The sequence below is a fragment of the Hemicordylus capensis genome, chromosome 6, assembly GCF_027244095.1.
Source record: "Hemicordylus capensis ecotype Gifberg chromosome 6, rHemCap1.1.pri, whole genome shotgun sequence".
Classification (NCBI taxonomy): domain Eukaryota; kingdom Metazoa; phylum Chordata; class Lepidosauria; order Squamata; family Cordylidae; genus Hemicordylus; species Hemicordylus capensis.
In genome coordinates, this window is record NC_069662.1 from 14242695 (window position 1) to 14307854 (window position 65160).

General features: G+C 43.0%; 2 protein-coding genes across 2 annotated transcripts; both read left to right on the plus strand.

Annotated features, from left to right (window-relative positions):
- Window positions 1–1135: 1135 nt before the first annotated feature.
- Window positions 1136–26681, plus strand: LOC128330922 (vomeronasal type-2 receptor 26-like). Its single transcript, XM_053264288.1, has 7 exons — window positions 1136–1423; window positions 5735–5962; window positions 19362–19631; window positions 23003–23218; window positions 23837–24064; window positions 24492–24618; window positions 25692–26681. The coding sequence occupies exons 1-7, from the start codon at window positions 1136–1138 to the stop codon at window positions 26591–26593; spliced, it is 2259 nt and encodes a 752-aa protein (XP_053120263.1). The 3' UTR covers window positions 26594–26681.
- Window positions 26682–32850: 6169 nt separating this feature from the next.
- LOC128330923 (vomeronasal type-2 receptor 26-like) lies at window positions 32851–49363 on the plus strand (the record flags this gene model as incomplete). Its single annotated transcript, XM_053264289.1, has 5 exons — window positions 32851–32915; window positions 36072–36363; window positions 40411–40638; window positions 41074–41200; window positions 48483–49363. Coding segments are annotated over exons 1-5 (1593 nt in total), but the record flags the coding sequence as incomplete, so codon positions are not given.
- Window positions 49364–65160: the final 15797 nt, after the last annotated feature.

Genomic DNA, 65160 nt, shown 5'->3' on the forward strand with positions numbered 1-65160 from the left:
TCTGTTAGATGACTTTCTTGCTGCACCACCGAATCCTTCCTCTCTATGTCAGCAACATTCCCCGCTGTTTGGGCAAAACCTTTGTGGTTGTCCGTGCTCTGGAGATAGCATTTGTGCTATTGTCATAGGTGTTCAGCTGTGTATGCAGGGAATTGGGGACAGAGAGGACCTCAGTCAGGTCTGTCATAATGCTCCCTCTCTCCCCTGCCAAGCAGTTATTATGCTGGTGTATGGTGGAGGGGTGGAGGTTTGCATCTGGACAGACAATGGATAATACCCACTTTATTCCTCTCCAATGGTTCTTTCCAGATCATGGCTCTACTCCTGCCTCCCCTGAGTGGAGGCTGTCTTTGAAGCTCTATTAGATAGAGAGTCAAAACCTCTGAAAGGAAAATCAGACACACCAATCCTTAACAGGAATATTGATTGGTATTGCTACATCTTTCACATTAACCTATGGTCTTAGGAACTCACCCTCATATTGTCCAAATGGAGAGGATGCCACTTTTTCTTTATTAAGGGCAGTGGCATCTCTAAGACCTCCTTTGTCATACAGCTGTATGACAAATGGCGATAGTGGGGTATAGATCAGTGGTAGAGCATCTTTTTTGCATACAATGTGTCCCAGGTTCAATCCATGACACCTCCAGGTAGGGCTGGGAAAGACGCCAGCCTGGAACTTTGGATAGCCAACACCAGTCAATGTGGACACTACTGAGCAATAGTCTGACTCGGATTAGAGCAGTTTCCTATGTCCCTAGCAATTCATGGAGGGGAGCTTTCTCCCAAAGGCTGCATATCAACAATGGGGAAAGATGTACTGGCTGCATATCTGTATGTCAGAAAAAATATACAGCTGGTCTTAAAGTCATTCAACTATGTTTGCTTGTTTAACACATTTGTATTCTGACCCAAATGCAAGTCTCTGGGCGGTTTACAACAAAACAATAAAAACAACCAATAAAAAGATTAAAACATTTCAGCCATTAAAATTTAAAATGTTAAAACTATTAAAAACACAATCAACCTATTATATGTTGTCTTCCATACTTGCAAGCAGAATAAATAGAAATGCAATAGACTTGTTTTGCTGATCTATGCATGTAAAACTACATTAAAATCTCATTGCAGTTTAATGCCTAAAAATTACCAGCATGTTCTTGCCTTCATCTTTGCAATTCAAGAGATCAACAGGAATGACCATCTCTTACCCAATATCACACTGGGATTCGAAATCTATGACAATGTTTTCAATCCTCTGAAAGCCGTTGGGAACACTCTGCAGTTCCTCTTCACAGGGCAGGGGAATCCCTTGAATTACAACTGTGACGGGAAGCAGCAGCTAGTCCTTGCCATTGGTGGGCTCACCTCCCCAAATTCCATGCAGATGGCCAGTGTCTTCAATACCTACAAGATCCCACAGGTATGTCTGTTCCTAGCGATGACTAGCTGTAGTCATTCAGAAATGGCTATGTTCCTGAGGTAGCTCAGTTTGGAAGCAGCTTTTGAGAAGACAAGGCTTCCTTGTCTGGAGGAGGAAAACGTCTTTTTTCGTTCCTAACGAAGAAAGCAAGAGGGCAAGCAAACCAACCAACAAGGGGGAAAGGAGAAGGTAAGTTTGTTAGGGTTAGTCTTTTATAGGGTTTAATTTCTGGCTGTACCCCTACTAATTGTGCAAAGAGGCACCTTTTAGATGAGGTGATGATTCTCTTTATTTAGCGGGGGGAGAGTAACTGCCACAATCCAACCGCAGCACACTATCTTCAATGACTGTTGCTGGTGTGTATATTTCTTTTTAGATTGTGAGCCCTTCAGGGACAGGGATTCATCTTATTTATTTATTATTTCTCTATGTAAACCACTCTGGATAGTTTTGCTGAGAAGTGTTATATAGATATTTGGTGTTCTTGTCTGGCTAGGGGTTCATTTTTGACAGGGCAGTTTCAATTTCAGTTTCAGTTGTGCCTAGAGAGAAAATGGGTGGGGATTAGCTACCGCTATGCTCTGAAGGTGGCTCTTTTTGGAAGCCACCCTTGAGAAGACAATGCTGAGACAAGGGCAGTTTTTCTTTTTGGAGATCTGTGAGCAGGAGTTTGGTAACAGACATCAAATGAGTTTTGTGAGGGGTTTAGTAGGGAAGTTGCATGTGGGCCCAGAGGTGGTCTCCCTTTATCAGAAACAAGACACCAAGCATGAAAAAGTGAGTACTGCCCCACTTTTGTAACTTTCCTGGAGCAAGAGCTTGATACCTTTAATTAGATGATGATTGCAGCTTAGACCAATCTGTGAAGGAAACAATCTCTATGTCTACATTCCCACAGAACATGAAACCGGAGGTGAAGTGACCTCCAGTTTCAAAAACTGTATGTCTGAATGTGGACAACCACAGTTTCAACAGAAAATGAAGTTGCGGTTTTCCTCCTCTGAGAGTGATTTGCACTTTTGGTTTGTAATGAGGACCACCACCTGGACAGTTCCACCTGAGGACTTGGAACCCCAGTTCCAAACCACAGTTTGTTATATGCAAATGCAGCCACTATATTCTAAATTCTAAATAACCAATAAAACCAGTTATGAAGCAAGAATGCCAGCAGAAGAGGGGGTGCCTCCCAGAGTGTGACTATCTGCCTGAGGTACAGAAGTTGTGGGTGTGCGTTCGGTGCAAAGAGCTCCTGGCTCTCAGGTAACAAGTTCAAAGAGCTCCTGGCTCTCAGGTAACAAGTGCATTCTTTTGAAGCAAAGATGGCGGACCTGGAGAAGCTCAGGGAAGCAGAGAGCTTTGTGGATGAGAGCCTCAGGAATGTGATAGAGGGATCCTATTACCATGCTGACTGCTCCTCTACTCTCATAGATGATGATGATGATGATGATGATGATGATGATGATGATGATGATGATGGTGATGATGGTGATTATGATGATGATTAATTCAATTTCTATACCGCCCTTCCAAAAATGGCTCAGGGCAGTTTACACAGAGAAATAATAAATAAATAAATAAGATGGCTCCCTGTCCCCAAAGGGCTCACATTCTAAAAAAAAAATGAGATAGAAACCAGCAACAGTCACTGGACGTACTGTGCTGGGGGTGGATAGGGCCAGTTACTCTCCCCCTGCTAAATAAAGAGAATCACCACAGTGAAAGGTGCCTCTTTGCCCAATTAGCGGGGATGAAGATCTTAGGGATGTAGGGCATCAGTCTGAAGAAGTGAGGACTGCTCTCTTAGAAGGGACACCTTCCTTGGGTAATGCTCCCAAATCCTCTAACACATACGATACTCCTCCGGGGATTGGGGACCTCCTAGTAGTGGGCAATTTGATAATTAGGAACTGGGGAAGGGGAAGAAGAGTGCCACAAAGATGATCAGGGGCATGGTGCACCTTTCTTATAAGGTAAGTCTACAGTGTCTGGGGCTTTTTAGTTTGGAAAAGGGGTGGCTATGGGGAGACATGCTGGACGTTTATAAAATTATGCATGGAAAAGAGAGAGTGGACAGAGAGAAATCTTTCTCCCTCTCTAACAAATCTCATGGGTCTGAAGGCCAGGTAAAATAGGACAAACTAAAGGAAGTCATTTTTCACAGAGCAGAAAATTAATCTATGGAATTCTCTGCTTTGGGATGTGGCAAATATAGAACCCCCCCCAAAAAAGGCATGCCCTCACCTCTTGCCAGTTGGCTTCTCAGAGGCATCTGGTAGGCCACTGTGTGAAACAGCAAGGCTGTTCTTATGTTCTTGAATGGAAAGGTTTTCATCCCCTTCCAAGTCCTTAGAGTGTTTTCTCAAAAAATTAAGGAATAATTACTCAGTCTACTGTGCAATGTCTTATTTTCAATACATTATTATTGTCATTTTCTTTCTATATTAGGGCCACAACTCCCCTGAACACATTTTCTTTCAAACTGTGCTTCAACCTTGCCCCACCTTTCACTTTCAAGTAGGAATAGTCTTTAATCTTTCTTCATCCTGTTTAGAATCCTATCCCAGTATAAGACTCAATGGTACCAGTAGTTCCTACTCAAAATAGAAGTATTGTCTTATCTGAAATATTTGATGGAAGCTGAAATTTAGTGAATTGAAGAAGTAATAATTTGATCAAGAACAAAGGGATATCCTTTTAATACTGTTTTTAAAAAACAAAAAACAATTTCCCCCCCTTTTAGCTGAGTTATGGATCTTTTGACCGTGTGCTAAGTGATCAAACCCGGTTCCCTTTTTTCTTCCGGATGGTTCCAAGTGAAGACCTTCAATATATCGGGATTATTTTTCTGCTGAAGCATTTCAAGTGGAATTGGATCGGTCTGCTCACATCAGATGATGACAGTGGAGAGACATTTCTTCAAAATATGAGACCAAGACTTCTCCAGAGCAATATTTGTATTGCTTTGGCACAATCCATTCCAAAAGTAACAAGTCGCACATCAAATACACACACTGAAAAAATGCTGTTGGAAATAGCTAATGCTGTCTGGAAGGAAGCAAAGATGAATGTGGTTCTTGTCTATGGGGATAGTCATTCTATGGAGGGTTTACGAATAATCTTAGAATCCTACGAATTTCATCATAAGCTTCCATTGGAGAGAGTGTGGCTCATAACTGCTCAGTGGGATTGCACAACTCTTTCTTCATGGGATAAATTCACAGGGAAATCCTTCAATGGTTCTTTGTCATTCACACTTCACAGAAAAGTGGTTCCAGGATTTCAGGACTTTCTTGAGAACATAACTCCATACCAGTCTATGATATATTTCATCCATCAGTTCTGGTGCTTTGCATTTTTCTGTTCACTCCCAAAGCATGGCTTATATGTTCCAAATCAAGACAACTGCACTGGGGAGGAGAAACTGGGGAGCCTCCCTGAATCTGTGCTTGAAATGGGCATGTCTGGGCAGAGCTATAACATCTACAATGCTGTTTATGCTGTAGCACATGCTCTCCATTCTATGTATTCTTCGAAAGCTAAACAGAAAGAAATGGAGAAACACGGGGGAAAGAGTCTTTTGTTGTGGCCTGTATGTTTCCTCCGCTTTGTTTCCATGTCACTTCTCATTGTATTAGTTCATAACTCATACTAGCAGTTGTGATATAATGTCTGATTGTGGCATGCAGTTCCTGACATCCTGATTAGCAAAGCACTGGTGAAGCAGTGTGAGTTGGTTTAGGCGGAGGAGAACAAACTCATTCAGAATCACACAGAATCACCCATGATCTTCATGGCTAAATGGAGATTTGAATTTGAATTTGAAAAATTCAATTGCAAATCAAATCAAATTGCCCTTTTAAGGGAAGATACAATTATTATGTTTTCAACAAAAATAAATTTCAGGAAGCAAACCTTATATCAAACATCTTGTAAATGTTTATTCAATATTCAGTATTGTTTGATGTTTTAATATGGCTGATACCCATTCCACAATAAGGTAAATGGATATCAGTTTTTCCAAAAGTCTTTCCCTTTGTTATAATTATCCCCAAATTGCTTTGTATATCAATTTATATGTGAATATTCACTGCTGTAAGATCCTGTACTATTCTTCAACAGAAATTGCTATTGCTTCCAGTGGCTTCCTACCAATATAAACATGCTTAAAGGTATATTCCTGATAGGTATATAGTATTTCTTCTCAGTGACATCTTCCAGTTGGTGATCAAGGGATTTGTGGTTAAAGTGATAATGTTAATGCAATTTTCCACATTTTGACCCAGGGTGTGGACTTTTTCTCCTCCCAATTAGCTTCATGCTTTTCTGAGCAATATCCATTTCAACAATAGTGCTGGGGAAGAAATCTTTTTTGATGAGGAAGGGAGCCTGCCCTCAGGATACGATATCATCAACTTGGTCGCATTCCCCAATGACACCTTCCAGAAAGTCCAAACTGGAAGGATGGATCCCCTGGCTCGTGAAGGAAAAAGGTTCACCATGAATGCAAGTGCTACTGTATGGAACCACAAGTTTAAAGAGGTATGGAGACCTGTCCCGCCTCACCTTGCTGGGTTCCCTGACTTTAAGGGGTTTTCTCACAACCCAGCTCCAATATCAGGAGTGAAGAATGTTGGGAGGGAGAAATGGGCTGAAAGGAATGGAGTGCCCTGATGGGGGATGCTCTGTTTCTCTCCTCTGGGCAAAGCTCCAGGAGTCTCAGATTGAGGACTCCAGCAGTAGGGTCCAGGTGACCTCCCCCACTCCCTGACAGAGGAAATTATCAGCCTGACCCCAGACTTGCCTTGACCATGTTTGATGCCTCTGACCTCTTTTTGTCTGCCTGCAGTCAGACCCACCTTGGCTTTTGCCTGGTTCAGGGATTAGACTCCTATTCCATACTCTTCATATGTGGGTATTTAGTTTTGAGAATAATAGAAGTGGGGGGAAATCAGAACATTCTTCCTTGTTCCTGTTAGATGCAACCCCGTTCCCGGTGTGTCGAGAGCTGCCATCTTGGATCCAGCATGATTGCCCAGCAGGGAAGACAAATTTGTTGCTATGATTGTGCTCAGTGTCCTGCAGGGAGGATTTCAACACAGACTGGTAAAAATATGTATATTGGGAAACCAAATTCAAATGTTTAAAATTCTCTATCTAATTTCTACATCATATAGATGACTGAATTTCTCAACATACTTCTGTTGAACTCAAGTACTAGTGCCAAGATCTGAGGGTTTTATTTAGTCTAGCAAATCTTTTCACTTGGAAAACTTTCCCTACTCCTTCTCCAGGAGCAGCAATCTGCCCTCTGCAGCATCATCTAGGATTTAATTTTCAGGAATTAGCACCCTTGCACGGAAAAGAAACATCTTGTTTTCTTACAACTAAATTCTCAGAATATCTAGGCTTTTCATGTGAAGCCAGAATCTGTAACCTTTCCAAAATTAGAAAGAGTTTATGCAGTATAGTGACTATGGCATTTATGATGAGCATTCCTTTAGTTTAAGTTTTCAGGTGCTGGCCTTTGCAGAAGAATATCCTGGATTCTTTGAAAGTTAAAACAATAAGCTTCAGTGGCCAATGTTCCCATTAGAAAAAGTTGATGCTAGGTGATATGCATAGATGCTGCTGAAGGGGTCAACGAATGGAACACTGCTACTCACTTGAGGACAGTGCATTTGGATGATTGCTCCTTCCCCCCAGAAGCATTCTTCACCAGTTGGAAATATGTCCCTGAGGGTCATGTAGCTCTCAGGGACATAGTTTTGACTGGTGCAGAGCACTTCTGGGGGAAGGAGAGATCATCAAAAATTATTCTCTCTTTCATAGGTGCTGGTGCTGTATTACCCTTCATAGGTAGTACCAGCATTTTGCAACTCAACATTTCTGCCAATATAGACAAAATAAAACAATGCCAAAAAAATGCCTAAAATGGCACAGTGCCTACTAATGAGAAACATCAACTGTTCTGCTCCTGAATATGGACAAAGAGATTTTATCTTATTTATTGGTTTTGTGTTTTTAATTTTCATATTGCCTCCTGTTAAAATTCTATGTATAATAGGGAAGAGCAAAACATTTTGGATGTTCCGGAACCGAAACGAAAAACCCAATCACCATCCTGAAATATTTTGGAGCAGAAACAAATCGCCCTTGTTTCGGTTCCGAAAATGTTGTCGTTTCGGCCCTCCATTTTGTGACCGAGAACGTGCTTCTCCTTTCTCCTCCAATTTGAGTTCTGATGTGTGCTTGAATTTCCTGCCTTTCAGCCTCCCATTGACTTCCGCAAAGTTCCGAAATGTGCTTCTTCTTCCGCCTCCATTGAGTTCAGTGACATGTGCTTGAATTTCCTGCCTTTCAGCCTCCCATTGACTTCCGCAAAGTTCCAAAATGTGCTTCTTCTTCTTCCTCCATTGAGTTCGGTGACATGTGCTTGAATTTCCTGCCTTTCAGCCTCCCATTGACTTAAATGCAAGTTCTGATGTGCAAAATAATGCCCATATTTGGCTCTACAGGAGCCAAATTAATCTCCCATTAGCTAAGGGGAGATGGAGGAGGGGGCAAGTGGGGGGGGGGATTTTGTGAGATGTTTTCAGGAGGGTATTAAAGGACCAGCAGCCGTTTCTTCCTTGCTGCTGCCTTGTGTGGGGAGAGAGCTCTTTTGCATGATTGCTCAGCCTTGCCATCCCACATCCACCATTGCCTCCAACCATTGTTCAGCATTGCCACCATTGCCACCTTTTTTTCTCCAGCAATTTTTTTAATTGAGAAAAAGAAGAGGAATCCATCTTTTATTCCTTCTGTCTTGCTAACACGGAAAGCCTGCTACCTGAGCCATCCTTGGACCGTGGCTGAGCTATCCTTGGACCTGGGGGATCTAACACAGGCTTCTTTGGAAGAGGTCTAATGATTGCCTCCTTAAGACAAGGAGGCATCCTGCCCCCCTCAGAGGAGCATTTATGATTACCACCAGGCTTTCTACAACAGCCCCCCTGTTAGATCGAACAAGCCATGTTGGAGAAGGATCAAGTGAACAAGTGGTAGGCCTCACTGCTCCAAGCAGCTTGTCCACCTCATCAGGAGTTACAAACTGAAATTGATCCAGTCAAATCACATAAGAGGAGTTTTTGGGCACCTCCAGTTCAGACACCAAATTAATTGTGGTTTCTCCATCTATGTCTGTCCGAATCCGAGAGATTTTATCTGCAAAAAACTCAATAAACACATCACAGTGGGAAACTGATGACTCCAAATTCTGGTTCAAGGTGGGGGGTGGATACTAGTCCCTTCACAACCCTGAACAACTCCACTGGACATGAATTCGCAGAGGCAATATGGGCAGAAAAGAACCACCTGTTTGCTGCGCGTGTTGCCTGAGCATAGATCTTTAGATGTGCTTTATGTCGCTATCTGTCAGATACGAGTCTTTCTCCACTTGCGCTCCAATCTCCTCCCTTGCCACTTCAGCCCCTGTAGATCTTCCGTATACCAAAAGGGGCCAATTTTGAAGTGGGTCAAAGGGGACGTTTGGGAGCAATCGTGTCTACTGCCCTGGTGAGCAAGTTGTTCCAATTCTCAACCAGGGTGTCAACACGATCACCGGCAAAGACAACACTGAATCCTTTCAAGGCTTCTTGGAATCCTACTGGATCCAATAACCTCTTTGGGCGGAAAATTCTAATAGGCCCATCACCCCTGTGGAGGTGGGAAGTGCTTGTAAGTCCAATCTTAACCATCCATGACAATGGGGAAATCACAGGCGTCCCCACCCACAGAACACCACCCTGATCAGAGTCAAAGACCAAATCAAGCATGTGACCTGCAATATGCATCGGTCCAGAGACCACTTGGGATAGGCCCATAGTTGTCATGGCCGCTATGAACTCCTGAGCTGCCCTGGACAGATTGGTCCCAAAATGAACATTGAAGTCCCCCAGCACCAAGAGTCTGGGAGACTCCAATGCAAGTTCCGCGACCAAGTCCATGAGCTTACTAAAGGATTCTGTTGAGCAACGGGGCAATCGGTACACCAACAGAAGTCCCAATCTATCCCTGGTCCCCAAACTTAAGTACACACATTCAATATGATCTGATACCCTAACAGGGACCATGGTAAGGGAGATGTTATCCTCCACCTCCCCACCCACGTCCCCTCACCCGCTCCTCTACAGAATATCCTGGAGGGAGAAACTGGGACCAGAATGGTCCACTAGCCTCCCCCAACCAAGTTTCACTAATACGTACCTGGTCGGCTCCCTCAACCATGATCAAATCAGGGATGAATTTAGGTTTATTTTGGACCATCTTGGCATTACAGAGGAGCAGGGTAAGGCTTTGTGGATTGTTGGCAGTGACCCCCAAGGTCAATGAGCTGGCAGGACAGCCGGAAGGAGAGACAGTTATTAAATTTCTGACTACCTTCCCCTGGAATGGCCTGCTGACCTGCCAACATTACTTCTTCTATTCCTCACCACTACCAGGATAGCTGTCCCATAGTCAACAAGGGCGATGTCAAACAGATGTGCCAAAAAATTGTGTGCCACCATTGTTGTTGTTGTCATCATCACTCTTTCAACTTGCGCAGCTGAGAGGGGTGCAAAACCTTGCTATTCCACTGGCAGAATATGTTGTTTAGCAGCATCCTTACTTTACTTGCTTTGGAAACCCGGTTCTCTTCTTTGCAAAGCTCTACTGTTGTTGGTGACGTGTGCTTTTAATGCAGATTTGGGACAGAAAGAGTGGGGGTAGTGGTAGTGCTCCAATGGGTGCCTGCCACCACCCAGTTCCCATAGGGATTGGGCAAATGACTGGGTTTTGGTGATTTGTTGAAGTTTGAGTGTCTTTGGGGCAGATTCGGGGCGGAAAGGGGGCATCTGGGGTAGAAGAGTGGGGTGGGGTGATAGTGCCCCAATGGATGCCTGTCATCATCCAGATCCCAAAGGGATTGGGCAAAGGGATGATTTATGGTGATTTGTTGAAATTTGAGTGTCTTTGGGGCAGATTTGAGGCAGAAAGGGGGCATTTGGGGTGGAAGAGTGGGGTGAGGTGGTAGTGCCATACCCCAGTGGGTGCCTGCCACCACCCAGATCCCAAAGGGATTGGGCAAAGGGCTGATTTTTTGTGATTTATTGAAGTTTATGCGTCTTTAAGGCTTTTCTCCATAGCAATAATGGAGGTTTCAGCAGCCCCATAACTGCACTTGGGGTGCTAACCCATGGGGTACAGGGTTTTGTTGTTTCTGAGGTGTTCTGAGTGTCTATTCTCTGGTAGCATATGGGATTTATAATGACAAACCATGAATCCACTCTCATTTGCTACCAGTGAAACTACACTAAGAACCCCTCAGAAACAACAAAACCCTATACCCCATGGGATAGCAACCCATGCGGGTGGTTGGCACCCTCTGTGCACTACACCTCCACTCACCCTGGGCCACCCCAGCACCCCGAAAGTGCAGTTATGGGGCTGCTGAAACCTCCATTATTCCCTATTGAGAAAAACTTTAGAGACACATAAACTTCAAAAATCACTTTAAAATGGTCCCTTTGCCCAATTCCTTTGAATTAATTCTGTTACCTTCCTGGCCCCCTTTGGACACTCCCACCCACCACACCACACCCTGGGCCACCCATTTCCCCACAATGTGAAGAGATGCATTTGCTGAAACCTCCATTATTCCCTATTGAGAAAAACCTTAAAGACACTTAAATTTTAAAAATCACTTTTTAAAAAATCAGCCTTTTTCCCAATTCCTCAGAAATAATTCTGGTAGCTTCCTTGCCACCACTAGGCACTACAACCAACTATACTCCACCCTGGGCCATCCCTCTCCCCCTGACATGAAGGAGAATATCTTAAAGATGTGTGAACATCAAAAAAATCACCAAAAATCAGTCCTTTGCTCAAGTCCTCTGAAATTTGAGTGGTAGCCTCCACCCATTCGGCACTTCCATCCCATACCACTCTTTTGTCTCCAGGACCAGTTTTTTGAATGCTAATCAGTTCATATTCAGATTTGAATTAATTCAGAACCAAATCGAATCTGGGGTGATTTGGATGGGTCTGATTTGGATCCAAAATGAAATAGGGGTGTTTTGATTTGGGTCCAAAATCAAACATCGAATATCCGAAATGCACACCCCTAGTGTAGATCACAGATAAAATGAAATAAATCATTAAATTAAAATCTATAAGAACAGCAAAAGTAAGAGCAGCTTAAAATCTATCAATGTCACATGAGAGGGAGCAAACGTTAACAACCCGTTCTGTAGTAAAACAAGAAAGTCAACAGAATCCAGTTAAAGTTGAACAATGTTTGTGTATCTTGGCAAAACAAAGACTTTGTTGATGTATTTCAGATGCAGACCAGTGTGAGATGTGCCCAGAAGATCAATGTCCAAATGAGAAACAGGATCAATGCATCGCCAAAACAATGACCTATTTATCCTATGGAGAACCATTAGGAGCAATTTTGATTTCTTTTGCTCTTTTGTTTTCCCTGATCACCTTTGCTGTGATTGGGATCTTTGTTCTGCTCTGCAAAACTCCCATTGTGAAAGCCAATAACTGGAGCATTACTTGTACCCTTCTCTCCTCTCTGCTGCTTTGCTTTCTCTGCTCCTTCCTATTCATTGGTCAGCCTAGGAAGGTGACCTGTCTCCTCAGACAAACCGTGTTTGGTATCACCTTTACTGTCGCACTTTCCTCTGTGTTGGCTAAAACCATCACTGTTGTTCTGGCCTTCCTGGCCACCAAGCCGGGAAACAGGATGAGAAGATGGATAGGGAAGAGGCTGGCAGTATCAGTCATCATTCTCTGTTCACTTATTCAAATTGGCATCTGTGCTGTATGGCTGGCAAACACTCCCCCTTTCCCAGAGTTTGACATGCACGCTCAGATCAGTGAGATCATTGTGCAATGCAATGAAGGCTCAAACACCATGTTCTACATCGTCCTGGGCTACATGGGTTTTCTGGCCATCATCAGCTTCACTGTGGCCTTCCTTGCAAGAAAGTTACCAGATAGCTTTAATGAAGCCAAGCTGATCACCTTCAGCATGCTGGTCTTTTGCAGTGTTTGGGTGACCTTTGTCCCAAGCTACTTGAGCACCAAGGGGAAATACATGGTGGCTGTGGAGGTCTTCTCCATCATGGCCTCTAGTGGTGGACTGTTGAGTTGTATCTTCCTCCCCAAATGCTACATTATGATTCTTAGACCTGATCTGAACACCAGAGAGCAACTAGTAAGGAAACAATATTGAGACACTGGACTCTTTCAGCCTTTTCTTGTTCTTCGGCACCATGTCTTTCTTCATTATATTCCCATATTAGTAGCGAAGGAAGGCGTAGATTAGAGAATACAGTCAACATGGGTGGTATCGGTGACTAAACGTGGGTGATATCGGGACAATGGGGGGAACTGTGGAAGAGCTGCTTGAACAATGAGCCATATTGCACAGCTCTGGCACTGCTTTGAAGGACACATCAGCCCGGCAGCACCATATTTCCAGAATGTATCACCGGATGTCAGTCAGCCTACAGTATTGGCCACAGAATAATAGTTCTCAAAGAAGGGAGGTATATGTAGACAACCTTATACTTAAGGTTAGGTGAAAAAAGAATGGCTGACATCCAGACTAACACAGTGTGTGGTCATCCAATGAAGCACATTTGTTTGAAATGCATTCTACATTCATCCAGATCATGTTGCAATGCAATGAAGGGTCTGAGGGTCTCTTACATGGGCTTTCTGGCAATCATCAGCTTCACTGTGGCCTTCCTTGCTAGAATGTTACTGATGGATTTATTTATTCAGTCAATCATTTATTTAACATATCTTTATACCACCCAATACTTACGTCTCTGGGCAATTTACAACAAGATAAAAACAAATGTAAAACATTAGTTAAAAACAAAATAAGAAATTTTAAACATAACAATTTAATTTTTAAAAAACAATATCCTAAAAACAACATTAAAACAATTTAATGAAGCCAAGCAGATCACCTTCAGCATGCTGGTCTTCTGCAGTATTTGGATGTCCTTTGTCAAAAGCTACTTGAACACCAAGCAGAGATACATGGTGGCTATGGAGGTCTTCTTCATCTTGGTCTCTAGCGGTGAACTGTTGAGTTGCATCTTCCTCCCCAAATGCTACATTATTATTCTTAGACCTGGTCTGGACACCAGAGAGCAACTAGTACGGAAAATGAATTGTGGCATTGGACTCTTTGGTTATTTTTGATGAGTTTTCTACTATTTCCTACTATTTCCTACTATTCCTCCTATATTAGTGGTTATGCAAAATAAAGATACTATTTCAAACAAAGTCATCACCCTGGATGCTAAAGTCTGGGAGACGTCAAGCTCTGGCTACTTGCACATAAAAATGTCACACAGTTCCTGATTATTTCCCCTTCTTTGTTCAACATTCCATTCCATCTTTCTTGTCCTTTTTAGTGTCCACACAATTATGTCTGTAGCTGTCCCTCATTTTCAAATTATCTTTGCTTTGAAAATGTACCGCAAGAGACAGAGGAAATAAGTTTTGGTTTGGTTTCTGGATGGTTCCTCTGCTACGGTATTGGTTCTAATTTTGCCAGTCTCTGCCGCCGTGCCAGCACAATGAGGTGGGGTTCTGGGTTGTGCCCCCATTCCATGAGGCAGTCACGGGCACCATCATGCTCCCCTCCACGTGACAGGGATCGGCCAATTAGGGAAGGAGGTGGGGCGATTGGGTGCCGGCTGCCTCCGTTCCGTTCAGTTGCTCCACAGCTTGGCACCCACCCAACACCCTGTACTCAGTGAGGGATAGCCGGTAGCCTGTGGGGGCCAAGTAGGAAATTTTTGGGTCGCACCAGATTGGCACTAGGCATGGCCTTTTTTGGCCTACTTCTCACTGAGTCCTTTGGCTTTCAGTCATAGGTTGGCACTGAAGGAACCGTTCACTTGGCAGGAGAGTGCTGGTGTTGGGTAGGTAGATTGAATAACGGTTTTCGGCTGGAGGCCAATTTGGGGTGGGAGCAGGGCCAGATTAAGCTAGTGTAGGGCCTGTAACATATGTCATAAAGGGGCCCCAAATATTTAAAATGCACATAAATTTAAAAACATAAATTATTTACTTGCTTAGTAAAGTCATTCAATTTTTTCATTTGCTATACGTACCATAGGATAGCCAAGGCAATGTTAAGAAGTGCTGCCAGGGCTGGACTGGGGACACTAAGATGGCGGTGGAATTTATGCGGAGAGGGCGCCAGGTTTTGAGCAGAATGGCTACTTAAGGGTGGGAGTATTCATTGCTGCCGAGTGCAGCGGGGCACAGTCAACATGGAGACCAGGGTTCCCTTGAAGGTGTACACGTGTGCATGTGCTCACACGGTTTTTGATGTAAGCTCAGTTAATTTTAGATCCCGCTCAGATTGAATCAGGAAGGCCCCACTCTGAATGCACATGGTGCCCACACACTGCCTTGATACTGTCACTCAGAACAAAACTCATTCGACACAGAAATGAAAAATATTAGAGAGAACACCAATGGAGACCAGGGCTCCCAGAAGCGTCGTGTATCAATGGCACATATTGCAAAACGTGCTTGGAGTGCAGAAATGTGAACATGCATGCATACAGATCAGCAATCATGTGCACTGGCCACAGATTTCACAAGTGTTGAGCACAACACATGGATACATGAATGGCTGCCATTCATTCTAAGCTCTACGACTGCAGTGGGGGAGGAAGGGGCTTAATCTTTGCAAGGATGAAAGCAGTGACCTCCACCTTTGACCCAGCTTCTGGAGGGAATATAGTATTTTTGCATGCATGGAGATGTACCTGTCTCCGTGGAAACACAGCTGCAGCTCATTCAGACATGTCCTCGTGTGTCTATTCCAGGGGGCCAAGGAACAGCCTTCCAGGGTTTTTGCGGCCCAAAGGGTTGGGAATGGCGGGGGTGGCAGGCCGGACTGTGGGCACTGAGAGGGTGGGGCAATGATTGTGGGGAGGGCGCCGGGTTTTGAGCAGAATGGGTAATTAAGGTGGGAATTCGGGCACAGGGGCACCCCGCAGGTCGTGGCGCACCGGAAATATGCCCTCTTGCTAGGAGATCCCCTGTATTTGTAAAAGGGAATCCAGCTTGCTGGATTCCCATTTACAAGTATACCCCCTACCAAGCAAGCCTGTGAGCCAGTTCCATGAATGGGGGGTAGTCCAGTTCTAAATCAGACTGGCACCCTCCCCCATACACCTTATGAGGACTGGCCTGGTTCATCCTCGGACCACCCAAACAGGCCTGGCTCTGTCTAAGCTGGTTCGCACAACCCTATTTCTCTCCCTACTTTGTCTACACTAAGCCAGAAGCAAAGCCTGCTTGGAGTCTGCCGTTCCCCAAATCTCATCCTTCCCTAACTTCTCTGAATGTCCGGTGCACCATTATGGAATATTTCATCCCACTAATTCTTCTACTCTCTTTTCTTTCTAAAGAAGAAAGCAAGAGGGCAAGCAAACAAACAAAGAAAGGGGAAAGGACAAGTTAAGTTAGTTAGGGCTAGTCTTTTATAGGGTTCAATTTCTGGCTATCCCCCTACTAATTGTGCAAAGAGGCACCTTTTAACGTGGTGCATCTCTTTATTTAGCAGGCCCTATCCACCCTCAGCACAGTACCTCCAGTGACTCTTGCTGGTGTCTGTCTTATGTTTCTTTTTAGATTGTGAGCCCTTTGGGGACAGGGAGCCATTTTATTTATTTATTATTTTTCTGTGTAAACAGTCCTGAGCCATTATTGGAAGGGTGGTATAGAAAATGAATGAATGAATGAATGAACGAACGAATGAATGAACAAATGAATGTAATGTATTTGTTTCACTAATTTACTTTCATTCTCTTTTAATAAATTTGAATTTGTTCACTGAAACCTTGTTTTGTCCCTTTGTTTTGTTATTAGTTCCATATCTACCACAGAGGGATAGACATTACAGTAGCAGCCCTAGGCCCCGCATCTTGTAACCATGGTTTCTGCCATAACACAGGTCCGGATGATCAAAGACAGCAAGGTTACTGAACATGAACAAAGGTTCTGCACTATGTCTGAATCCTGAAATTATTATTTTATTTTTACAAACTTGGGTAGATTTTTTCCTGACCATGAATCCATTTATATACCACATCTTTGCAGTGGAGCCTAGAAACATTTTCATTCACTGGTTTGTTTTCTTTCTGGTCGATTGACATCTAATAGTCAACTAAGCCCTGCTTTGGGCCATTTTGAGGGAAGACCTTGCTGATGAATGCTAGGATACCCCATGGAAGTGGAAGAACGGGAATGTTCTGCCTGACATTTTAGAAGATAGGTCACTTTGCCTATGTAGGACACATTGGCGATCTGTACCCACTCATTATAAAATCAATGAAATATATATAAATAAAATATAATAAAATAAATCATCTGGACGCATTGACCAGATGCCTCTTACTGCATGTTTCCCTTTCTTCTCACTCAAAGCAAGGCCCAATGACCAGCAGGCACTTGGGTCCCCAAAGTGTTAACTGAATCCTGTTATTGCCTGCTAAACAACAAATATTGTTTAGGAGGGAATAAGAAATGTTCTCGTGGATTGTATAGGGACCAGAGGACAGCAGGGAAAGTGTCAATCCACCCTGTAATTATCAAAATCATTATTATTCAGTTCTGCTTCTTGTGGAAGCCCCATGGCTAGCTAGAGGTCATTTAATGATAAGATTGGTTAATTATAACTCAGTAGCTCATACTAGGACACATTCACTCAGTGTTTTAAGGATTTTAAAGTGCCAGTGTGTGCCCTAGAACTCAGGAGACGTTAACATGAAACAAACAAGGCTCTGTCAAATGGAATTTCTGTGTTGGTAAAGTTCTTTGTGGGTAGCCTTCTCTAGCTGACAAAGCAAGTGTACAGCTGGGGTGAGATTCAAAATTTGCAGGAGCTCAGAATGGTTCGGTTACTACCATTCCTCCTATATCTGCCTACTATTTTCAGCAGGCAAAGACATCTGCGCAGAATTCAGCACAATTCCAAGACAGGTTCCAGAGAAGACATTACCATTGGGGAATTTGGATCCTTCTTACAGGGTGTTGTGCTTCTATTCAACTTTACTGTACCACCAGACATATCCACCACAGGATAGTGAGTATTGGATCTTTTGTTTTAATGGTTGTATTGGGTCTTTTAAGTAGGGTTGATCTAATGTATGCCTATCTGGTTTAAATTATTCTAGTGGAGATTCATTATCAATGGCAGCTTCTGATATGCCTCACATGGAGGCTGCAGCATCAAAAGTCACAACAGTCTCAGGAATACAGTTCCAGCTGACAGTTGGTCAGGAGTCATATTTTCAAATTTCCAGTATTAAATAGCTTTTCTCTATTTTGGTTAGAAGTGGGACAATCATCCTCTACTCCTGCTTTCCCTGAGTGGAGGATGTCTTTGAAGCTCTATTAGATAGACAGTCAAAACCTCTGAAAGGACATTTAGCAGCACAGGTATAGCTCAACCTTGCCTGGAAAAAGAAACTGGCAGGCATACAGAACAAGGATGCAGAGGGGCAGGGAGAAAGCAGCTAAATAGAACTGGTGCAGTAGGGAAGCAGCAAATTATGAGACCCTTCCCTTCCCCAGGAAGCCCTCTGGGCCACCTGAAAATCTGCACAGCCCTCAGGGAGATATTTTCTGGTGGAACACCTGAAGAGAGGGCTTTTGGGGGAAGGGGAATGGGCAGAAAATGGCTGCTTCCCTGCTGAGCACGTGCAGTTAGTTAGGAAGTTCTGTTAGATGACTTTCTTGCTGCACCACCGAATCCTTCCTCTCTATGTCAGCAATATTACCCGCTGTTTGGGCAAAACCTTTGTGGTTGTCCGTGCTCTGGAGATAGCATTTGTGCTATTGTCATAGGTGTTCAGCTGTGTATGCAGGGAATTGGGGACAGAGAGGACCTCAGTCAGGTCTGTCATAATGCTCCCTCTCTCCCCTGCCAAGCAGTTATTATGCTGGTGTATGGTGGAGGGGTGGAGGTTTGCATCTGGACAGACAATGGATAATACCCACTTTATTCCTCTCCAATGGTTCTTTCCAGATCATGACTCTACTCCTGCCTCCCCTGAGTGGAGGCTGTCTTTGAAGCTCTATTAGATAGAGAGTCAAAACCTCTGAAAGGAAAATCAGACACACCAATTCTCAGCAGGAATATTGATTGGTATTGCTACATCTTTCACATTAACCTATGGTCTTAGGAACTCACCCTCATATTGTCCAAATGGAGAGGATGCCACTTTTTCTTTATTAAGGGCAGTGGCATCTCTAAGACCTCCTTTGTCATACAGCTATATGACAAATGGCGATAGTGGGGTATCAGTGGTAGAGCATCTTTTTTGCATGCAGTGGGTCCCATGTTCAATCCATGACACCTCCAGGTAGGGCTGGGAAAGACGCCAGCCTGGAACTTTGGATAGCCAACACCAGTCAATGTGGACACTACTGAGCAATAGTCTGACTCGGATTAGAGCAGTTTCCTATGTTCCTAGGAATTCATGAAGGGGAGCTTTCTCCCAATGGCTGCATATCAACAATGGGGAAAGATGTACTGGCTGCATATCTATATGTCAGAAAAAATATACAGCTGGTCTTAAAGTCATTCAACTATGTTTGCTTGTTTAACACATTTGTATTCTGACCCAAATGCAAGTCTCTGGGCGGTTTACAACAAAACAATAAAAACAACCAATAAAAAGATTAAAACATTTCAGCCATTAAAATTTAAAATGTTAAAACCATTAAAAACACAATCAAACTATTATATGTTGTCTTCCATACTTGCAAGCAGAATAAATAGAAATGCAATAGACTTGTTTTGCTGATCTATGCATGTAAAACTACATTAAAATCTCATTGCAGTTTAATGCCTAAAAATTACCAGCATGTTCTTGCCTTCATCTTTGCAATTCAAGAGATCAACAGGAATGACCATCTCTTACCCAATATCACACTGGGATTTGAAATCTATGACAATGTTTTCAATCCGCTGAGAGCCGTTGGGAACACTCTGCAGTTCCTCTTCACAGGGCAGGGGAATCCTTTGAATTACAACTGTGACGGGAAGCAGCAGCTAGTCCTTGCCATTGGTGGGCTCACCTCCCCAAATTCCATGCAGATGGCCAGTGTCTTCAATACCTACAAGATCCCACAGGTATGTCTGTTCCTACAGAGGAGTAGCTGTAGTCATTCAGAAATGGCTATGTTCCTGAGGTAGCTCAGTTTGGAAGCAGCTTTTGAGAAGACAAGGCTTCCTTGTCTGGAGGAGTAAAACGTCTGTTTTCTTTCCTAAAGAAGAAAGCAAGAGGGCAAGCAAACCAACCAACAAGGGGGAAAGGAGAAGGTAAGTTTGTTAGGGTTAGTCTTTTATAGGGTTTAATTTCTGGCTGTACCCCTACTAATTGTGCAAAGAGGCACCTTTTAGATGTGGTGATTCTCTTTATTTAGCAGAGGGAGAGTAACTGGCCCGATCCAACCACAGCACAGTATCTTCAATGACTGTTGCTGGTGTCTATATTTCTTTTTAGATTGTGAGCCGTTCAGGGACAGGGATTCATCTTATTTATTTATTATTTCTCTATGTAAACCACTCTGGAAACTTTTGCTGAGAAGTGGTATATAGATATTTGTTGTTGTTGGCTGGCTATGGGTTCATTTTTGACAGGGCAGTTTCAATTTCAGTTTCAGTTGTGCCTAGAGAGAAAATGGGTGGGGATTAGCTACCGCTATGCTCTGAAGGTGGCTCTTTTTGGAAGCCACCCTTGAGAAGACAATGCTGAGACAAGGGCAGTTTTTCTTTTTGGAGATCTGTGAGCAGGAGTTTGGTAACAGACATCAAATGAGTTTTGTGAGGGGTTTAGTAGGGAAGTTGCATGTGGGCCCAGAAGTGGTCTCCCTTTATCAGAAACAAGACACCAAGCATGAGAAGATGAGTACTGCCCCACTTTTGTAACTTTCCTGGAGCAAGAGCTTGATACCTTTAATTAGATGATGATTGCAGCTTAGACCAATCTGTGAAGGAAACAATCTCTATGTCTGCATTCACACAGAACATGAAACCGGAGGTGAAGTGACCTCCAGTTTCAAAAACTGTATATCTGAATGTGGACAACCACAGTTTCAACAGAAAATGAAGTTGCGGTTTTCCTCCTCTGAGAGTGATTTGCACTTTTGGTTTGTAATGAGGACCACCACCTGGACAGTTCCACCAGAGGACTTGGAACCCCAGTTCCAAACCACAGTTTGTTATATGCAAATGCAGCCACTATATTCTAAATTCTAAATAACCAATAAAACCAGTTATGAAGCAAGAATGCCAGCAGAAGAGGGGGTGCCTCTCAGAGTGTGACTATCTGCCTGAGGTGCAGAAGTTGTGGATGTGCGTTCGGTGCAAAGAGCTCCTGGCTCTCACGTAACAAGTTCAAAGAGCTCCTGGCTCTCAGGTAATAAGTGCATTCTCTTGAAGCCAAGATGGCGGACCTGGAGAAGCTCAGGGAAGCAGAGAGGTTTGTGAATGAGACCCTCAGGAATGTGATAGAGGCATCCTATTCCCATGCTGACAGCTCCTCTGCTCTCATAGATGATGATGATGATGATGATGATGATGATGATGATGATGATGATGATGATGGTGATGATGGTGATTATGATGATGATTAATTCAATTTCTATACCGCCGTTCCAAAAATGGTTCAGGGCAGTTGACACAGAGAAATAATAAATAAATAAGATGGCTCCCTGTCCCCAAAGGGCTCAGATTCTAAAAAAAAAAAAAGAGATAGAAACCAGCAACAGTCACTGGACGTACTGTGCTGGGGGTGGATAGGGCCAGTTACTCTCCCCCTGCTAAATAAAGAGAATCAGCACAGTGAAAGGTGCCTCTTTGCCCAGTTAGCGGGGATGAAGATATTAGGGATGCAGGGCATCAGTCTGAAGAAGAGAGGAATGCTCTCTTAGAAGGGACACCTTCCTTGGGTAATGCTCCCAAATCCTCTGACACATAGGATACTCCTCCGGGGATTGGGGACCTCCTAGTAGTGGGCAATTTGATAATTAGGAACTGGGGAAGGTGAAGAAGAGTGCAACAAAGATGATCAGGGGCATGGTGCACCTTTCTTATAAGGTAAGTCTACAGTGTCTGGGACTTTTGAGTTTGGAAAAGGGTTGGCTATGGGGAGACATGATGGACGTTTATAAAATTATGCATGGAAAAGAGAGAGTTGACAGAGAGAAATCTTTCTCCCTCTCTAACAAATCTCATGGGTCTGAAGGCCAGGTAAAATAGGACCAACTAAAGGAAGTCATTTTTCACAGAGCAGAAAATTAATCTATGGAATTCTCTGCTATGGGATGTGGCAAATATAGGAAAAAAAACCCAAAAGGCATGCCCTTACCTCTTGCCAGTTGGCTTCTCAGAGGCATCTGGTAGGCCACTGTGTGAAACAGCAAGGCTGTTCTTATGTTCTTGAATAGAAAGGTTTTCATCCCCTTACAAGTCCTTAGAGAGTTTTCTCAAAAAATTAAGGAATAATTACTCAGTCCGCTGTGCAATGTCTTGTTTTCAATACATTATTATTGTCATTTTCTTTCAATACTACGGCCACAGCTCCCCTGAACACATTTTCTTTCAAACTGTGTTTCAACCTTGTCCCAGCTTTCACTTTCAAGTAGGAATAGTCTTTAATCTTTCTTCATCCTGTTTAGAATCCTATCCCAGTATAAGACTCAATGGTACAAGTAGTTCCTACTCAAAATAGAAGTATTGTCTTATCTGTAATATTTGATGGAAGCTGAAATTTAGTGAATTGAAGAAGTAATACCTTGATCAAGAACAAAGGGATGTCCTTTTAATACTGTTTTTAAAAAACAAAAAACAATTTCCCCCCCTTTTAGCTGAGTTATGGATCTTTTGACCCTGTGCTAAGCGATCAAACCCGGTTCCCTTTTTTCTTCCGGATGGTTCCAAGTGAAGACCTTCAATATATCGGGATTATTTTGCTGCTGAAGCATTTCAAGTGGAATTGGATCGGTCTGCTCACATCAGATGATGACAGTGGAGAAACATTTCTTCAAAATATGAGACCAAGACTTCTCCAGAGCAATATTTGTATTGCTTTGGCACAATCCATTCCAAAAGTAACGAGTCGCACATTAAATACACACACTAAAAAAATGCTGTTGGAAATAGCTAATGCTGTCTGGAAGGAAGCAAAGATGAATGTGGTTCTTGTCTATGGGGATATTCATTCTGTGGAGGGTTTACGAATGATCTTAGAATACTGCGAATTTCATCATAAGCTTCCATTGGAGAGAGTGTGGCTCATAACTGCTCAGTGGGATTGCACAACTCTTTCTTCATGGAATAAATTCACAGGGAAATCCTTCAATGGTTCTTTGTCATTCACACTTCACAGAAAAGTGGTTCCAGGATTTCAGGACTTTCTTGAGAACATAAATCCATACCAGTCTATGATATATTTCATCCATCAGTTCTGGTGGTTTGCATTTTTCTGTTCACTCCCAAAGCATGGCTTATATGTTCCAAATCAAGACAACTGCACTGGGGAGGAGAAACTGGGGAGCCTCCCTGAATCTGTGCTTGAAATGGGCATGTCTGGGCAGAGCTATAACATCTACAATGCTGTTTATGCTGTAGCCCATGCTCTCCATACTATGTATTCTTCGAAAACTAAACAGAAGGAAATTGAGAAACTCGGGGGAAAGAGTCTTCTGTTACGGCCTGTATGTATTTCCTCCTCCCTGTTTGCATTTCACTTCTCATTGCATTAATTCATAACTCATAATAGCAGTTCTGTGATATAATGTCTGATTGTGGCATGCAGTTCCTGACATCCTGACTAACAAAGCACTGGTGAAGCAGTGTGAGGTAGCTTAGGCTGAGAGAGAACAAACACCCAGAATCACCCATGAACTTCATGGCTAAATGGCGATTTGAATCTGAATTTGGGAAATTCAATTGGAAATCGAATCAAATTGCCCTTTTATGGGGTGACACAATTATTATGCTTTTCAAAAATAAATAAATTTCAGGAAGCAAACCTTATATCAAACATCTTGTAAATGCTTATTCAATATTCAGTATTGTTTGATGTTTTAATTTATATGTGAATATTCACTGCTGTAAGATCCTTTAATATACTTCAACAGATATTGCTATTGCCTCCAGTGGCTTCCTACCAATATAAACATGCTTAAAGGTATATTCCTGATAGGTATATAGTATTTCTTCTCAGTGACATCTTCCAGTTGGTGATCAAGGGATTTGTGGTTAAAGTGATAATATTAATGCAATTTTCCACAATTTGACCCAGGGTGTGAACTTTTTCTCCTCCCAATTAGCTTCATGCTTTTCTGAGCAATATCCATTTCAACAATAGTGCTGGGGAAGAAATCTTTTTTGATGAGGAAGGGAGCCTGCCATCAGGATACGATATCATCAACTTGGTCACATTCCCCAATGACACCTTCCAGAAAGTCCAAACTGGAAGGATGGATCCCCTCGCTCGTGAAGGAAAAAGGTTCACCATGGATGGAAGTGCTACTGTATGGAACCACAAGTTTAAAGAGGTATGGAGACCTGTCCCGCCTCACCTTGCTGGGTTCCCTGACTTTAAGGGGTTGTCTCACAACCCAGCTCCAATATCAGGAGTCAAGAGGGTTGGGAGGGAGAAATGGGCTGAAAGGAATGGAGTGCCATGATGGGGGATGCTCTGTTTCTCTCCTCTGGGCAATGCTCCAGGAGTCTCAGATTGAGGACTCCAGCAGTAGGGTCCAGGTGACCTCCCCCACTCCCCGACAGAGGAAATTATCAGCCTGACCCCAGACTTGCCTTGACCATGTTTGATGCCTCTGACCTCTTTTTGTCTGCCTGCAGTCAGACCCAACCTTGCTTTTGCCTGGTTCAGGGAGTAGAGCCTGAATATGTGGATATTTGGTTTTGAGAATAATAGAAGTGTGGTGAAATCAGAACATACTTCCTTGTTGTTCCTGTTAGATGCAACCCCGTTCCCGGTGTGTCGAGAGCTGCCATCTTGGATCCAGCAGGATTGCCCAGCGGGGAAGACAAGTTTGTTGCTATGATTGTGCTCAGTGTCCTGCGGGAAGGATTTCAATACAGACTGGTAAAAATATGTATATTGGGAAACCAAATCCAAATGTTTAAAATTCTCTATCTTATTTTCTACATCAAATAGATGACTGAATTTCTCAACATACTTCTGTTGAACTCAAGTACCCTCTGTGCACTACACCTCCACTCACCATGGGCCACCCCAGCACCCCCCAAATGCCGTTATGGGGCTGCTGAAACCTCCATTATTCCCTATTGAGAAAAACCTTAAAGACGCGTAAACTTCAAAAATCACTTTAAAATAATCCCTTTGCCCAATTCCTTTGAAATAATTCGGGTAGCTTACTTGCCCCCTTTGGACACTACCACCCACCACACTCCACCCTGGGCCACCCGTTTCCCCCCTATGTGAAGAGATGCATTTGCTGAAACCTCCATCATTCCCTATTGAGAAAAACCTTAAAGACACTTAAATTTTAAAATTCACTTTTTTAAAAAATCAGCCCTTTTCCCAATTCCTTAGAAATAATTCTGGTAGCTTCCTTGCCACCACTAGGCACTACCACCAACTATACTCCACCCTGGGCCATCCCTTTCCCCCCAAACTTAAAGGAGAAAATCTTAAAGATGTGTGAACTTCAAAAAAATCACCAAAAATCAGCCATTTCCTCAAGTCCTCTGAAATTTGAGTGGTAGCCTCCACCCAATAGGCACTTCCATCCCATCCCACTCTTTTGGCTCCAGGACCAGTTTTTTGGATGATAATCAGTTCATATTCGGATTTGGATCAATTCGGAACTGAATCGAATCTTGGGTGATTTGGATGGGTCTGATTTGGATCCGGAATGAAACAGAGATGTTTTGATTTGGGTCCAAAATCAAACATCAAATATCCATAATGCACACCCCTAGTGTAGATCACAGATAAAATGAAATAAATCATTAAATTAAAAACTATAAGAACAGCAAAAATAAGAGCAACTTAAAATCTATCAACGTCACATGAGAGGGAGCAAACGTTAACAACACGGTCTGTAGTAAAACAAGGCAGTCAGCAGATTCCAGTTAAAGTTCAACAATGTTTGTGTATCTTGGCAAAACAAAGACTTTGTTGATGTATTTCAGATGCAGACCAGTGTGAGATGTGCCCAGAAGATCAATGTCCAAATGAGAAACAGGATCAATGCATCCCCAAAAGAATAACTTATTTATCCTATGGAGAACCATTGGGAGCGGTTTTGATTTCTTTTGCTCTTTTGTTTTCCCTGATCACCTTTGCTGTGATTGGGATCTTTGTTCAGCTCCGCAAAACTCCCATTGTGAAAGCCAATAACTGGAGCATTACCTGTACGCTACTCTTCTCTCTGCTGCTTTGCTTTCTCTGCTCCTTCCTATTCATTGGTCAGCCTAGGAAGGTGACCTGCCTCCTCAGACAAACCGTGTTTGGCATCACGTTTACTGTTGCTCTTTCTTCTGTGTTGGCCAAAACCATCACTGTTGTTCTGGCCTTCCTGGCCACCAAGCCGGGAAACAGGTTGAGGAGATGGATAGGGAAGAGGCTGGCAGTATCGGTCATCATTCTCTGTTCACTTATTCAAACTGGAATCTGTGCTGTGTGGCTGGCAACCACTCCCCCTTTCCCAGAGTTTGACATGCACTCTCAGATCAGTGAGATCATTGTGCAATGCAATGAAGGCTCAAACACCATGTTCTACATCGTCCTGGGCTACATGGGTTTTCTGGCCATCATCAGTTTCACTGTGGCCTTCCTTGCGAAAAAGTTACCTGATAGCTTTAATGAAGCCAAGCTGATCACCTTCAGCATGCTGGTCTTTTGCAGTGTTTGGATAACCTTTGTCCCAAGCTACTTGAGCACCAAGGGAAAATACATGGTGGCAGTGGAGGTCTTCTCCATCATGGCCTCTAGTGGTGGACTGTTGAGTTGTATCTTCCTCCCCAAATGCTACATTATTATTCTTAGACCTGATCTGAATACCAGAGAGCAACTGGTTAGGAAACGATATTGAGACACTGGACTCTTTCTGCCTTTTCTAGTTCTTCAACACCATGTCTCTCATCATTATATTCCCATATTAGTAGTGAAGGAAGACGTAGATTAGAGAATACAGTCAACATGGGTGGTATCAGTGACTAAGTCTGGGTGGTATTGAGACAATGGGGGGAACTGTGGAAGAGCTGCTTGAACAATGAGCCATATTGCACAGCTCTGGCACTGCTTTGAAGGACACAGCAGCAATGCAGCACCATGTGTCCAGAATGCAGCACTGGATGTCAGCCAGTCTACAGTGTGGACCACAGACTAATAGTTCTCTCAAAGAAGGGAGATAACTGTAGACAGGCTTATACTTAAGGTTAGGTGAAAAAAGAATGACTGACAACCAGACTAACGCAGTGTGTGGCCATCAAATGAAGCACGTGTGTTTGACATGCATTCCACATTCATCCAGATCATGGTGCAGAGCAATGGGGGGTCTGTTACATGGGTTTTCTGGCCATCATCAGCTTCACTTTGGCCTCTCTTGCTAGAATGTTACTGATGGATTTAAATTTATTTATTTGTTTGTTTGTTTGTTTGTTTGTTTGTTTGTTTAGTATTTAATGTATTTTTATACCGCCCAAAACTTACGTCTCTGGGTGGTTTACAACAAGATAAAAACAAAAGTAAAACATTAGTTAAAAACAAAAACAAGAAATTTTAAACAAAATTTAAAATTTTTGAAACAATATTCTAAAAATAAACATTAAAACAATTTAATGAAGCCAAGCATATCACCTACAGCATGCTTGTCTTCTGCAGTGTTTGCATGTCCTTTGTTCCAAACTACTTGAGCACCAAGGAGAAATGCATGGTGGCTGTAGAGTTCTTCTCCATCTCGGCCTCTAGTGGTGGACTGTTGAGTTGTATCTTCCTCCGCAAATGCTAGATTATTATTCTTATACCTGATCTGGACACCAGAGAGCAGTTTGTATGGGGAAAGAATTGTGGCATTCAAGTCTTTGGTTGTTTTTGTTGAGTAATTTCCTACTATTCCTCCTATTTATTATTTTATTTATTATTTATTATTAAAACTTTTATACTGCCCTTCCAAAAGTCCCAGGGTGGTTTACATTAAAACACCATTAAAATCAGTTAATAATTAAAATAAAAATTATAAAGCATAAAACAATAATTAACAATTAAAAACATTGTAAAATAGCAATTAAATAATCAGAACCATTTAAAAACAAGTTTTATAAAGCTGAGAAAGCCTGGTTGAAGAGATGTTTTTTCAGAAGTTGTTTAAAAATTGCCAGAGATGAGGAGGCTCACATTCCAGCAGGGAGCGCATTCCACAATATCGGGGCAGCAGCCAAGAAGACCCATCTCTGTGTAGCCACCAAATGAGTTGGCAGTAACTGGAGACGGACCTCCTCATAGCGAAGAAGATGCTCTCTTAAATAACCAGTGCCTAAGCCGTTTAGGGCTTTATAAGTTATAACTAGCACTTTGTATTTTGTCCGGAAACCTATTGGCAGCCAGTGTAGCTCCATCAGTAAAGGAGTAACGAGGTCTCTCCAAGATGACCCAGAGACCAGCCTGGCTGCTGCATTCTAAACCAACTGAAGTTTCCAGATTACGTACAAAGGCAACCCCACGTAGAGCGCATTACAGAAGTCAAGTCTGGAGGTTACCAACAGATGTACCACTGTTTTGAGGTCACAGATCTCAAGAAACGAGCACAGCTGGTGTATCAGCAGGAGCTGAAAGAAAGCACCCCTGGCCCTGCCTCAACCTGAGAAAACAGGGAGAGGTGTGGATCCATAAATACTCTCAGACTGCGAACCTGTTCCTTTTGGGAAATGTGACCCCGTCTAGAACAGGTAGATCAAAATAGTCTCTATCGTTCTGACCCCGCACAGTAAGTACCTCCGTCTTATCGGGATTTCAGCTTCAGTTTATTCTCCCTCATCCAGCCCATTACTGCTTCCAGGCAGGCATTTAGGGAAGATATGCCAACTCCTCAAGAAGTTGACATGGAGAAGTAGATCTGGGTGAACTCCTGAGCCGCACTGGACAAATTGGTCCCACAAGGAACATTGAAGACCCCTAGCACCAAAAGTCTGTGAGACTCCAACGCAACTTCCACGGACAAGGCCGTGAGCTCAGTAAGGGATTCTGTTGGGCAATGGGGCAATCGGTACACCAACAAAAGTCCCAAAGTATCCCTGGTCCCCAAACTCAAGTACACACATTCAATATGGTCCGATACCCTAACAGGGAGATATTATCCTTATAGACAACAGCCACTCCACCCCACCACCCACATCCCCTCACCCTCTCCTCTACAGAATATCCTGGAGAAAGAAGCTGGGACCAGGCTGGGCCACTAGCCTCCCTTAACCAAGTCTCGGTAATACACACCAGGTCGGCCCCTTCATCCATGATCAGATCATGGATGAGTTCTGATTTATTTTGGACCAACCTGGCATTGCAGAGGAGCAAAGTAAGGTTATGTGGGATGTTGGCAGTGCTCCCCGAGGTCAAAGAGCTGGCAGGACACCTAGAAGGGGAGACAACTATTAGGTTTCTGACTACCCTTCCCCTGGAACAGCCTTCTGACCTGCCTGTGGGGGCCAAGAAGGAAATTTTTGGGTCGCACCAGATTGGCACTAGGCATGGCCTTTTTTTGCCTACTTCTCACTGAGTCCTTTGGCTTTCAGGCATAGGTTGGCACTGAAGGAACCGTTCACTTGGCAGGAGAGTGCTGGTGTTGGGTAGGTAGATTGAATAACAGTGTTCGGCTGGAGGCCAATTTGGGGTGGGAGCAGGGCCGGATTAAACTAGGGTGGGGCCTGTAACATATGTCATAAAGGGGCCCCAAATTTTTAAAATGCACATAAATTTTAAAACATAAATTATTTACTTGCTTAGTAAAGTAATCCAATTTTTTCACTTGCTATACATATCATATGACAGCCAAGGCAATATTAAGAAGTGCTGTCAGGGCTGGACTGGGGACAATAAGATGCCGGTGGAATTTATGTGGAGAGGGCGCCAGGTTTTGAGCAGAATGGCTACTTAAGGGTGGGAGTATTCATTGCTGCCGAGTGCAGCAGGGCACAGTCAACATGTTGACCAGGATTCCCTCGATGGTGTGCACGTGTGAATGTGTTCACAAGGTTTTTGATGTAAGCTCAGTTAATTGTAGCTCCCGCACAGGTTGAATCAGGAAGGCCCCACTCTGAATGCACATGGTGCCTACACACTGCCTTGAAACTGTCACTCAGACCAAACTCACTCCACACTCAGATGAAAAAAAATTAGAGAGAACAGTGATGAAGACCAGGGCTCCCAGAAGCATCGTGTATGAATGGCACATATTGGAATACGTGGTTGGAGTGCAGAAATGTGAAAAAAAAATATGCATGAATACAGATCAGCAATATGGTTCACTGGCCACAGATTTCACAAGTGTTGAGCACACATGAATGGCTGCTGTTCATTCTCATCTCTGCGACTGCAGTGGGGAAGCAAAGGGGGTTAATCTTTGCAAGGATGATAGCAGTGCCCTCCACCTTTGACACAGTTTCTGGAAGGGAATATAGTATTTTTGCATACATGGAGATGTACCCCACCCACCCCCACAGACAATGCCTCTGCATATTCCTCCCATCAAAATGATAGGCATTTTGTGAGCCAATAAATCATGCAGCAAGGTGTGCATTGAAGATTGTGGTGGGTTGGGGAGGTTGAAAGGAAGTATCACTGTTGTATCAGGCAAAAAGGTTTCCCTTCCTACTTCAAATCTGGAAACATAAACCCACACAGACAGGTCATGCTAAAAAATCCGGTCCTGAAGTCAAGACTAAGAAGGAAAAGCAAAAACCATTGATGAAAAGGCAGGCAAGTGGGGCAGGTGGAGGGGGGGCGGAGAGGACAACCTCCATCTAAACCATCGGATTCACACAATACATGCCAGAGAGTGAACTGAATGAAATTACTATGGCCCAGGACCAGCAGACAGTACCTGCGAACCAACAAATCACAGATACAGGTCAGAGGCAATTTCCGTTGTTGGAAAAATAATGCGGCCACCTTTGAGACCCAGATCCCTCTTTCCACACCCCACTAGTCATGAGAACAATCCTCAAAGGTCTCTTTCCAGGATCTGCTTCAAAACAACTGTGAGGGGGGAAATCGCTATGCTCCTTCCTTCAGAGGTCAAACAAGAGAACCAACCGGCTTCCTTAAAGATTGGTGGGTTTCACAGTAGAGGCTTCTTGGAACTTCACCTGTGGGTTCAAGCAGTGCTCTAGCTGAGTTCATGTGAATTGGGGAGCGAGAGATCCCTTTCTCTTTTCTACATACACACACATACCCCTTGCTGAGTGTGATAATCCAGAAAGAGAAGGCGGTACCAGTAGATTACAAGCAGAAAGGCACGTGGGAATGCAGGGGGGGATATGTGTCCCTAAATAGCTCCCTCTCTCACACCCGTGCAAAAATGCACATTGGCGCCAACTCACTCTCCTAACGGTGGGGGTATCTTGCAAGCAGAAAAGAAAAGACACCGTGTGAAGGGAGAAGAAAGGGAAGCCCGGCGTCCCTGCGTGAAAGTGCAGGCTGGCACTCAGCAGACTGAGCAGAGCAGCACGGAGCGATACGACTCAGCTTTGCGCAGGCGCCTGAATTATTTATCTCCCCGCCCTCTCTGCCCACAGTCAATCACAAACTAAAAGATGGAAACTGAGCCACATCGCAGGGCTTGTGGGATTTGGAGTTTCTTTCCTCCAAGAGCTTCCATGGAAAATGCTTCAATTCCAGTTAGCGGCAGAAGAACTACAATTCCCAGGTGCCAAAGGGCGACGATGATAGAGTCACTCGTAATCTGACCCGCCGTTCTCTCGAATACTGAGCCCTCGAAAATGTGGGGCCTGTAGCATTTACTACTTTTGCTACTAGGTTAATCTGGCAATGGTGAGGTGGCCAAGGAACAGCCTTCCAGGGTTTTTGCGGCCCAAAGTGTTGGGAATGGGGGGGGGGAGGCTCGACTCAACAACTCAGAGTTCCCGTCCCCCCCCCACCCAGCTTGTTGCTGTGCCCGTTGTCATCAGTTGAGTTTTCTTTACATTTAGTCATAGTCCCATTTTTTCACTGTGCTCCTTGACTTTCATTACTAGAGCTTGCAGATCATCCGCATTCCCCGCTATCAGAATGGTGTCATCAGTATAGTGCAGGTTATTGCTGTTTCTTCCTCCAGCTTTAAAACCATGCTCATCTTCTTCCAATCCAGCTTCTCTCAGTATATGTTAAGCATATAAATTGAATAAAAAGGGAGAAAGTATACAGCCTTGTCTTACTCTGAACGTCTGGTTCACCACTATGGAGTAAATCCACCTGTCTCCGTGGAAACACAGCTGCAGCTCATTCAGACATGTCCTTGTGTGTCTATTCCAGGGGGCCAAGGAACAGCCTTCCAGGGTTTTGGCGGCCCAAAGGGTTGGGAATGGCGGGGGTGGCAGGCCAGACTGCGGGCACTGAGAGGGCGGGGGAATGTTTGTGGGGAGGGTGCCGGGTTTTGAGCAGAATGGGTAATTGAGGGTGGGAATTGGGGCACAGGGGCACCCCGCAGGGTGTGGCACACCGGGAATATGCCCTGTTGCCCTGTGGGCCAGTCTGAGCCTGGGTGGCTCAACTCACCAACTCAGAGTTCCCCTCCCCACACGTGCGCTTTAAAGTTTTAACACGAAAGCCTTTTTAGGCTAGGAGATCCCCTGTATAGGTAAAGGGGAATCCCAGCTGGATTCCCATTTACAAGTATATTCCCCCGCGGAGCCAGCCTGCCAGCCAGTTCCATGAAATGGGGGGGGTTCAATTCTAACTTGGACTGGCACACACACACCCCTTTTGAGGGCCTTTCTGGTTCATCCTCGGGCCAGCCAAACAGGCCTGGCTCAGTCTGAGCTGGTTCGCATAACCCTCTTTCTCTCCCCTCTCTGTCTACACTAAGTCAGAAGCAAAGCCTCCTTGGAATCTGCCATTCCCCAAATCTCATCCTTCCCTACTTTCTCTCAATATCCAGTGCACCACTATGGGATATTTTATCACACTAATTCTGCCATGTAATGTATTTGTTTCACTAATTTACTTTCATTCTCTTTTAATAAATTTGAATTTCTTCACTGAAAGCTTGTTTTGTCCCTTTGTTTTGTTATTAGTTCCATGTCTACCGCAGAGGGATAGACATTACAGTAGCAGCCCTAGGCCCCGCATCTTGTAACCATGGTTTGTGCCATAACACAGGTCCGGATGATCAAAGACAGCAAGGTTACTGAACATGAACAAAGGTTCTGCACTATGTCTGAATCCTGAAATTATTATTTTATTTTTACAAACTTGGGTAGATTATTTCCTGACCATGAATCCATTTATATACCACATCTTTGCAGTGGAGCCTAGAAACATTTCCATTCAATTGTTTATTTTCTTTCTGGGGGATTGACATCTAATACTTTTTCATCCCTGCTTGGGCCATTTTGAGGGAAGACCTTGCTGATGAATGCTGGATACCCTATGGAAGGGGAAGAAGGGGAATGTTCTGCCTGACATTTTAGAAGATAAGTCACATTGGCTATGTAGGACACATTGGCGATCTGTACCCACTTGTTATAAAATCAATGAAATATATAAAAATAAAATAAAATATATCATCTGGATGCATTTACCAGAAGCCCCTTACTGCATGTTTAGTTTTCCTCGCACTCAACGCAAGGCCCAATGACCAGCAGGCACTTGGGTCCCCAAAGTGTTAATTGAATCCTGTTATTGCCTGCTAAATAGCAAAAATTGGTTAGGAGGGAATAAAAAATGTTCTCGTGGATTGTATAGGGACCAGAGGACTGTAGGGAAAGTGTCAATCCACCCTGAAATTATCAAAATCACTATTATTCAGTTCTGCTTCTTGTGGAAGCCCCATGGCTAGATAGAGGTCATTTAATGATAAGATTGGTTAATTATAATTCAGTAGCTCATACCAGGCTACATTCACTCAGTGTATAAGGATTTTAAAATGCCCGTGTGTGCCCTAAAACTCAGGAGACGTTAACATGAATCAAACAAGGCTCTGTCAAATGGAATTTCTGTGTTGGTAAAGTGCTTTGTGGGTAGTCTTCTCTAGCTGACAAAGCAAGTGTACAGCTGGGGTCAGATTCAAAATTTGCAGGAGTTCAGAATGGTTTGGTTACTACCATTCCTCCTATATCTGCCTGCTATTTTCAGCAGGCAGAACAGCAGGCAAAGACACCTGTGCAAAATTCAGCACAATTCCAAGCCAGGTTCCAGAGAAGACATTACCATTGGGGAATTTGGATCCTTCTTACAGGGTGGTGTACTTCGATTCAACTTTACTGTACCACCAGACAGATCCACAACAGGATAGTGAGTAGTGTGTCTTTTGATTTAATGGTTGTATTGGGTCTTTTAGGTAGGGCTGATCTACTGTATGCCTATCTGGTTTAAATTATTCTAGTGGAGATTCATTATTAATGGCAGCTTCTGATATGCCTCGCATGGAGGCTGCAGCATCTAGCCATGGTGTGTGAATGGACCTTAGCAAATCTAATAGCACAGTCTGATCTTTAATCATTTGCATTCCAAATCTCCTGGGTTTGATCTCTGGCATCTCCACGCAGGGATGGGAAAGAAACTCCTCTGTCTGAAACCAGATTCACTGCCAGTCCCAATAAAGAATAGTGACCTAGCTAGACCAACAGCCTGACTCAGTATAAGGCAACTTGATAACCTTGCATGTCCCTATATCATACCAAGCACAATGATTTCAGATGTACGTTTCACATGATTTCAGATGTGTATTCAGATGTACGTGAACCAACACTATTCCTAGGTTTCTAGACTGCTAACCCAACCATCAAAAGTCAAAACACTCTAAGGAAGCAGATCCATTTGACAGTTGATCAAATTTCAAATTTCCAGTTTTAAATAGTTTTTCTCTATTTTAGTTAGAAGTAGGACAATCATCCTTTAGGAAAAAGACATTTATCAGCACAGTATAGCTCAACGTCAACTGGAAAAAGAAACTGGCAGGAATACAGAACAAGGATGCAAAGGTGCAGGGAGAGAGCAGCTAAATAGAACTGGTGCAGTAGGGAAGCAGCAATTTATGAGACCCTTCCCTTCCCCAGGAAGCCCTCTGGGCCACCTGAAAATCTGCACAGCCCTCAGGGACATATTTTCTGGTGGAACACCTGAAGAGAGGGCTTTGGGGGGAAGGGGAATGTGCAGAAAATTGCTGCTTCCCTGCTGAGCAGGTGCAGTTAGTTAGGCAGTTCTGTTAGATGCCTTTCTTGCTGCACCACCAAATCCTTTCTCTCTATGTCAGCAAGATTCCCCGATGTTTGGGCAAAACCCTTGTGGTTGTCCATGCTCTGGAGATAGTGTTTGTGCTAATGTCATAGATGTTCAGCTGTGTATGCAGGGAACAGGGGACAGAGAGGACCTCATTCAGGTCTGTCATAATGCTCCCTCTCTCCCCTGCCAAATGGTTACTATGCTGGTCTATGGTGGAGGAGTGGGGGTTTGCATCTGGACAGACAATGGATAATACCCACTTTATTGCTCCCCAATTGTTCTTTCCAGTGCATGTCTCTACTCCTGCCTCCCCTGAGTGGACATTGTCTTTTAAGCTCTATTAGAAGGAAAGGAAATGAATTTCAGGAAATGATTTCCCTCTGAAAGGAAATCAGACACTCCAATACAAATATTCTCAGCAGGAATATTGATCGGTATTCCTACATCTTTCACATTAACCTATGGTCTCAGGAATTCACCATCATATTATCCAAATGGAGAGGATGCCACCTTTTCTTTATGGAGGGCAGCAGCATCTCTAAGACCTCCTTTGTCATACAGCTGTATGACAAATGGCGATAGTAAAGTATAGATCAGTGGTAGAGCATCATTTTTGCATGCAATGGATCCAGGGTTCAATCCATGACACCTCCAGGTCGAGCTGGGAAAGACTCCAGCCTGAAAATTTGGATAGCCATCACCAGTCAGTGTAGACACCACTGAGCAATAGTCTGACTCAGATTAGAGCAGTTTCCTATGTCCCTAGAAATTCATGCAGGGGAGCTTTCTCCCAATGGCTGCATATCAACAATGGGGAAAGATGTACTGGCTGCATATCTGTATGTCAGAAAAAATATACAGTTGGGCTTAAAGTCATTCAACTATGTTTGTTTGTTTAACACATTTGTATTCTGCCCAAAACGCAAGTCTCTGGGCGGTTTACAACAAAACATTAAAAACAACCAATAAAAAGATTAAAACATTTCATCCATTAAAATTTAAAATGTTAAAACTATTAAAAACACAATGAAACTATTATGTGTTGTCTTCCATACTTGCAAGCAGAATATATATAAATGCAATAGACTTGTTTTGCTGATCTATGCATGTAAAACTACATTAAAATCTCTTTACAGTTTAATGCCTAAAAATTACCAGCATGTTCTTGCCTTCATCTTTGCAATTCAAGAGATCAACAGGAATGACCATCTCTTACCCAATATCACACTGGGATTCGAAATCTATGACAATGCTTTCAATCCGCTGAGAGCCGTTTGGAACACTCTGCAGTTCCTCTTCACAGGGCAGGGGAATCCCTTCAATTACAACTGTGACAGGAAGCTGCAACTAGTCCTTGCCATTGGTGGGCTCACCTCCCCAAATTCCATGCAGATGGCCAGTGTCTTCAATACCTACAAGATCCCACAGGTATGTCTGTTCCTAGCGATGACTAGCTGTAGTCATTCAGAAATGGCTATGTTCCTGAGGTAGCTCAGTTTGGAAGCAGCTTTTGAGAAGACAAGGCTTCCTTGTCTGGAGGAGGAAAACGTCTGTTTTCGTTCCTAAAGAAGAAAGCAAGAGGGCAAGCAAACCAACCAACAAGGGGGAAAGGACAAGGTATGTTTGTTAGGCTAGTTTTTTATTGGGTTTAATTTCTGGCTATACCCCTACTAATTGTGCAAAGAGGCACCTTTTTGATGTGGTATTCTCTTTATTTAGCAGGGGGAGAGTAACTGGTCCTATCCAACCGCAGCATGGTACCTCCAGTGACTGTTGCTGGTGTCTATATTTCTTTTTAGATTGTGAGCCCTTCAGGGACAGGGATTCATCTTATTTATTTATTATTTCTCTATGTAAACCACTCTGGAAACTTTTGCTGAGAAGTGGTATATAGATATTTGTTGTTGTTGGCTGGCTAGGGGTTCATTTTTGACAGGGCAGTTTCAATTTAAGTTTCAGTTGTGCCTAGAGAGAAAATGGGTGGGGATTGGCTACCGCTATGCTCTGAAGGTGCCTCAGTTTGGAAGCCACCCTTAAGAAGACAATGCTGAGACAAGGGAAGTTTTTCTTTTTGGAGATCTGTGAGCAGGAGTTTGGTAACAGACATCAAATGAGTTTTGTGAGGGAACTTTTAGTAGGGAAGTTGCATGTGAGCCCAGAAGTGGTCTCCCTTTATCAGAAACAAGACACCAAGCATGAAAAAATGAGTACTGCCCCACTTTTGTAACTTTCCTGGAGCAAGAGCTTGATTGCCCACTGAAGAGGGGGTGCCTCCCAGAGTGTGACTATCTGCCTGAGGTGCAGAAGTTGTGGGTGTGCGTTCGGTGCAAAGAGCTCCTGGCTCTCAGGTAACAAGTGCATTCTCTTGAAGCCAAGATGGCGGACCTGGAGAAGCTCAGGGAAGCAGAGAGGTCTGTGGATGAGACCCTCTGGAATGTGATAGAGGCATCCTATTCCCATGCTGACAGCTCCTCTACTCTCATAGATGATGATGATGACGATGATGATGATGATGATGATGATGATGATTTCGGTTTCTATACCGCCCTCCCAAAAATGGTTCGGGGTGGTTTACACAGAGAAATAATAAATAAATAAGCTGGCTCCCTGTCCCCAAAGGGCTCACAATCTTAAAAAAAAAGATACAAGATAGAAACCAGCAACAGTCACTGGACGTACAATGCTGGGGGTGGATAGGGCCAGTTACTCTCCCCCTGCTAAACAAAGAGAATCACCACAGTAAAAGGTTCCTCTTTGCCCAGTTAGCAGGGGATGAAGGGATGGGGGGATGTAGAGATGCAGGGCATCAGTCTGATGAAGAGAGGGATGCTCTCTTAGAAGGGACACCTTCCTTGCGTAATGCTCCCAAATCCTCTCACACATAGGATACTCCTCCGGGGATTGGGGGCCTCCTAGTAGTGGGCAATTTGATAATTAGGAACTGAGGAAGGGGAAGAAGAGTGCAACAAAGATGATCAGAGGCATGGTGCACCTTTCTTATAAGTTAAGTCTACAGTGTCTGGGGCTTTTTAGTTTGGAAAAGGGGTGGCTATGGGGAGACATGATGGACATTTATAAAATTATGCATGGAGAAGAGAGAGTGGACAGAGAGAAATCTTTCTCCCTCTCTAACAAATCTCATGGGTCCGAAGGCCAGGTAAAATAGGACCAACTAAAGGAAGTCATTTTTCACAGAGCAGAAAATTAATCTATGGAATTCTCTGCTATGGGATGTGGCAAATATAGAACAAAAAAAATGGCATGCCCTCACCTCTTGCCAGTTGGCTTCTCAGAGGCATCTGGTAGGCCACTGTGTGAAACAGCAAGGCTGTTCTTATGTTCTTGAATAGAAAGGTTTTCATCCCCTTCCAAGTCCTTAGAGTGTTTTCTCAAAAAATTAAGGAATAATTACTCAGTCCGCTGTGCAATGTCTTGTTTTCAATACATTATTATTGTCATTTTCTTTTAATATTAGGGCCACAACTCCCCTGAAAACATTTTCTTTCAAACTGTGTTTCAACCTTGTCCCAGCTTTCACTTTCAAGTAGAAATAGTCTTTAATCTTTCTTCATCCTGTTTAGAATCCTATCCCAGTATAAGACTCAATGGTACCAGTAGTTCCTACTCAAAATAGTAGTATTGTCTTATCTGAAATATTTGATGGAAGCTGAAATTTAGTGAATTGAAGAAGTAATACTTTGATCAAGAACAAAGGGATGTCCTTGTAATACTGTTTTTAAAAAACAAAAAACAATTTCCCCCCCTTTTAGCTGAGTTATGGATCTTTTGACCCTGTGCTAAGTGATCAAACCCAGTTCCCTTTTTTCTTCCGGATGGTTCCAAGTGAAGACCTTCAATATATCGGGATTATTTTTCTGCTGAAGCATTTCAAGTGGAATTGGATCGGTCTGCTCACATCAGATGATGACAGTGGAGAAACATTTCTTCAAAATATGAGACCAAGACTTCTCCAGAGCAATATTTGTATTGCTTTGGCACAATCCATTCCAAAAGTAACAAGTCACACATCAAATACACACACTGAAAAAATGCTGGTGGAAATAGCTAATGCTGTCTGGAAGGAAGCAAAGATGAATGTGGTTCTTGTCTATGGGGATAGTCATTCTATGGAGGGTTTACGAATAATCTTAGAATCCTACGAATTTCATCTTAAGCTTCCATTGGAGAGAGTGTGGCTCATAACTGCTCAGTGGGATTGCACAACTCTTTCTTCATGGGATAAATTCACAGGGAAATCCTTCAATGGTTCTTTGTCATTCACACTTCACACAAAAGTAGTTCCAGGATTTCAGGACTTCCTGCAGAGCATAAATCCATACCAGTCTATGATATATTTCATCCATCAGTTCTGGATGTTTGCATTTCTCTGTTCACTCCCAAAGCATGGCTTATATGTTCCAAATCAAGACAACTGCACTGGGGAGAAGAAACTGGGGAGCCTTCCTGAATCTGTGCTTGAAATGGGCATGTCTGGGCAGAGCTATAACATTTACAATGCTGTTTATGCTGTAGCACATGCTCTCCATTCTATGCATTCACCGAAAACTAAACAGAAGGAAATGGAGAAAAACGGGGGAAAGAGTCTTTTATTACAGCCTGTATGTGTTTCCTCCTCCTTGTTTGCATTTCACTTCTCATTGTATTAGTTCATAACTCATACTAGCAGTTCTGTGATATAATGTTGACTCAGCCTTCCATCCTTCCGAGGTCGGTAAAATGAGTACCCAGAATGTTGGGGGCAATATGCTAAATCATTGTAAACCGCTTAGAGAGCTTTGGCTATAGAGCGGTATATAAATGTAAGTGCTAAGTGCTATGATGTCTGATTGTGGCATGCAGTTCCTGACACCCTGACTAACAAAGCACTGCTGAAGCAGTGTGAGGTAGCTTAGGCTGAGAGAGAAGAAACACCCAGAATCACCCATGAACTTCATGGCTAATTGGAGATTTGAATCTGAATTTGAAAAATTCAGTTGGAAATCAAATCAAATTGCCCTTTTAAGGGGTGACACAATTATTATGCTTTTCAACAAAAATAAATTTCAGGAAGCAAACCTGATATCAAGCAACTTGTAATTGTTTATTCAATATTCAGTATTGTTTGATGTTTTAATATGGCTGATTCCCATTCCAGAATAAGTTAAATGGATGTCACTTTTTCCAAAAGTCTTTCCCTTTGTTATAATTATCCCAAACTTGCTTTGTATATCAATTTATATGTTAGTATTCTTTGCCGTAAGATCCTGTACTATTCTTCAACAGGAATTGCTGTTGCTTCCCGTGGCTTGCTACCAATATAAACATGCTTAAAGGTATATTCCTGATAGGTATATAGTATTTCTTCTCAGTGACATCTTCCAGTTGGTGATCAAGGGATTTGTGGTTAAAGTGATAATCTTAATGCAATTTTCCACAATTTGACCCAGGGTGTGAACTTTTTCTCCTCCCAATTAGCTTCATGCTTTTCTGAGCAATATCCATTTCAATAATAGTGCTGGGGAAGAAATCTTTTTTGATGAGGAAGGGAGCCTGCCATCAGGATACGATATCATCAACTTGGTCACATTCCCCAATGACACCTTCCAGAAAGTCCAAACTGGAAGGATGGATCCCCTGGCTCGTGAAGGAAAAAGGTTCACCATGGATGGAAGTGCTACTGTATGGAACCACAAGTTTAAAGAGGTATGGAGACCTGTCCCGCCTCACCTTGCTAGTTTCCCTGACTTTAAGGGGTTTTCTCACAACCCAGTTCCAATATCAGGAGTGAAGAGTGTTGGGAGGGAGAAATGGGCTGAAAGGAATGGAGTGCCCTGATGGGGAATGCTCTGCTTCTCTCCTCTGGGCAATGCTCCAGGAGTCTCAGACTCCAGCAGTAGGGTCTAGGTGACTTCCCCCCCCCCAGACAGAGGAAATAATCAGCCTAACCCCAGATTTGCCTTGACCATGTTTGATGCCTCTGACCTCTTTTTGTCTGCCTGCAGTCAGACCCACCTTGGCTTTTGCCTGGTTCAGAGAGTAGACCCCTATTCCATACTCTTCATATGTGGATTATTTGGTTTTGAGAATAATAGAAGGGGTGGGGGGAATCGGAACATTCTTCCTTCTTGCTCCCGTTAGATGCAGCCCCGTTCCCGGTGTGTTGAGAGCTGCCAACCTGGATCCAGCAGGATTGCCCAGCAGGGAAGACAAGTTTGTTGCTATGATTGTGCTCAGTGTCCTGCGGGGAGGATTTCAACACAGATCGGTAAAAATATGTATATTGTGTAACCAAATCCAAATGTTTAAAATTCTCCTTTTCTACATCAAATATATGACTGAATTTCTAAATCTGAAATAGAATTATGTGAAAGTGATGTGAAACTAATTACCAAAATGTACAATTTGTTATTATGTGAAGAAATGAGAGATGAAGTGGTAAAATCAACAATGGTAAAATGGGCACAAAATGTAGGTCAGAATATTAACTTAGAGGCCTAGGAGAAGCTATGGAAGAAAGATCTTAAATTTATAGCATGTTATCTTTTAAAAGAAAATTTAATAAAAATGATGTACAGATGGTATTTAACACCTAAGAAACTAGCTTTAATGTATAAAAATGTATCTAATAAGTGCTGGAGATGTAAAGATAGTGAGGTGTCTTTTTATCACATGTGGTGGTCCTGCAGAGAGGTAAAGAGGTTTTGGCATATGATTTATGATGAACTTTAAAAGATTTTGAAATGTATATTTCATAAGAGACCTGAATCCTTTCTGTTGGGTATAATCAATGAAGAAATCTTGGGGCGGGGGGGGGAATAGAAATTTATTCCTATATCTTACGACGACAGCTAGAATGGTTCTTGGCAGAAATGGAGATCTGTGGAAATTCCAGCAAGAGAAGAATGGTTGAGGAAGGCATATGAATATGCAGAAATGGCAAAACTTACTGTATTAGTAAGAGATAGTCATATAGAAAACTTTGTAGAAGATTGGAAACCTTTTTGCGGTATATAAAAAACAATGTGAATTTGGATTTATTAAGGGGGGTTGAAATGTAAAGATAACAGTTGGGGGATTTGTTATAGTAATGAAACTATTAGATTACTATGGTGATGAAAACAAGGATTAGGACGTAATAACTAGATATATAAATACGTAGAAAATATTCACATGAGAGCAAACATGGATGTTATAGTATAACTGTGTTGAAAGATGAACCGGAAGTCACACTGATATGTAGAAAACTAATAAACATAAAATGCAAATATATATATATATGACTGAATTCCTCAACATACGTCTGTTGAACTCAAGTACTAGTGCCAAGATCTGAGGGTTTTATTTAGTCTGGCAAATCTTTTCACTTGGAAAACTTTCCCTACTCCTTCTCCAGGAGCAGCAATCTGCCTTCTGCAGCATCATCTAGGACTTAATCTTCAGGTATTAGCACCCTTGCACGGAAAAGAAGCATTTTGTTTTCTTACAACTAAATTCTCAGCATATGTAGGCTTTGTATGTGAAGCCAGAATCTGTAACCATTCCAAAATCTAGAAAAAGTCTGTGCAGGATAGAAACTATGGCATTTATGATGAGCAATCCTTTAGTTTAACTTTTCAGGTGCTGGCCTTTGCAGAAGAACATCCTGGATTCTTTGAAAGTTAAAACAATAAGCTGCAATGGCCGATGTTCCCTTTAGAAAAAGCTGGTGCTAGGTGAGATGCACTGATGCTGCTGAAGGGGTCAACGAAGGGAACACTGCTACTACTTGGGGACAGTGAATTTGGATGATTGCTACTTCCCCCCAGAAGCATTATTTGCCAGTTGAAAATATGTCCCTGAGGGTTATGTAGCTATCAGGGACATTGTTTAGACTGGCGCAGAACACTTCAGAGGGAAGGAGAGATCATCAAAAATTGATCTCCCTCTCATGGGTGCTGGTGCTGTATTACCCTTCATAGGTAGTACTGGCTTTTAGCAACTCAACATTTCAGCCAATATAAACAAAATAAAACAAGCTGAAAAGATGCCTACAAATGGCACAGTTCCTGCAAATGAGGAACAGCAAGTGTTTTGCTCCTAAAAATGGTCAAAGAGATTATATTTATTGCTTGTTTGTTTTTAATTTTCATATTGCCTCCTGTTAAACACTTCAAGGCAGTGTAGAATAGGGATGTGCGTAACTTTTTGGGTGTTTCGGCACCAAAATGAAACACCCAATCACCATCCCAAAATGTTTTAGAGCCGAAACAAATCGCCCCTGGGTCGGCTCCAAAATTTTTGTAAGTTTTGGTCCTCCATTTTGTGACCGAGATAGTGCTTCTCCTTCCTCCTCCATTTTGAGTTCTGACATGTGCTTGAATTTCCCACCTTTCAGCTTTCCATTGACTTCAATGCAAAGTTCCGATCTGCAACGGAATGCCCATATTTGGCTCTGCAGGATCCAAACTAATCTCCCATTGGCCAAGGGGAGATGAAGGAGGGGGCAAGTGTGGGGGTGGATTTTTGGAGGTGTTTTCAGGGGGGTATTAAAGGGCCAGCAGCCATTTCTTCCTTTCTGCTGCCTCATGTGGGGAGAGAGTTCTTTTGCCTGATTGCTCAGCCTTGCCATCACACATCCACCATGGCCTCCAACCATTCTTCAGCATTGCTGCCATTGCTGCCTTTTTTTCTCCAGCAATTTTTTAATTGAGAAAAAGAAGATGATTCCATCTTTTATTCCTTCTGCCTTGCTGACACAAACAGCCTGCTACCTGAGCCATCCTGGGACCTTGGCTGGATTCTCTCCTGCTTTTTTCCCTTTTGTATCTGTGAAAAAGAGAATTTGATAATTCAACCTTTTTTGGCCATCACATAGTTGTTTTGACCTGTACTGAGAGAAGAATGCTGTCTGCCTGCACAAGCAGCCACCACCACCAGCCCCAGATCTTCCAGATTTTTGAGCCTTTTGTGGATGCCCCATCTAAAGACTGAAGAAGGAGCAGGAGAGAGAGAGACCACCAGACCAACAGAAGTAGCAGCCCAACATTTTGGAGAAGAGAAGACTTAGTGGTGAGTTTATTTTAACACACACATACTGTACACACACGCACCACTCTGGGCCTAGGCGCTGCCTATGAGTCTCTCTGTGTGTGTGTGTTTTAAATAAACCAATCCATCCCCCCATTTTATAGAGCAGTAGCAGTATATTAAACCGATTCTCTCAGCCATTATTTTGTATCTTCTTGTCCGGCTGGCTATACCCCATTGTGTCTCTGCTGTTGGGACATTGTATCTCTGCTCTTTTTATCCATCCATCTCCTCCTACTAGCAACTATTATTATTGACAATGTTGCCTCCTCTTTTCTTTTGTTGAATATTTTGAGTTGATGCTGAAATGAAAATGATGAATGTTAATGTGATAATATTAATATGATATATATAATGCTGATGCCCTGATGTGATGTGATGATGATTATGAGTTGCTGTTGTTCATGCATTTCTGTTTTGTGATATGCTTTGCTTTCCAAACCACTTGCCTCTTTAATGTTTATTATCTGATACTTTGCTTTATGGCAGAAGGTTCTGTCTCTCTGTGTGGACTTCTTGTTTGCAATGAAAAAGTGGATTGGGTCATATTGTGAGTTGTAGCATCATCAGAGTTTTTATTCAAAGATTGCTTGCATCATGATGTGCTGGTGCCACAGGCTCTGATCCGGTGCAGAAATTTATTTATTTATTTATTTATTTATTTATTTATTTGAACTTTTACACTACCTCTAACTGTCATCTCTGTGCAGTTCACAATAATATAAAACAAGTTAAAAACATATACAAAAAACTTAAAACAATTTAACAATTGAAAAATAAACCAGAGATTAAAACCTAAAAAAATTTAAAAGCTGGGAAAGCTTGGTGAAAACATGGGTTTTGAGGTGCTTTTTAAAAATATTACCAGAGATGGGGAGAATCGTATCTCAGCAGGGAGCACATACCACACTCTTGGGGCAGCACTCGAGAAGGCCCGCCTCTGTGTAGCCACCAAATAAGTTGGCGGTAACTGAAGAAGGACCTCCTCAGATGACCTCAATGGGCGGTGAGGCTCGTAGTGAAGAAGACGCTATCTTAGATACACAGGGCCTAAGCCGTTTAGGGCTTTATAAGTTATAATTAGCACTTTGTATTTTGTCCAGAAACCTATTGGCAGCCAGTGTACCTCCATCACTGTTTTGAGGTCATTGATCTCGAGAAACAGGAGCAGCTGGCGTATCGGCCGGAGCTGATAGAAAGCACCCCTGGCCACCCTTATTGTTCTGACCCCGCACAATAAGTACCTCTGTCTTATTTGGATTCAGCTTCAGTTTATTCTCCCTCATCCAGCCCATTACTGCTTCCAGGCAGGCATTTAGGGAGGATATGCCAGCTCCTGAAGAAGTTGACATGGAGAACTAGATCTGCGTGTCAAAAGTATACTGGTAACACTGAACTCCAAATCCCCTGATGATCTCTCCCAGCGTTTTCATGTAGATGTTAAAAAACATTAAGTATGGAGCCTTGAGGGGAACCATACTTACGCTCAGAGTTTGAAGAGCAACAGTCTCCAATTGACACCATCTGGAATCTGTCCGAGAGGTAGGAGCAGAACCTCTGTAAAAGAGTGCCTCCCACCCTCAACCCCCTCAGACATTCCAGAAGAATACTATGGTTGATAGTATTGAAAGCCTCCGAGAGATCCAAAAGGACCAAAAGGTCATACTTCCTCTGTCAATTCCCAATTGAACATCATCCATCAGGCTGACCAAGGCAGTCTCCACCACATAGCCAACCCTTGAGTCTATATAATCAGTTTCCTCCAAGACCGACTAGAGTTGAGGCCACCACCTTCTCAATTACCTTTCACGGCAATGGGAGGCTGGAAACAGGCCTATAATTGCTCAACTCTGAGGGATCTAATGCAGGTTTTTTTAGAAGAAGTGTAAGTGTAAGAAGTGTTCTTAAGACAAGGAGGCATCCTGCCCTCCCTCAGAGAAGCATTTATGATTTACACCAGGCTGTCTACAACAGCCCCCTTGCTAGATAGAACAAGCCATGTTGGACAAGGGTCAAGAGAACAAGTGGTAGGCCTCAATGCTCCAAGCAGCTTGTCCACCTCCTCAGGAGTTACAAACTGAAACCGATCCAGTCAAATCACATAAGGAGTTGTTGGGCACCTACAGTGCAGGCATCAAATTAATTGTGGAGTCTCCATCTATGTCGGTCTGACTCTGAGAGATTTTATGTGGGGAAAACTATTTAAACACATTGCAGGGGTAATTGATGATTCCAAATTCTGGTTCAAGGGAGGGGAATACTAGTCCCCTCACAACCCTGAACAACTCCACTGGACGTGAACTCACAGGGCAATATGGGCAGAAAAGAATCACTTCTTTGCCGGACGTATTGCCGGAGCATAAATCCTTAGATGTGCTCTATATCTCAATCTGTATATCTCAATCTTCGAGCCGAGTCTTTCTCCACTTGCACTCCAGTTGCCAGCCTTGCCACTTCAGCCCCCATAGATCTTCCGTATACCAAGGGGCCAATTTTGAAGCGGATCAGAGAGGACGCTTGGGAGCAATCGTGTCTACTGCCCTGGTGAGCAAGTTGTTCCAATTCTCAACCAGGGTGTCAACAGGAGCACCAGCAAAGCAACATTGAATTCATCCAAGGCTTCTTGGAATCCTACTGGATCCAATAACCTCTTCAGGTGGACCATTCTAATAGGCCCCTTGCCCCTGCAGAGGTGGGAACTGCTTGTAAGTCCAACCTTAACCAGATGGTGGTCTGTCTATGACAATGCGGAAATCACATGTGTCCACATCCATGGAATACCCCCATGATCAGAGTAAAAGACCAAATCAAGCATGTGACCTGCAATATGCGTCGGTCCAGAGACCACTTGGGACAGGCCCATAGTTGTCATGGCTGCTATGAATTCCTGAGCTGCCCTGGACAGATTGGTCCAAAAATGAACATTGCAGTCCCCTAGCACCAAGAGTCTGGGAGACTCCAACGCGGTTTCCACGACCAAGTCCGTGAGCTCAGTAAGAGATTCCGCTGGGCAGCAGGGTGTTCGGTACAACAAAAGAAGTCCCAATCTATCCCTGGTCCCCAAACTTAAGTACACACATTCCATATGGTCTGATACCCTAACAGGGACCCTGGTAAGGGAGATGCTATCCTTATAGAACACAGCCATGCCACCTCCCCACCCACGTCCCCTCACCTGCTCCACTACAGAATATCCTGGAGGTTAAGCTGGAACCAGACTGGACCACTAGCCTCCCACAACTAAGTCTCAGTAATACATACTAGGTGGGATCCTTTATCCATAATCAAATCTCGTATGAGCTCTGGCTTGTTTTGGACTGACCTGGCAGAGGAGCAAGGTAAGGCTATATGGCTTGTTGGCAATGCTCCCTAAGGTCAAAGAGCTGGAGAGACAGCCTGAAGGGGAGACAGGTATTAAATTTCTGACTACCCTTCCTCTGGAACAGCCTGCTGACCTGCCAACATTTCTTCTTCTATTCCCAACCACTACCAGGATAGCTGCCCCATAGTCAACGAAGGCAATGTCAAAGAAATGCACCAAAAAATTGTGTGCCATCATTTTTGTCATTGTCGTCATCACTCTTTCGACTTGCGGAGGTGGAAGGGGGGCAAAACTTTGCTGTTTGAGATTTTTAATGACAAACCATGAATCCACTCACATTTGCTACCAGAGAATCTACACTCAGAACATCTCAGAAACAACAAAACCCAGTACCCCATAGGTTAGCAACCCATGGGGGTGGTTGGTACCGTCTGTGCACTACACCGCCACTCGCTCTGGGCCACACCAGTGCCCCCCAAGTGCAGTTATGGGGCTCCTGAAACCTCCATTATTCCCTATGAGAAAAACCTTAAAGATGCGTAAACTTCAAAAATCACTTAAAAATCACCCTTTGCCCAATTCCTTTGAAATACTTCTGGTAGCTTCTTTGCCACCACTAGGCATCACCACCAACCACATTCTTCCCGGAGCCAAACCTTTCCTCCTGACATGAAGAGGAAAAGCTTAAAGATGCATGAACTTCAAAAGATCACCAAAAATCAGCCCTTTGCCCAATTCCTTTTTGGGTGGTAGCCTCCAACCATTAGGCGCTACCACACCACCCTGCTCTTTTGGCTCCAGGACCAGTTTTTGGATCCTAAATGATTCAGATTCAGATTTTGAATAATTCAGATTCGAAGCGAATCTGGCGTGATTTGGATGGGTCTGATTTGGATCCCAAATGAAACAGAGATGTTTTTATTTGGGTCCAAATTGAAACACAGAAAATCCGAAATGCACACCCCTAGTGTAGAACACAGATAAAATGAAATAAATCATTAAATTAAAAACTATAAAAACAGCAAAAGTAAGAGCAGCATAAAATCTATCAACATATCACATGAGAGGGAGGAAACGTTAACAACCTGCTTTGTAATATAACAAACCAGTCAACAGATTCGTTCCTTGGCAAAACAAAGACTTTGTTGATGTATTTCAGATGCAGACCAGTGTGAGATGTGCCCAGAAGATCAATGTCCAAATGAGAAACAGGATCAATGCATCGCAAAAACGATGACCTATTTATCCTATGGAGAACCATTGGGAGCGGTTTTGATTTCTTTTGCTCTTTTGTTTTCCCTGATCACCTTTGCTGTGATTGGGATCTTTGTTCTGCTCCGCAAAACTCCCATTGTGAAAGCCAATAACTGGAGCATTACTTGTACCCTTCTCTCCTCTCTGCTGCTATGCTTTCTCTGCTCCTTCCTATTCATTGGTCAGCCTAGGAAGGTGACCTGCCTCCTCAGACAAACCGTGTTTGGCATCACCTTTACTGTTGCTCTTTCCTCTGTGTTGGCTAAAACCATCACTGTTGTTCTGGCCTTCCTGGCCACCAAGCCGGGAAACAGGATGAGGAGATGGATAGGGAAGAGGCTGGCAGTATCGGTCATCATTCTCTGTTCACTTATTCAAATTGGCATCTGTGCTGTGTGGCTGGCAAACACTCCCCCTTTCCCAGAGTTTGACATGCACTCTCAGATCAGTGAGATCATTGTGCAATGCAATGAAGGCTCAAACACCATGTTCTACATCGTCCTGGGCTACATGGGTTTTCTGGCCATCATCAGCTTCACTGTGGCCTTCCATGCTAGAAAGTTACCAGATAGCTTTAATGAAGCCAAGCTGATCACCTTCAGCATGCTGGTCTTCTGCACTGTTTGGATTACTTTTGTCCCAAGCTACTTGAGCACCAAGGGGAAATACATGGTGGCTGTGGAGCTCTTCTCCATCATGGCCTCTAGTGGTGGACTGTTGAGTTGTATCTTCCTCCCCAAATGCTACATTATGATTCTTAGACCTGATCTGAACACCAGAGAGCAACTAGTAAGGAAACAATATTGAGACACTGGACTCTTTCTGCCTTTTCTTGTTCTTCGGCACCATGTCTCTCATCATTATATTCCCATATTAGTAGTGAAGGAAGGCGTAGATTAGAGAATACAGTCAACATGGGTGGTATCGGTGACTAAGCGTAGGTGATATCGGGACAATGGGGGGAACTGTGGAAGAGCTGCTCGAACAATGAGCCATATTGCACAGCTCTGGCACTGCTTTGAAGGACACAGCAGCCCGGCAGCACCATGTGTCCAGAATGCAGCACTGGATGTCAGCCAGCCTACAGTGTGGGCCACAGACTAATAGTTCTCTCAAAGAAGGGAGATAACTGTAGACAGGCTAATACTTAAGGTTAGGTGAAAAAAGAATGGCTGACAACCAGACTAACGCAGTGTGTGGCCATCAAATGAAGCTCGTGTGTTTGACATGCATTCCACATTCATCCAGATCATGGTGACTGCATGAAGGGTCTGTTACATTGGTTTTCTGGCCATCATCAGCTTCACTGTGGCCTTCCATGCTAGAATGTTACTGATGGATTTAAATTTATTTATTTATTTATTTATCATTTATTTATTTAATTTGTATTTAACATATTTTTATACCGCCCAAAACTTACATCTCTGGGTGGTTTACAACAAAAACAAGAAATTTTAAACACAACAATTTAAATTTTTTAAAACAATATTCTAAAAACAACATTAAAACAATTTAATGAAGCCAAGCAGATCACCTTCAGCATGCTGTTCTTCTGCAGTGTTTGGATGCCAGGGCTGGACTGGGGGCACTGAGAGGGCGGTGGAATGTATGTGGGGAGGGAGCCAGGATTTGAGCAGAATGGCTACCTAAGGGTGGGAGTATTCATTGCTGCCAAGTGCAGCGGGGCGCAGTCAACATGGAGACCAGGGGTCCCTAGATGGTTTTTAATGTAAGCTGAGTTAATTGTAGCTCCCGCACAGGTTGAATCAGGAAGGCCCCACTCTGAATGCACATGGTGCCCACACACTGCCTTGAAACTGTCACTCAGAACAAAACTCACTCTACACTCAGATGAAAAAAATTAGAGAGAACACTGATGGAGACCAGGCCTCCCAGAAGCGTTGTATATCAATGGCACATATTGTAATACATGCTTGGAGTGCAGAAATGTGAAAAAAATGCTTGAATACAGATCAGCAATCATGTTCACTGGCCACATATTTCACAAGTGTTGAGCACACATGAATGGCTGCTATTCATTCTCAGCTCTACGACAGCAGTGGGGGAGCAAAGGGGGCTAATCTTTGCAAGGATGATAGCAGTGCCCTCCACCTTTGACCCAGCTTCTGGAGGGGAATATAGTATTTGTGCATGCATGGAGATGTACACACACACACACACACACACACACACAATGCCTCTGCATATTCCTCCCATCATAATGATGGGCATTTTACGAGCCAATAAATCATGCAGCAAGGTGTGCATTGAAGAATGGGGTGGGTTGGGGAGGTTGAAGGGAGGGATCACTGTTCTATCAGGCAAAAAGGTTTCCCTTCCTACTTCAAATCTGGAAACATAAACCCACACAGACAGGTCATGCTAAAAAATCTGGTCCTGAAGTCATGAATAAGGAGGAAAAGCAAAAACCATTGATGAAAAGGCAGGCAAGTGGGGCAGGTGGACCGGGGGGAGAGGACAACCTCCATCTAAACCATCTGATTCACACAATGCATGCCAGAGAGTGAACTGAATGAAATTACTATGGTCCAGGACCAGCAAACAGTACCTGCGAACCAACAAATCACAGATACAGGTCAGAGGCCATTTCCGTTGTTGGAAAAATAATGCGGCCACCTTTGAGACCCAGATCCCTCTTTCCACACCCCACTAGTCATGAGAACAATCCTCAAAGGTCTCTTTCCAGGATCTGCTTCAAAACAACTGTGAGGAGGGAAATCGCTATGCTCCTTTCTTCAGAAGTCAAACAAGAGAACCAACCGGCTTCCTTAAAGATTGGTGGGTTTCACAGTAGAGGCTTCTTGGAATGTCACCTGTGGGTTCAAGCAGTGCTCTAGCTGAGTTCGTGTGAACTGGGGAGTGAAAGAGCCCTTTCTCTCTTCTCCATACACACACATACCCCTTGCTGAGTGTGATACTCCAGAAAGAGAAGGCGGCACCAGTAGATTACAAGCAGAAAGGCACATGGGAATGCAGGGGGGGATATGTGTCCCTAAATAGCTCCCCCTCTCACACACATGCAAAAATGTGGGGCCCGTAGCATTTGCTACTTTTGCTACTAGGTTAATCCGGCCGTGGTGAGGTGGCCAAGGAACAGCCTTCCAGGGTTTTTGCGGCCCAAAGTGTTGGGAATGCGGTGGGGGGGAGGCTCGACTCACCAACTCAGAGTTCCCCTCCCCCCACCCAGCTGGTTGCTGTGCCCGTTGTCATCAGTTGAGTTTTCTTTACATTTAGACATAGTCCCATTTTTTCACTGTGCTCCTTGACTTTCATTACTAGAGCTTGCAGATATTCCGCATTCTCCGCTATAAGAATGGTGTCATCAGTATAGTATTGGTTATTGCTGTTTCTTCCTCCAGCTTTAAAACCATGCTCATCTTCTTCCAATCTGGCTTCTCTCAGTATATGTTCAGCATATAAATTGAATAAAAAGGGAGAAAGTATACAGCCTTGTCTTACTCTGAACGTCTGGTTCACCACTATGGAGTAAATCCACCTGTCTCCGTGGAAACACAGCTGCAGCTCATTCAGACATGTCCTTGTGTGTCTATTCCAGGGGGCCAAGGAACAACCTTCCAGGGTTTTTGCGGCCCAAAGGGTTGGGAATGGTGGGGGTGGCAGGCCGGACTGCGGGCCCTGAGAGGGCGGGGGAATGTTTGTGGGGAGGGCGCCGGGTTTTGAGCAGAATGGGTAATTGAGGGTGGGAATTGGGGCACAGGGGCACCCCACAGGGTGTGGCACACCGGGAATATTCCCTGTTGCCCTGTGGGCCAATCTGAGCCCGGGTGGCTCGACTCACCAACTCAGAGTTCCCCTCCCCACACGTGCGCTTTAAAGTTTTAACAGGAAAGCCTTTTTAGGCTAGGAGATCCCCTGTATTTGTAAAGGGGAATCCCAGCTGGATTCCCATTTACAAGTATATCCCCCGCCGAGCCAGGCTGCCAGCCAGTTCCATGAAATGGGGGGGGTGGTCCCAATTCTAACTTGGACTGGCACCCCCCCCCCTTTTGAGGGCCGGTCTGGTTCATCCTCGGGCCACCCAAAGGGGCCTGGCTCAGTCTGAGCTGGTTCGCGTAACCCTCTTTCTCTCCCCTCTCTGTCTACACGAAGCCAGAAGCAAAGCCTCCTTGGAATCTGCCATTCCCCAAATCTCATCCTTCCCTACCTTCTCTGAATATCCGGTGCACCACTATGGGATATTTTATCACACTAATTCTGCCATGTAATATATTTGTTTCACTAATTTACTTTCATTCTCTTTTAATAAATTTGAATTTCTTCACTGAAACCTTGTTTTGTCCCTTTGTTTTGTTATTAGTTCCATGTCTACCGCAGAGGGATAGACATTACAGTAGCAGCCCTAGGCCCCGCTTCTTGTAACCGTGGTTTCTGCCATAACACAGGTCCGGATGATCAAAGACAGCAAGGTTACTGAACATGAACAAAGGTTCTGCACTATGTCTGAATCCTGAAATTATTATTTTATTTTTACAAACTTGGGTAGATTATTTCCTGACCATGAATCCATTTATATACCACATCTTTGCAGTGCAGCCTAGAAACATTTTTTTGTTATTAGAAACATTGTTTTGTTATTAGTTCCATGTCTACCACAGAGGGATAGACATTACAGTAGCAGCCCTAGGCCCCACATCTTGTAGCCGTGGTTTGTGCCATAACACAGGTCCGGATGATCAAAGACAGCAAGGTTACTGAACATCAACAAAGGTTCTGCACTAAGTCTGAATCCTGAAATTATTATTTTATTTTTACAAACTTGGGTAGATTTTTTCCTGACCATGAATCCATTTATATACCACATCTTTGCAGTGGAGTTTAGAAACATTTTCATTCAATTGTTTATTTTCTTTCTGGGGGATTGACATCTAATACTTGTTCATCCCTGCTTGGGCCATTTTGAGGGAAGACCTTGCTGATGAATGCTAGGATACCCTATGGAAGTGGAAGAAGGGGAATGTTCTGCCTGACATTTTAGAAGTTAAGTCACATTGGCTATGTAGGACACATTGGTGATCTGTACCCACTTGTTATAAAATCAATGAAATATACATAAATAAAATAAATAAAGCCCCTTACTGCATGTTTAGTTTTCCTGGCACTCAACGCAAGGCCCAATGACCAGCAGGCACTTGGGTCCCCAAAGTGTTAATTGAATCCTGTTATTGCCTGCTGAATAGCAAATATTGGTTAGGAGGGAATAAAAAACGTTTTCTTGGTTTGTATAGGGACCAGAGGACTGTAGGGAAAGTGTCAATCCACCCTGTAATTATCAAAATCACTAGTATTGAGTTCTGCTTCTTGTGGAAGCCCCATGGCTAGATAGAGGTCATTTAATGATAAGATAGGTTAATTATAGCTCAGTTGCTCATACCAGGCTACACTCCCTCAGTGTGTAAGGATCTAAAAGTGCCAGTGTGTGCCCTAGAACTCAGGAGACGTTAACATGAATCAAACAAGGCTCTGTCAAATGGAATTTCTGTGTTGGTAAAGTTCTTTGTGGGTAGTCTTCTCTAGCTGACAAAGCAACTGCACAGCTGGGGTGAGATTCAAAATTTGCAGGAGCTCAGAATGGTTCGGTTACTACCATTCCTCCTATATCTGCCTGCTATTTTCAGCAGGCAGAACAGCAGGCAAAGACACCTGTGCAAAATTCAGCACAATTCCAAGACAGATTCCAGAGAAGGCATTACCATTGGGGAATTTGGATCCTTCTTACAGGGTGATGTGCTTCTATTCAACTTTACTGTACCACCAGACAGATTCATAACAGGATAGTGAGTAGTGCGTCTTTTGATTTAATGGTTGTATTGGGTCTTTTAGGTAGGACTGATCTAATGTATGCCTATCTGGTTTAAATTATTCTAGTGGAGATTCATTATCAATGTCAGCTTCTGATATGCCTAACATTGAGGCTGCAGCATCTAGCCATGGTGTGTGAATGGACCTTAGCAAATCTAATAGCACAGTCTGATCTCTAATCATTTGCATTCCAAATCTCCTGGGTTTGATCTCTGGCATCTCCAGGCACAGCTGGGAAACTGCTCTGTCTGAAAGCAGATTCCCTGCCAGTCCCAATAAAGAATAGTGACCTAGCTAGACCAATGGCCTGATTCAATATAAGGCAACTTGATATCCTTGTATGTCCATATATCATACCAAGCACAATGATTTCCAAGGAGGTAATGTAATGTAATGTAATGTAATGTAATTTTATTTACAGTCATTGACCAAAGAGAGTAAAAACCAGTAAACATTAAAATATGTATATACATATATACAGTTTAAGATTGGGGTGATATCCCATTATACCTTTTAAAAGCAATATAACTAAACTTAGCTACAGGAATAGAAATTAAAGCATCTTTGTCTGAAAGCCGATGTTTTACAAGGTTAGCATCGGATTGATCTGCCAGTTTACATATTAGAGGAGCAATAAGGCGTTCCCTGGGATACAAATGGAGATTACAGTGGAGAAGGATATGTGCGACAGTTTCTGTATCTCCTCATCCACAACGGCAGTGTCGTTCTTCTAAAGGCACACCTTGAAACCTCCCAGCTAGAAGTGCGGATGGAAAGGAATTAACCCTTACTCTTGTGAATATCCATCGAAACTTAGAGAAAGTAATTGTCGACAGATATTTTGCGGGGAAAAGATCCATATTAGTTCTTATAGTTCTATCAAACTCTGGAAGCGCAGCCCAGTTTTCTTGGATCTCAATATCAACAAAGCGTTGTTTCACTACTCTTTTCGCGTTCACTAGACCCAATTCCAGCAGTTGGGCTGGGTCTAAGCCTAGAGAGGTGAGCTTCGTACTTACTGTAGTACACCATAATGGCTGGGGACTAACTGAAAGAAACTCAGGAATTAAACCAACTGGTCGCAGATGTATTTTCAACCAGAAATAAATAATCAAAAGCCAGGCCAGAGATTCAATTTTTATGAAGCCAGCCTATGTCCTTAAAGTCACATTTGCTGTACATTTTGGTGTACCAAAAACATTCCTCAAGAACCCTGATTGGGTTCTTTCCAAAGTGTCAAACCTTGAGTATGGACCTTGTTGTATGCCATACAATAATTGCGGAATGACCTTTACAGTATAAAGCTTTAAGGCAGCTGGTATGTAGCCTGCACCCTGAGTTCTGAAAAAATCTTAAGATTGCTGCTGTGCTGCGTTTTGCTGAGTCTGTGACCATACTAATATGTGCTGATTTCCCAGCATTATGTTGAAAAATTACCCCCAGGTATTTTATTTGATTTACCTGTTCTAGTCGGTGTCCATCTAGCATCCATACAAATTTTTTAACTTTATTGGTGAAACACATGATTTTAGATTTGTCATAATTAATCTGTAGATGCTCATCTCTGCAGTAAAGTGCTAAGGCATCTAACGCTCTTTTGAGCCCAACCCTGGTTTGAGACAGAATTACTGTGTCGTCGACATACATCAGGATTGGGATTTTCTTGTTGGCTAGTTTTGGTGGGTGTGTGTCAGATGTCTGCAAACACTTTATCAAATCGTTAATGCAAAGGTTGAATAGGTAAGGGGCTAGTACACACCTTTGTCGCACCCCTTTCCTAATGGGTACTAAGTTTGTAAGGTTACCAGCATGGTCTAAACGCACTCTTATAAAGGAATTTTCGTGCATTTTGATGAGCAAGAGTAGAAGCCTTCGGTCCATAGAAGTAGCCGCCAATTTAGACCAAAGACGGCCTCTAGAAACTGCATCAAAAGCCATCTTAAGGTCTATAAAAGCGGTAAACAGGGGTCGCTTATTCCTTTTTACCTGTTTGTCCACAAGATGTTGTAATATTAGACAGTGGTCTAATCCAGATCTGTTAGCTCTAAATCCTGCCTGCTCATCCTCAGTAATGCACTCCTGCTCCATCCAAGCACATAGTTTGACACAGAAGTGCTTGGCATAAAGTTTACTTATGATATTTAAAAGGCTTATTGGTCTATAATTAAAGGGATCATCCCTTCTGCCTTTCTTATGGATGGGAACCACAATCGCCGTTCCCCAATCCTGGGGGAATTGTGCTTTTTGATCAATATGTGTGAAGAGAGCAGCCAGCTCAGGAGCCCACCAATCTTTGTAGAGCTTCAGAAGTTCCGGCGGGATACAATCGTTTCCAGGTGCTTTCCTGCATTTCAGTTGCATGATTAATTGCTCTATCTCTTTAGTGGAGACCAGAGAGCAGTGTGGTAATGAACCTATTTGAAGGGGGCCTTGGGGAGAGATATCATTATAAAGTGCCCGAAAATGAGTTTCCCATCATTCTTGGGTTATTGAGCAGGCCTGAGTGGAGTGTATCTTATTATTTGCTATTGAAATTAGTCTCCAAAAGCTCATTGAGTCATTGTTCTTCACTGCACTTATTAAAAGTGACCACTTCTTTTGTGTATCAGCCCTTTTTTTTAATCTAAGAAGGGCTTTATATTCCTTTTTCTTTTTCGATATTTCTATAACGAGGTCGGCAGAGGGATTAGAGCTAGCATATTTTGAAAGAGTAACAAGATGTTTTTTAGCCCTAATACACTCATAATCGAACCATTTTTTAGGGCGGTAAGATTTTAGTTCTGATCTGGCGTGGTCCGATTTGGTTATCAAAGCTTTAATTGAGCAAATAAGGATCTCATAGTTCTAAGTGACACAATGGATGCCACCTTTTCTTTATGGAGGGCAGCAGCATCTCTAAGACCTCCTTTGTCATACAGCTGTATGACAAATGGCGATAGTAAAGGATAGATCAGTGGTAGAGCATCTTTTTTTCATGCAGTAGGTCCAAGGTTCAATACATGACACCTCCAGGTTGGGCTGGGAAAGACTCCAGCCTGGAACTTTGGATAGCCATCACCAGTCAATGTAGACACCACTGAGCAATAGTCTGACTCGGATTAGAGCAGATTCCTATGTCCCTAGAAATTCATGCAGGGGAGCTTTCTCCCAATGGCTGCATATCAACAATGGGGAAAGATGTACTGGCTGCATATCTGTATGTCAGAAAAAATATACAACTAGTCTTAAAGTCATTCAACTATGTTTGTTTGCTTAACACATTTATATTCTGCCCAAAATGCAAGTCTCTGGGCGGTTTACAACAAAACAATAAAAACAACCAATAAAAAGATTAAAACATTTCAACCATTAAAATTTAAAATGTTAAAACTATCAAAAACACAATCAAACTATTATATGTTGTCTTCCATACTTGCAAGCAGAATATATATAAACCCAATACACTTTTTTGCTGATCTATGCATGTAAAACTACATTAAAATCTCTTTGCAGTTTAATGCCTAAAAATTACCAGCATGTTCTTGCCTTCATCTTTGCAATTCAAGAGATCAACATGAATGACCACCTCTTACCCAATATCACACTGGGATTCGAAATCTATGACAATGTTTTCAATCCACTGATAGCCGTTGAGAACACTCTGCAGTTCCTCTTCACAGGGCAGGGGAATCCCTTGAATTACAACTGTGACGGGAAGCAGCAGCTAGTCCTTGCCATTGGTGGGCTCACCTCCCCAAATTCCATGCAGATGGCCAGTGTCTTCAATACCTACAAGATCCCACAGGTATGTCTGTTCCTACAGAGGAGTAGCTGTAGTCATTCAGAAATGGCTACGTTCCTGAGGTAGCTCAGTTTGGAAGCAGCTTTTGAGAAGACAAGGCTTCTCAAGTGGAAGACAAGTGGAAAACAAGTGGAAGACAAGTGGAGAACATTTGTTTTTGTTCCTAAAGGAGAAAGCAAGAGGGCAAGCAAACAAACCAACAAGGGGGAAACGACAAAGTAAGTTTGTTAGGGCTAGTCTTTTATAGGGTTTAATTTCTGGCTGTACCCCTACTAATTGTGCGAAGAGGCACCTTTTTGATGTGGTGATGATTCTCTTTATTTAGCAGGGGGAGAGTAACTGGCACAATCCAACCGCAGCACAGTATCTTCAATGACTGTTGCTGGTGTCTATATTTCTTTTTAGATTGTGAGCCAGTCAGGGACAGGGATCCATCTTATTTATTTATTATTTCTCTAAGTAAAGCATTCTGGAAAATTTTGCTGAGAAGTGGTATATAATTATTTGTTGTTGTTGGCTGGCTAGGGGTTCATTTTTGACAGGGCAGTTTCAATTTCAGTTTCAGTTGTGCCTAGAGAGAAAATGGGTGGGGATTAGCTACAGCTGTGCTCTGAAGGTGGCTCAGTTTGGAAGCCACTCTTGAGAAGACAATGCTGAGACAAGGGCAGTTTTTCTTTTTGGATATCTATGAGCAGGAGTTTGGTAACAGACATCAAATGAGTTTTGTGAGGGGTTTAGTAGGGAAGTTGCATGTGGGCCCAGAAGTGGTCTCCCTTTATCAGAAACAAGACACCAAGCATGAGAAGGTGAGTACTGCCCCACTTTTGTAACTTTCCTGGAGGAAGAGCTTGATACCTTTAATTAGATGATGATTGCAGCTTAGACCAATCTGTGAAGGAAACCATCTCTATGTCTGCATTCACACATAACATGAAACCGGAGGTGAAGTGACCTCCAGTTTCAAAAACTGTATGTCTGTTTGTGGACAACCACAGTTTCAACAGAAAATGAAGTTGCGGTTTTCCTCCCCTGAGAGTGATTTGCACTTTTGGTTTCTAATGAAGACTACCACTTGGACAGTTCCACCAGAGGACTTGGAACCACAGTTCCAAACCACAGTTTGTTATATGCAAATGCAGCCACTATATTCTAAATTCTAAATAACCAATAAAACCAGTTATGAAGCAAGAATGCCTGCAGAAGAGGGGCTGCCTCCCAGAGTGTGACTATCTGCCTGAGGTGCAGAAGTTGTGGGTGTGCGTTCGGTGAAAACAGCTCCTGGTTCTCAGGTAACAAGTGCATTCTCTTGATGCCAAAATGGCGGACCTGGAGAAGCTCAGGGAAGCAGAGAGGTTTGTGGATGAGACCCTCAGGAATGTGATAGAGGCATCCAATTCCCATGCTGACATCTCCTCTACTCTCATAGATGATGATGATGATGATGATGAATTCAATTTCTATACCGCCCTTCCAAAAATGGCTCAAGGCGGTTTACACAGAGAAATAATAAATAAATAAGATGGCTCCCTGTCCCCAAAGGGCTCACATTCTAAAAAAAAAATACAAGATAGAAACCAGCAACAGTCACTGGGGGTACTATGCTGGGGGTGGATAGGGCCAGTTACTCTCCCCCTGCTAAATAAAGAGAATCACCACAGTAAAAGGTGCCTCTTTGCCCAGTTAGCAGGGGATGAAAATCTTAGGGATGCAGGGCATCAGTCTGAAGAAGAGAGGAATGCTCTCTTAGAAGGGACACCTTCCTTGCATAATGCTCCCAAATCCTCTCACACATAGGATACTCCTCCAGTGATTGGGGGCCTCCTAGTAGTGGGCAATTTGATAATTAGGAACTGGGGAAGGGGAAGAAGAGTGCAACAAAGATGATCAGGGGCATAGTGCACCTTTCTTATAAGGTAAGTCTACAGTGTCTGGGGCTTTTTAGTTTGGAAAAGGGGTGGCTATGGGGAGACATGATGGACGTTTATAAAATTATGCATGGAGAAGAGAGAGTGGACAGAGAGAAATCTTTCTCCCTCTCTAACAAATCTCATGGGTCTGAAGGCCAGGTAAAATAGGACCAACTAAAGGAAGTCATTTTTCACAGAGCAGAAAATTAATCTATGGAGTTCTCTGCTATGGGATGTGGCAAATATAGAAAGAAAGAAAAAAGGCATGCCCTTACCTCTTGCCAGTTGGCTTCTCAGAGGCATCTGGTAGGCCACTGTGTGAAACAGCAAGGCTGTTCTTATGTTCTTGAATAGAAAGGTTTTCATCCCCTTCCAAGTCCTTAGAGTGTTTTCTCAAAAAATTAAGGAATAATTACTCAGTCCACTGTGCAATGTCTTGTTTTCAATACATTATTATTGTCATTTTCTTTCAATATTAGGGTCACAACTCCCCTGAACACATTTTCTTTCAAACTGGGTTTCAACCTTGCACCAGCTTTCACTTTCACGTAGGAATAGTCTTTAATTTTTCTTCATCCTGTTTAGAATCCTATCCCAGTATAAGACTCAATGGTACCAGTCATTCCTACTCAAAATAGAAATATTGTCTTATCTGTAATATTTGATGGAAGCTGAAATTTAGTGAATTGAAGAAGTAATAATTTGATCAAGAACAAAGGGATGTCCTTGTAATACTGTTTTTAAAAAAGAATTTCCCCCATATAGCTGAGTTATGGATCTTTTGACCCTGTGCTAAGTGATCAAACCCGGTTCCCTTTTTTCTTCCGGATGGTTCCAAGTGAAGACCTTCAATATATCGGGATTATTTTTCTGCTGAAGCATTTCAAGTGGAATTGGATCGGTCTGCTCACATCAGATGATGACAGTGGAGAAACATTTCTTCAAAATATGAGACCAAGACTTCTCCAGAGCAATATTTGTATTGCTTTGGCACAATCCATTCCAAAAGTAACAAGTCACACATCAAATACACACACTGAAAAAATGCTGTTGGAAATAGCTAATGCTGTCTGGAAGGAAGCAAAGATGAATGTGGTTCTTGTCCATGGGAATAGTCATTCTATGGAGGGTTTACGAATAATCTTACAATCCTACGAATTTCATCTTAAGCTTCCATTGGAGAGAGTGTGGCTCATAACTGCTCAGTGGGATTGCACAACTCTTTTTTCATGGGATAAATTCACAGGGAAATCCTTCAATGGTTCTTTGTCATTCACACTTCACACAAAAGTGGTTCCAGGATTTCAGGACTTTCTTGAGAACATAACTCCATACCAGTCTATGATATATTTCATCCATCAGTTCTGGATGTTTGCATTTTTCTGTTCACTCCCAAAGCATGGCTTATATGTTCCAAATCAAGACAACTGTACTGGGGAGGAGAAACTGGGGAGCCTCCCTGAATCTGTCCTTGAAATGGGCATGTCTGGGCAGAGCTATAACATCCACAATGCTGTTTATGCTGTAGCACATGCTCTCCATTCTATGTATTCATCGAAAGCTAAACAGAAAGAAATGGAGAAACACGGGGGAAAGAGTCTTTTGTTGTGGCCTGTATGTTTCCTCCGCTTTGTTTCCATGTCACTTCTCATTGTATTAGTTCATAACTCATATTAGCAGTTGTGATATAATGTCTGATTGTGGCATGCAGTTCCTGACATCCTGATTAGCAAAGCACTGTTGAAGCAGTGTGAGTTGGTTTAGGCTGAGAGAGAAGAAACTCACTCAGAATCATACAGAATCACCCATGATCTTCATGGCTAAATGGAGATTTGAATTTGAAAAATTCAATTGGAAATCAAATCAAATTGCCCTTTTATGGGGTGACACAATTATTATGCTTTTCAAAAAAAATAAATTTCAGGAAGCAAACCTTATATCAAACATCTTGTAAATGTTTATACAATATTCAGTATTGTTTGATGTTTTAATATGGCTGATACCCATTCCACAATAAGGTAAATGGATATCAGTTTTTCCAAAAGTCTTTCCCTTTGTTATAATTATCCCCAAATTGCTTTGTATATCAATTTATATGTGAATATTCACTGCTGTAAGATCCTGTAATATTCTTCAACAGAAATTGCTATTGCTTCCAGTGGCTTCCTACCAATATAAACATGCTTAAAGGTATATTCCTGATAGGTATATAGTATTTCTTCTCAGTGACGTCTTCCAGTTGGTGATCAAGGGATTTGTTGTTAAAGTGATAAAGTTAATGCAATTTTCCACAATTTGACCCAGGGTGTGAACTTTTTCTCCTCCCAATTAGCTTCATGCTTTTCTGAGCAATATCCATTTCAACAATAGTGCTGGGGAAGAAATCTTTTTTGATGAGGAAGGGAGCCTGCCATCAGGATACGATATCATCAACTTGGTCACATTCCCCAATGACACCTTCCAGAAAGTCCAAACTGGAAGGATGGATTCCCTGGCTCGTGAAGGAAAAAGGTTCACCATGGATGGAAGTGCTACTGTATGGAACCACAAGTTTAAAGAGGTATGGAGACCTGTCCCGCCTCACCTTGCTGGGTTCCCTGACTTTAAGGGGTTTTCTCACAACCCAGCTCCAATATCAGGAGTCAAGAGTGTTGGGAGGGAGAAATGGGCTGAAAGGAATGGAGTGCCATGATGGGGGATGCTCTGTTTCTCTCCTCTGGGCAAAGCTCCGGGAGTCTCAGATTGAGGACTCCAGCAGTAGGGACCAGGTGACCTCCCCCACTCCCTGACAGAGGAATTTATCAGCCTGACCCCAGATTTGCCTTGACCATGTTTGATGCCTCTGACCTCTTTTTGTCTGCCTGCAGTCAGACCCACCTTGGCTTTTGCCTGGTTCAGGGAGTAGACCCCTATTCCATACTCTTCATATGTGGATATTTGGTTTTGAGAATAATAGAAGAGGTGGGGGGAATCGGAACATTCTTCCTTCTTGCTCCTGTTAGATGCAGCCCCGTTCCCGATGTGTTGAGAGCTGCCATCTTGGATCCAGCAGGATTGCCCAGCAGGGAAGACAAGTTTGTTGTTATGATTGTGCTCACTGTCCTGCGGGGAGGATTTCAACACAGACCGGTAAAAACATGTATATTGGGAAACCAAATCCAAATGTTTAAAATTCTCTATCTTATTTTCTACATCAAATAGATGACTGAATTTCTCAACATACTTCTGTTGAACTCAAGTACTAGTGCCAAGATCTGAGGGTTTTATTTAGTCTGGCAAATCTTTTCACTTGAAAAACTTTCCCTACTCCTTCTCCAGGAGCAGCAATCTGCCCTCTGCAGCATCATCTAGGACTTAATCTTCAGGTATTAGCACCCTTGCAGGGAAAGGAAACATTTTGTTTTCTTACAACTAAATTCTCAGAATATCTAGGCTTTTCATGTGAAGCCAGAATCTGTAACCATTCCAAAATTAGAAAGAGTTTATGCAGGATAGAGACTATGGCTTTTATGATGAGCATTCCTTTAGTTTAAGTTTTCAGGTGCTGGCCTTTGCAGAAGAATATCCTGGATTCTTTGAAAGTTAAAACAATAAGCTTCAGTGGCCAATGTTCCCATTAGAAAAAGTTGATGCTAGGTGATATGCATTGATGCTGCTGAAGGGGTCAACGAATGGAACACTGCTACTCACTTGGGGACAGTGAATTTGGATGATCGCCCCTTCCCCCCAGAAGCATTCTTCACCAGTGGGAAATATGTCCCTGAGGGTCATGTAGCTCTCAGGGACATAGTTTTGACTGGTGCAGAGCACTTCTGGGGGAAGGAGAGATCATCAAAAATTATTCTCTCTTTCATAGGTGCTGGTGCTGTATTACCCTTCATAGGTAGTACCAGCATTTTGCAACTCAACATTTCTGCCAATATAGACAAAATAAAACAATGCCAAAAAAATGCCTAAAATGGCACAGTGCCTACTAATGAGAAACATCAACTGTTCTGCTCCTGAATATGGACAAAGAGATTTTATCTTATTTATTGGTTTTGTGTTTTCAATTTTCATATTGCCTCTTGTTAAAATTCTATGTATAATAGGGAAGTGCAAAACATTTTGAGTGTTCCGGCACCGAAACGAAAAACCCAATCACCATCCTGAAATATTTTGGAGCTGAAACAAATCGCCCTTGTTTCGGTTCCGAAAATGTTGTCGTTTCGGCCCTCCATTTTGTGACCGAGAACGTGCTTCTCCTTTCTCCTCCAATTTGAGTTCTGATGTGTGCTTGAATTTCCTGCCTTTCAGCCTCCCATTCACTTCCGCAAAGTTCCAAAATGTGCTTCTTCTTCCTCCTCCATTGAGTTCGGTGACATGTGCTTGAATTTCCTCCCTTTCAGCCTCCCATTAACTTAAATGCAAGTTCTGATGTGCAAAATAATGCCCATATTTGGCTCTACAGGAGCCAAATTAATCTCCCATTAGCTAAGGGGAGATGGAGGAGGGGGCAAGTGGGGGGGGGAATTTGTGAGATGTTTTCAGGAGGGTATTAAAGGACCAGCAGCCGTTTCTTCCTTGCTGCTGCCTTGTGTGGGGAGAGAGCTCTTTTGCATGATTGCTCAGCCTTGCCATCCCACATCCACCATTGCCTCCAACCATTGTTCAGCATTGCCACCATTGCCACCTTTTTTTCTCCAGCAATTTTTTTAATTGAGAAAAAGAAGAGGAATCCATCTTTTATTCCTTCTGTCTTGCTAACACGGAAAGCCTGCTACCTGAGCCATCCTTGGACCTTGGCTGAGCCATCCTTGGACCTGGGGGATTTAACACAGGCTTCTTTGGAAGAGGCCTAATGATTGCCTCCTTAAGACAAGGAGGCATCCTGCCCCCCTCAGAGGAGAATTTATGATTACCACCAGGCTTTCTACAACAGCCCACCTGCTAGATCGAACAAGCCATGTTGGAGAAGGATCAAGTGAACAAGTGGTAGGCCTCACTGCTCCAAGCAGCTTGTCCACATCCTCAGGAGTTACAAACTGAAATTGATCCAGTCAAATCACATAGGA

Coding starts and splice junctions, on each gene's coding strand:
- LOC128330922 (XM_053264288.1), top strand. CDS start 1,136: ATGCCTAAAAATTACCAGCATGTTCTTGCCTTCATCTTTGCAATTCAA. Junction 5,963..19,361: donor GGAACCACAAGTTTAAAGAG/GTATGGAGACCT, acceptor AAAAATTACCAG/CATGTTCTTGCCTTCATCTT. Junction 24,619..25,691: donor AAGGATTTCAATACAGACTG/GTAAAAATATGT, acceptor GATGTATTTCAG/ATGCAGACCAGTGTGAGATG.